The 71,853-nt window shown below is 37.1% G+C and overlaps 6 protein-coding genes across 6 annotated transcripts; 3 read left to right on the forward strand and 3 right to left on the reverse strand.

Annotated features, from left to right (window-relative positions):
* The first annotated feature begins 9,052 nt into the window (after positions 1-9,052).
* Positions 9,053-11,299, forward strand: LOC127519141 (uncharacterized). The gene is made up of 3 exons (XM_051906637.1): positions 9,053-9,321; positions 9,551-9,850; positions 10,068-11,299. Exons 1-3 carry the CDS (start codon positions 9,084-9,086, stop codon positions 10,454-10,456), a joined length of 927 nt encoding a protein of 308 aa, XP_051762597.1. The 5' UTR covers positions 9,053-9,083; the 3' UTR covers positions 10,457-11,299.
* A 1,943-nt stretch (positions 11,300-13,242) lies between these two features.
* asmt (acetylserotonin O-methyltransferase) lies at positions 13,243-20,892 on the reverse strand. Its single transcript, XM_051906636.1, has 8 exons — positions 20,770-20,892; positions 20,038-20,209; positions 18,781-18,910; positions 18,340-18,408; positions 16,312-16,430; positions 14,388-14,528; positions 14,072-14,194; positions 13,243-13,882 (listed from the first exon to the last, which is right to left on the reverse strand). The coding sequence occupies exons 1-8, from the start codon at positions 20,839-20,841 to the stop codon at positions 13,671-13,673; spliced, it is 1,038 nt and encodes a 345-aa protein (XP_051762596.1). The 5' UTR covers positions 20,842-20,892; the 3' UTR covers positions 13,243-13,670.
* A 3,406-nt stretch (positions 20,893-24,298) lies between these two features.
* akap17a (A kinase (PRKA) anchor protein 17A) lies at positions 24,299-35,928 on the reverse strand. The gene is made up of 5 exons (XM_051906542.1): positions 35,777-35,928; positions 33,260-34,042; positions 30,126-30,274; positions 28,457-28,697; positions 24,299-26,671 (listed from the first exon to the last, which is right to left on the reverse strand). Exons 1-5 carry the CDS (start codon positions 35,801-35,803, stop codon positions 25,973-25,975), a joined length of 1,899 nt encoding a protein of 632 aa, XP_051762502.1. The 5' UTR covers positions 35,804-35,928; the 3' UTR covers positions 24,299-25,972.
* Positions 35,929-44,193: 8,265 nt separating this feature from the next.
* On the reverse strand, positions 44,194-48,875 carry sowahca (sosondowah ankyrin repeat domain family Ca). The gene is made up of 2 exons (XM_051906274.1): positions 47,716-48,875; positions 44,194-45,411 (listed from the first exon to the last, which is right to left on the reverse strand). The coding sequence occupies exons 1-2, from the start codon at positions 48,562-48,564 to the stop codon at positions 44,614-44,616; spliced, it is 1,647 nt and encodes a 548-aa protein (XP_051762234.1). The 5' UTR covers positions 48,565-48,875; the 3' UTR covers positions 44,194-44,613.
* Positions 48,876-49,089: 214 nt separating this feature from the next.
* Positions 49,090-62,692, forward strand: septin10 (septin 10). The gene is made up of 10 exons (XM_051906275.1): positions 49,090-49,230; positions 50,076-50,190; positions 52,433-52,628; positions 53,204-53,390; positions 55,485-55,646; positions 57,203-57,299; positions 59,413-59,581; positions 61,511-61,643; positions 61,759-61,943; positions 62,187-62,692. The coding sequence occupies exons 1-10, from the start codon at positions 49,201-49,203 to the stop codon at positions 62,200-62,202; spliced, it is 1,290 nt and encodes a 429-aa protein (XP_051762235.1). The 5' UTR covers positions 49,090-49,200; the 3' UTR covers positions 62,203-62,692.
* Positions 62,693-64,870: 2,178 nt separating this feature from the next.
* LOC127518970 (kelch-like protein 10) lies at positions 64,871-70,031 on the forward strand. The gene is made up of 8 exons (XM_051906276.1): positions 64,871-65,004; positions 65,084-65,576; positions 67,290-67,331; positions 68,686-68,883; positions 68,978-69,127; positions 69,268-69,384; positions 69,489-69,580; positions 69,772-70,031. The coding sequence occupies exons 2-8, from the start codon at positions 65,085-65,087 to the stop codon at positions 69,905-69,907; spliced, it is 1,227 nt and encodes a 408-aa protein (XP_051762236.1). The 5' UTR covers positions 64,871-65,004; position 65,084; the 3' UTR covers positions 69,908-70,031.
* The last annotated feature ends 1,822 nt before the right edge of the window (positions 70,032-71,853 follow it).

Below are 71,853 nucleotides of genomic sequence, written 5' to 3' on the forward strand. Positions count from 1 at the left end.
TAATTTACTGGGTTTTGAGGTTTTTCTCTTTTATTTTATCTGTACAAACATCAGTGTGTGTGGATTGATCTGTCAGTGGATAAACAGCTTCTGCTGAATGTTTGTGGTTGATGCTCGTGTCAGTAGTTTGTGGCTGAAGCATTTCTTCAATTTCTCTCCTGCTAATAAGAAGCTCACAATCTTACATTCCACACAAAACATCTTAAAGTGGTCATGAACTGTGTTGTTTTATTGTTTTATACTGTTTTTCTGGGGTGCACTTATAATTTTAGTATGCTTTTTACATCAAAAATTGTCATAATTTAAAAATAAAAGGCATTTTTGCTAGCCTGATTTTGGCCCTCTGATTTGAAAGCTCTGTTTTAAGGGGCGTGTCTGCTGTGATTGGCTGACATCTTTGCATATGAAATAGCTAAGTATTATCTCTTTTATTTTAGCACATTTTTACTATTACAGCTCTCAAGGTTAACTAATCGTGAAAAGTGCTGCATTATATTTAGATTGTGGCATGAAAGGTTGCAGTGATGAACATTGTAGTCAATCACAGACATGTTGTTGAGCGCATGAAAGCAGTGATCTTGTCATTGAAACTCAATTTCTGCACACTAACGAATGCTTTCATCATAACTAACAGTGCAAACGCAATGTAACTAAGAGATCTGTGGAATAAAACGGGAGTTTTGGTGCAAGTCACTAGCCGCTTTTCCACTGTCGGGCCAGTGCGAGGCAGGGCTTTCATCGGGCTAGGCTAGTCTAATAGCCTCGGACTTGTAGCACCGAGCCCAAAATCAAGCTGCATTTCCACCGTCGGGCCAGAAGCTCCACAGTGCTTCACTAAAACCCGCCCGTAACACGCCTCTCTGGAACAACGTCACACAAACCCGTCATTTCACAAACAAATGGAAGTTTTATCAGAAAAAATAATCATAAAGAAATCACTGGAAACTAGCGAGATTGTAAAGTGAACATGATAAAAGCAGGCGTTTGTTGGCATTTTGTGATTTAAAAACCCAAGCATCGATGTTTTACCAAACAAATTAATCATAATTAATTAATTTGTGTCAAGATTAAACATTAGTCACAGAAATAAAGTGGTATTTACTGTTATTTCACAAAAGAAAGAGGACAAGCACTTATTCATTCGCGTCTGTTTCTGTTTATTTTTAGTCATGTTATTTGTAGTATTTACATCACATTTACAAAGAATGATTATTTCTACAAATTTTCCACCAAAAATACGACCTGAGGAGCTTTAGCACTCTCTCCAGTGACAGTCCCAACAGTTATATTTTCAGTCTGAGAAACAGAGGAATCCCGAAAAACTGGATTTGCTTTATTTTATGAAATATGCAGCGCTAAGTATGGATATCAGTCCGTTAAGAGATGAGACATGCTGACAGATAAAATAAATACATGATTGTGATAGCCTACATATATGATTTGTCTGATTTCTTCAAGCCGTCGTATTTACCATGTTTACTATGGTAATAGCGTGCATAGGCTTGGTGATCAGAATCCACATCGGATCACAAACAGAAGTTATTTCAAACACTTGCTACTGTCTGAAAGTGAGTTTTGAGCTAAAATGTTTTTAAAAGTATTTAATGCTGATGTTAGCTGGTCACCTACATGTAATCATCCATGGCGCCTCCACACACAGATTAACTCCGCCTTTGTTCGTAACCACTCCCTTAAGCCCGAGCTGGCCCGCTTTGGACCAAGGTATTCGGTGGGCCGAAAAACCCTGGCCGTTTGCCCCGAGGAAGCCCCGATGAGGCACGATCAAGCCCCAGAAGTGACATTGGAAATGCGACTGGCCCTGGCACGCACTAGCACGCCCGCTTTAGGCCCGACAGTGGAAACGCGGCTACTGATAAACTCCCGCTGTTTGATTGACAGCTCCAGCGATTGTAAAGGGAGCGTTCTTTGATCGCTTTCTATATATAATTTAATCACCGTTAAAATAACAGATTATTTTCATCCTACTAAGAGAAACATGATGAAGTAGGCATTGATTTCTTCTGTGAAGATGGCGTTTCACCTATCTTAGATAGAAACATTCCAATAAAAGCTATTACTGGACTAACAAGAAAGTTTTCAGTTCTGAAACTTATATCAAAAGCTCAAAGAAAAGTTGATTTCTCAATTCATGACCGCTTTAATGAAGTGACTCCATCAACAGTCAAATATGATTGACAGCTCACAGCACTAAATAACACACCAGTAGATTCAGATATCTAATCCAATAGTTCACTCTTCTGCTGTTAGTTTTCATTCAGGGCCGGAATTCATTTGAAAATGTAAGATCAGCAGAAGCTTGTTGATCTTGGTGATGTTAAAGCAGATGGATGTGCGAACGGAAACTAACTGATGTTGTAGGAGAATTCACACTTAACCAGATAAATATCACAGTTCAGTCGTGTTTCAGAATCTAAGATGTAGCTTGAATCATGTTGAGGGAGATTCAACTAGATAAACGGATAGATATGTAACCCCTCTACGCAGGTCCTACTCGCTCCGTCTGCACGGGCCTTGAACCCGGGTCTCCTGTGATCTTGAGATCAAAGGAGTGAGGTTTTATTCGCACAGTGACTACTAGCTGGCCTCCCTTACAGATAGATAGATCTATTTTTCTTTTTTATCAACTTTGTTCTGCTGGAGAATATTATTCACTTCAAATTTAAATGATTAAAGCTATTTTAGTGACGCTTCATCAAAAACCCTGCTCTCTTTTTCCTCGATTCGCAAACTGGCCAATTGATCCATCGTTCCTCGCTCTCCCAGTCTCTTCCAGGCATTTTAACCTTATTTTAATGATTTCGTGCCTATGCAGTATACCTATGATAGACCTTATGGCCGCTCATTCCGTTCTGTCTTCCGGATTGTATTTTCACACACAGCACGAAGGTAAAAGATTTTTTATGAATTAACTGTTATGACATCAGCTCCAAACATTACAAAACTCATGATAGCTTTCATTCACTTCACCATTTAATTACTCTTCCAACAGTGGACTAGAGTGAATCTAAACTTATTTGTAAGTAATGGACCCCCGTCATATTTAGAACCGTCCTCAAGGTGTTACAGTTCTGGTGGCTTAGAAACTCACGACAAAGGTGATAGTAGAAAACACAGTCTTTAATCCAACAGGAGAGCATTACGGGTTACACCAAACAATGACTGACAAAGAACACAGAATAGGGTGGACCTTAAATACACAGATAATGACTACTAAACGGGAACAGCTGACGAGACTTAATTAGAAACCATAGTGACTAATGAGAACAAATGCAGACAAGACAGAACTGAGGTAAACAGAAAATACACGTAACATTACGCCCCCCTCGGAAAGGCGCGTCCTCGCGCTGTAACAAAGTCTATGGAGAGGAGAGAGGGCGGAGGCTTCGGTGGAGGGCGTGGAGCTGGTGACAGACAGCAACCTGGAGAAGTTGACCACGGGCACCATGGTGGAGTTGACGGTGGGAGGAGCCAGGGTGGAGTCCTGACTGCAGGGGCGGACGGAACCTTGGGACCAATCAGCGGAGGCGGAACCATGGTGAGTGGAGGCGCCGGCGGAATGTAGTGGCTGACGGACCTAGGCGACATCGCAGGCCTGGAAGCCTGGCGCTGAGCTGCTGGCTCGCGGGACCGAGGCGATGACGGGGACTCGGATGACCGGGGTGACGATGAGGCGAGTGAGCACGACAGGGAGGTCGGAGGAAGGGAGGGAGGAGACCGATGACGCTGTAGGGGTGCAGGGTTCAGGCGCAGCTTGAACCCCGGAAGTCCGTAGCGGAAGCTGGGCGTCGACCACCAGAGACCGACCTGGAGTGGCGAGTGAGCCCAGCGGAGCATCTGGACAGACGGGCCACGGAGGCGATGAGGGAGCGGTGAGCCGAGGCGATGGTGACGGGCTGACAGGTCGAGGTGGAGATGTAGGCCTGGAGGCCCGAAGTGCAGCCGGGGACCCGGCCTCTAGCCGGGCTGGTGGTAGGGAAGCCCGAGGCGAGGAGGATGAGCAGCACGGAGTGAGCGGCGGGGGCAGAGCCGAGGAGCTTGACGACACTGGTAGTACCAACGGATCCAGGGGTCTGGTCGTGACCAGTGATGGAGACGGGACCAGGAAGACAGGCAGGGTTACAGGCTGAAGGTGATGTCTGGACAGGACCGGAGCATCCAGATAACCGCACGGGACCGGCGAAGACAAGGAGGATTCGAGGGTGGGGACTTGGGTGGGAATTGGATCCGCGGACCACAGATCGATCAGGTCTAGATCTGCTCCTGGCTCTGCGATGGACTGACCCGCTTGCGTCGACTCCGGGGCTTTGATGTTTTCCAGTCCTGAAACGACCTCGGTGGGCGTCTCGGGCTCGTTGGCTGTGAGGAAAAGGTCCCCATACCGGATCATCCAGGCCAAGTGGTCCAAATAAGGCCTGCTCTCTGGGAGGAGGAGAAGGCTGGTGAGTCCATCTTTAATTCTTTATACTCAATTTGAGGGTCAGTCATTCTGTTACAGTTCTGGTGGCTTAGAAACTCACGACGAAGGTGATAGTAGAAAACACAGTCTTTAATCCAACAGGAGAGCATTACGGGTTACACCAAACAATGACTGACAAAGAACACAGAATAGGGTGGACCTTAAATACACAGATAATGACTACTAAACGGGAACAGCTGACGAGACTTAATTAGAAACCATAGTGACTAATGAGAACAAATGCAGACAAGACAGAACTGAGGTAAACAGAACATACACGTAACACAAGGACCCCAGAATAATATTGTATCATTAATGTCTCTGTATCATTACTGTCTTTGTGACAACCAAATGCAATCAAGTATAATTTACCACTACGCTAGTTGTATTGTCAAATATTCAGTCATATCGTCAGTTATATTATACATATATTATCTTCTTCTTTTATGGGAACATGTCAAATGTCAAAATATACAAATATTCATATTCAAATATTTTATAAGGACCCCCTGGCATTACGTCAAGGACCACTAGCGGTCCACGGACCCCTGATTGAGAAACACTAGACAAAGTTTTTCTAAAATACGTTTTCGACACTGCATCATCTTTGCAACGCGATTGGATCCCGTAAATCTATATGCATCGCGTAATATTGTGCATATGCTCGTTTGAATGAAGATCAACTGCCCTAAAATATTGATATGCGAATTACTGTGCTTTACTAATGTTTTGTGAACTTACGAACTAAAACGTGGCGCAAAGCCTAACGAGTATACTGTCTACATTTGCGTATGTGGCATTTTGCACAGTGCCTGCCTCTGCTCTACCCCTGCTATCCACTACCTACATCAACTAAAATGCCATCTTAAGCCCTCTTTACAGCTGCCCCAGTACCAACCCCGACCCACAACACTAATATGGAACTTCTGCTTGTCTCATTTTCAGAAGCCTAAGCATGTTTCACTGGATTTTTGGCCCATATATTAAGCGTTCCAAAAATCTGACCATTCTAAAAGAGACCCGATAGCATCTCTGCTGGTGGTCAAAGTATGGTTTGCTACCACAGCATGTATTTTGGTTTGCGCTCCTGCAACTGCTTTCAGATTAAACTTTAACACTTTTCTGCATCCCTCCTCCTCCCCATCTCCCTCCTCTATTTCTCTTACTCTCCCTCTGTGCAGTACTTGTTAAAGGGGGGTTTAACTCTGAGCTCGAGCCTCCTTCGAGGACAGCAAGTCAAGTTTGTTTTACCATCAACCATTCAGACTGAATGGGCAGGTGAACTTGTGAAAGATTTTTAATATGTGACTGACTCTGTTCTGTAGGCGTGTATCAGACATTTCATAATTAATGAACAAACTGAAGACGGTTATAGGGAGAGAGACTCTCAGGATTTCATGACAAGATGAGATGACAGATTTAAGACATTTTTACCTTCTCTAGTCTTTGTGAAACTACTGAAAATAAGATTATCGATCAGATCTACAGGACGCTGTGGGTTCAGGTGATGTGAAATAATCAGTAAAACACATCAAAACTGTTACAGATGATGTGACTGATTGTAGAGTTTCACATGACTTTAGCAGCTTCACATCAGCGCGTCTGTCATTTTATTACTGAAGCGGTTTTGAAGAGCTTTTCTTTTTATATATTTGTGGACTGAAACCGTTGAAGATGTTTTGGATTGTTTTGTTCTGTTTGTGTTTCTGGTGTCTGGATGGTGAGTTTTAAACATGTTTTAATGGATTCAGTTGTTTCTGTTCTGGTACCATGTAATAAATTACTGGTTAAATCAGAGAAACTTAACTAATTTTCATATAGAAATAATTGAACTGTGATTTTACTGTCTGTTACAACCTAAAACTTTTTCGATGTGGGACATTAAGGGAATGTAACATTCACAAAACTCTTTAACCAAAGTTAGATCTAACCTTCTATAATGTACTTAAAATGCTCTATTTCCGCGCACACTTGTACTTAATATATTAAAAATTCTTCTTTAGTACTTCTTAAGATAATCTTAAGAACATCTAAGTGTACCATGAAATATGAACTAAAATGTGCTTTTAATATACCATCTCTGTATTTAAAAAATATATTTAGTTACCACTCGTACAACCCCAAATCAGAAAAAGTTGGGACAGTATGGAAAACACAAATAAAAAAAGAAAGTAGTGATTTCTAAATTTACTTTGACTTGTATTTCATTGCAGACAATACAACAGCACATTATTTAATGTGTTCCTCATTTTTGTTTTTTTGTTTTTTTCAAAAAAACAAAATTCTTATTTTGGTTCTTGCAACACATTTCAAAAAAAGTTGGAACAGTAAAGCATTTACCACTTTGTAATGTTGCCATTCCTTTTCACAACACTTAAAAGACGTTTAGGGACTGAAGACACCAAGTGATGAAGTGTTTCAGGTGTAATTTTGTCCCATTCTTGCTGCAAACAAGTCTTAAGGTGGGCAACAGTACAGGGTCTTCGTTGTTGCATTTTGCGCTTCAAAATGCGCCACACATTCTCTATTGGAGACAGGTCGGGACTGCAGGCAGGCCAGTCAAGTACCTGTATCCTCTTCCTCCGCAGCCAGGACTTTGTAATGTGTGCAGAATGTGGTTTTGCATTATCTTGTTGAAATATGCATGGACGTCCCTGGAAAAGATGTCTTCTTGAAGGCAGCATATTGTGCTCCAAAATCTCTATGTACTTTTCAGCATTAATGGTGCCATCACAGAAGTGCAAGTTACGTTTGCCAAGGGCACTGACACAACCCCATACCATGACAGACCCTGGCTTTTGGACTTGTTGCCGGTAACAGTCTGGATGATCCTTTTCTTCTTTGGTCCGGAGCACACGGCGTCCATTTCTCCCCAAAAATACCTGAAATACTGATTCATCTGACCACAGTACACGTTTCCACTGTGTGATGGTCCATCCCAGATGCCTCCGAGCCCAGAGAAGTCGACGGCGCTTCTGGACACTGTTAAAACTGTACTGTGCCAAAAGGAAGCCCTATGTTAACTGGCATTTGCGGATGTAACTACGTATTGTGGTACTTGACAAAGGTTTGCCAAAGTAGTCCTGAGCCCATGTGGTGATATCGCTTATAGATGAATGGCGATTCTTGATGCAGTGCCGCCTGAGGGATCGGAGATCACGGTTGTTCAGCTTAGGCTTGCGCCCTTGTCCTTTACGCACTGAAATTCCTCCACATTCCTTGAATCTTTGAATTATGTTATGCACTGTTGAAGGTGAAATAAGCAAATGTCTTCCTATCTTTTTTTTTGAGGAACATTGTTTTTAAACATTTCAATAATTTTCTCACGTATTTGTTGGCAAACTGGCGATCCTCGGCCCATCTTTGCTCCTAAAGGACTAGACCTGTCTTGGATGCTGCTTTTGACCCAAATCATAATTACAATCACCTGTTGACATCACCTGTTTCAAATCACATCATTATTTAACCAATTTACCTGATTACTAGCCCTAAATTGCTCCTGTCCCAACCTTTTTTGGAATGTGTTGCAGGTCTGAATGACAGGAAAGGATGTATATTTACAAATGAAATTAAGCTGACCAGACAAAACATGAAATATTTTGTGTTCACATTGTCTGCAATGAAATACAAGTCAAAGTAAATTTAGAAATCACTACTTTCTTTTTTTATTTGTGTTTTCCATACTGTCCCAACTTTTTCTGATTTGGGGTTGTAAGACACTACAGGTTCAAATGTACTATAAGTGGTATTGCGGATATGACGCCATTGACAGGCGACTCACTCACACGTCCCATATCTTTGGTTAAAATATCAATTTTTTTTTGCACAATTTACAAATAGTTGGAAACATTTAGGATACTGTAAGTTCTCAACGCAACAAAATATATAACACTGGCCTAGTGTTTTTTGGATATTTTACTGCAAAAATCTTACATATTGTGCCTTTAAATGATTAGAAGTGTTTTAGTGAAGCTTCATCAGATCAACATCGTGATTTTAAAGCTTTAATCTGTGAAAACTCTGTTCTTCAGGTGCGTTTGATGATACAGTTGAACTATCAGTGAAGGAGCGAGATTCAGTCACTCTGAACTCTGATCTTACTGAAATGAAGAATGATGATTGGATTCAGTGGAGGTTTGGAAATGAAAACACTGTAATAGCTGAAATCAATAAACGTGTCGACAGAATCACTGTATATGATGATGTTCTTGATGGGAGATTCAGAGACAGACTGAAGCTGGACAAACAAACTGGATCTCTGACCATCACAAACATCACAACTAAACATGCTGGAGATTATAAACTGCAGACCAACAGTGTGAGAAAGTTTTTCATTCTCCATGTCTTTGGTGAGTTTAATATTTGTTTCACCTGTTTTATTTTTTATCACTGGTAAAATTTTAATCCATAGACATATTTGCTTCTTTTGTTCTGTTCTGCTGTTTATAAGAATACGTTTCAGACTATTTACTTTCATAAAAATCATAAAGTTATTTATAAATATTAATCTGTGACGCACCCTGTTTCTGTTTTTTTGTTTGGTGATACAGTTAAAATATATATGAAGGAGGGAGATTCAGGCACTCTAAAGTCTGATCTTACTGAAATGAAGAATGATGATTGGATTCAGTGGAGGTTTGGAAACACTTTAATAGCTGAAATCAATAAACGGGACGACAGAATCACTGTATATGATGATGTTCTTGATGGGAGATTCAGAAACAGACTGAAGCTGGACAAACAAACTGGATCTCTGACCATCACAGACATCAGAACTGAACATGCTGGAGATTATAAACTGCAGACCAACAGTGTGGAAAAGAGTTTCAATCTCTTCGTCTTTGGTGAGTTTAATATTTGTTTCACCTGTTTTATTTTTTTATCACCAGTTAACATTTTAATCTATACACAGTTTTGTTTCTTTTGTTCTGTTCAGTTGTTTTATAAGAATAAATTTCAGACTATTCACTTTAATGAAAATCATGAAGTTATTTATAAATATTAATCTGTGACGCACCCTGGTTCTGTTTTTTTTGTTTTGTTTTGTTGTTTTTTTTCTGTTTGGTGATTCAGTTGAAATATCAGTGCTGGAGGGAGATTCAGTCACTCTAAACTCTGATCTTACTGAAATGAAGGATGATGATTTGATTCAGTGGAGGTTTTTGACTGAAATGACTTTAATAGCTGAAATCAATGTAACGGCCGACAGAATCACTGTATATGATGATGTTCTTGATGGGAGATTCAGAGACAGACTGAAGCTGGACAAACAAACTGGATCTCTGACCATCACAAACATCACAACTGAATATGCTGGACTTTATACACTACTGATCAACAGTGCGTGGAAGTTTTTTATTCTCCATGTCTTTGGTGAGTTTAATATTTGTTTCACCTGTTTTATTTTTTATCACCAGTTAACATTTTAATCAATACACAATTTTGCTTCTTTTGTTCTGTTCTGTTGTTGTATAAGAATAAATTTAAGACTATTTACTTTAATGAAAATCATAGTTATTTATAAATATTCATCTGTGACGCACCCTGTTTCTGTTTTTTTTTTTTTTTTTTTTTCTGTTTGGTGATACAGTTGAAATATCAGTGAAGGAGGGAGATTCAGTCACTCTAAACTCTGATCTTACTAAAATCGATGTTGATGTGATTCAGTGGAGGTTTTGGACTGAAAACACTGTAATAGCTGAAATCAATAAACAAGTCGACAGAATCACTGTATATGATGATGTTCTTGATGGGAGATTCAGAGACAGACTGAAGCTGGACAATCAAACTGGATCTCTGACCATCACAGACGTCACAGATGAACATGCTGGAGATTATGTGCTGATAATAATGACAACAAAACAATCATTAAAAGTTTTCAGGGTTTCTGTCTATGGTGAGTTACTTAAGATAAATAATGACACCATTTTCTTTAAGAGCTGCTGTGCAGCCAAAATTATATACCAGTTATCACTGTAAAGCTGCTTTGACACAATCTGCATTGTTAAAAGCGCTATATAAATAAAGGTGACTTGACTTGAGTAGAGATCATTTCTCCTGTCCTTCAGATATTCTTGATATTAGTGTTTATTGTCTGAGCTGATCTCAGTTTGATGTTTTTATTCCTCAGACTCCGTCCACTGTTGTGGCCCTACTGAAGCTGTGATCCGATTGGTCCTCTCTGCTCTGGTGGGCGTGGCTACTGTCATTCTTCTGGTTTATGACATCACATCCAGAAGAGCTGAACAACATCAAGCACATATTCACACATCAGGTATCTCATTGATGATCTTATTTCTCACAAACTAATTTTACATATATAATTTATGAGATTTACTTATTTGTGGCTTTATGTGTTCATCTTTTTCAGGAAGTACTGAAATCTAAAGCAGAATGCTGAACTTTAAAGGTTTTTCAAGTGTGTTTTTTGTTCTTCTAGTGTTTTTTTTTTTTTTTTTTCCATAATAAATACTGATGATTGTTTAAGCTTGTGCTCTCTCTTTGTTATATATTTATAAAAATGCAATTCAAAAGGCTTTATTGTTTATATTTGCTTGTCATTATCAATAAAGTTTTCTCACTCTGAGGTTCAAGAGTCTCTCCATGTTTTATTACATTTATTATATCGAGCGCCCCCTGCAGGAATACTAACTTCATGTAAGTAATATGGTGCTCTAGCTGTGCTGCACTGTGATTAAACCACAGCTGAAGGGTGTTGTTACACTCAACTGTTTTCATGATACAGCACAGCTCAAGTTTTCATCGCTGTTATAAAATGAGCTGGCAGCCTTTTCTTCGTGAAGAGCCTCTAACCAAACTGTAAAGAAAGCAGCACTTGCGTACCATTTTAAATATCAGTCATGCTGCTCACTTTCTTCATTCCAGTTGGCTCATGTTGTTCTGAAAATATTTGTCATTGGAATGACCAGGTTAAGATGATGTAAAAGCCCACTTTGCTCTTTTCCAGCCAATCAGAGCGATTTCTCTTCTCTATTCAACATGCTCAATTGGAGGAAAAAACAAAGAGGTCCAAATGATGCCGATGGATCAGAACACAATGCAAAAACTGTGCTGGTCGACACAACAACGAACTGATGTTGGTCAACGGTCAGCTTGGTGTGTCAGGGCCTTTAAGCATAAAAGGGTAGAGGTGTAACAGGGTGGCCTATTTTGGGAAGACGTTTTAAGCTAATATAGCCCAATAAACCCATTACTTGTTAGGAAATAATGGCATGCCAGCAGAAGAATGACAAGTGTCTGTAGTGTGTTCCCTCTTTACTCCATGGGACCGAATGTTTTACTATCCATGTGTGACTGGGCTTCCATGCCGAATGGTTTTACTATAGAAACGATTTGATTTGCGGGACTCCCGCAAAATAGAAATATCTAAACATAAAATATCTAAAAACTAATAAATTGTTATTCATATATTGCAAAAAAGCAACAAGATCAAATAATATAAAATAAAAACCATTTACAGTTGCACATATATGCGAGATTCTATTTATAACTTGTTGCAGTGTTGAGCAGTGTAGCCAATCACAGACATATCTGTTGATTTCTGAGACGCAATGGAGACGCAACACAATCAGGTGTTTGTTAGAATCCTCTCACCACTCAAAATGCTGGAGTTTTTATGCAGTGCTGAAATTTGCGCGCTCATGAATCCTATTATTATAACACACAAAGTGTAAACATTATGAAGGATTCATTGTTCATATATTCATTGTGTTATAACAGAGCTTTGTGAGATCACGATGAACTGAGATGTCAGCTTTTTAGTCATTATAAAGGGAGCGCTCTTTGCGCGCATTCTGCCATACCAAACCATGCACGCAGCAGCTTGCATTTCGGTTAAAACTAACTGTGATTTGTGTTGATGCTTTAATAACAAATATTTTATCGGAAGCGTTTATGCTGGGATGTTGTGGCAACGCATAACTAACTAAGATTTCATGGATGTACGGACAAAAATCTATATAAGCTATATATGCGGGATTTTGCGGGCGGGAGCGGGACAAAACATGAATGTTGCAGGCGGGAGTGGGACAATATAAAAAATTTTTTGTGGGTCTCTAGTCCATGTCACCTCAAGGACCCGTCTCTCCTGCTGCAACATCTAGTGGTGGGATGTTTGCCGTGATGCATGACTTCCTGAGCGCACAAGAGCAGAGACAGCAACGCTATGTAATGGAGCTACAGAGTCTGTGAGAGTCGATTCTGCAAGCTGTCCGGCCAGCTGAGGTGTCGAGTGAGGCCGAGAGTCCACGGATGGAGCTTCCAACACAGCTCAGCGTAGAAGCACAGCTTACCAGAGAGACAGACTCAACAACTGACATGGGGTACAACTGCCAGCCGACACCATGAATGGAGCAGAGGTTCCCAGTCTTCCAGCAGGAGAAGGACATTGAGAAGTTCTTGCGCCGTTTCGAGCGTCTCGCCAGAGCCTGGAGGTGGCCAGAGGACGAGCGGAGTTATCATCTGATTCCACTGCTGTCTGGGCAAGCGCTGGAAGCCTACCTGGCCATGGATGAGGACCGAGCGAAGGTTTACAATGACCTGAAGGAGGCACTGTTGGAAAAGTTCAACATCTCGCCAGAGACCTACCGGCAGCAGTTCTGTGCCACTTCTACTCCAGCTGGAGAGTCTGAAATGAACCATCGGCTGCGGAACCTGGACCGACTGTACCAAATTGTGAGACAACGGGTCTTCACTGTCACAAAAAAAATTGCAATACTCGCAGTGATGAAAGGTGTAAAGTGATGTTTATTTACAGAGCTCGAGAGGTGAAACAGTCCCAGTAGACAAATAACCAAAGCTTTATACAACAGCAAGTAACACATTGAATCAAAAAGTGAATTTTGAAGTAGAAAAACTCCATACTCCAATAATCTGTTTTATTTACAACTTGTAAAACTAATTTTTTTTTACAGTGTAGCTGATGATATGACACTATAGTAAACCAAAACAGTAAGACTTCAATCCAAGCCCTCTTATCTGAACAAAGGTAAAACACGGTAAATATGAACACAGGCATGATGTCACTGATCTGTTAAACAAGCACGTTTCAGCTGATGGTATACACCTCATTAAACAAGACTTAATATCTTCAGTCATTTTTCTTCTCCAGTAATTGCATCTTGATTTAAGAATGTTTAGATATTTGTACTGGAATACTGAGGAAGAGCATAATTTATTTACAGGCCAGGACGGCGTCGTAGATCTTGCCGGTGGTGTGTATCTGGACGTGGGTGAATCCGGCAGCAGTGAGCAGGCGTCTGTAGTCCGAACCCTTGCGCTCACGTCCCTCAGTCTGCACCAGCATGTTGAGCGAGTACAGCTGCGCCGTCAGTGGACCGCTGTTATCTTCATGAAGAAGAGATTCGACCAGCAACACGCCTCCACCTGCACATGAAGATATTTTTGATCAAATAAATGCTGCCTTGGTGAGCAGAAGAGGCATTTTAAAAATCAGAGTTCATGTAGGGCAGTTTTCAGAGGTCTATACTGAAGGGGATTTTCATTGATTTTCACTTCTCTCTACTGTTATTCTGAGATTAAAGAGGCTGTGCTTGAGTCTGTGTGTGTTTGTACCTGGTCTACAGGACTGGTAAATCTTCACCAGCAGCTCCACACTCCTCTGGTCAGTCCAGTCATGCAGAATCCGGGCCAGAATGTAGAGATCCGCCTGCGGGAGAGCGTCCTTAAAGAAGTCACCTGTCAGAGACACAAAAAAATGTATCAGAAAGAGCTTTATTGTTTAAAGAACATACTATTGTTCTTGTTTTAAGCATAAATTCACTTAATTTTGATTAATTTTCAGAAAATGAGACTTAATATCTTAAGTGCCCATGACATTAACCTCACAGAGAGCAGCCAATGCTTCTCTCTCTCACACACACACACGTACCTTCACAGAAGGAGATCCGCTCGTCTTGATCTGACCCAAAGTGCTGCCGGGATGTTTTCACAACCTTCGGAAGGTCAAAGATGGTCACGGTTGATTCGGGGTAGGCCGATACACACTGTTTGGCCAACGCGCCGCTGCAGCCTGATGGGAAGAGAGCGAGGAACAAACATTATGTGAGGTTCAACACCTCAGGCCACACATTAATATTCTTGAGTTATGTCACCTGCAACCATCTGGACCCTCCGGCTACCGCTTGGAAAGCGTCGCAAGCGTGCTTCAGGACAAGATGGTGTGCTGTTCTTAAGGAGAAACTTTTTATCCTATATAACTAGCCAATGCACATTGGCACGCGATATTTCCATCTGGCTGCCACGCCCTGCAGTGTGGGTATAAATAGGCAGCAGGTGCAATGCATATTCAGGTTTTCACTGAGGAGCTGAGTCAGTGACCCAGCCACCCTAGCGGTGGTACAGCAACTGTGGGGATGGGCCGTGATGTCTCCTTTCTCTCCTTCAGGGAACGAGGGTTATATACTTCACATCGGTGACCGACAAACTGGGAATCCCTACCAAAGCACCACTGATGCTGCCCCTTCCAGTGCCCTGCATAAGCCTCCTGATCCCTCCATGCCTTTGGCCAGAAGATGGGACAGGGCACAGGGAAGGTTGATCACTGCTGTTCCTGCCTAACCCACTCAGTGAGACTTGGATAACACTGGAAAGCATACTTTTTCCATATGAAAAGGAATGCTGCGGAAGCCACATCCACAGGGAGAATCTAAGTGCAGTTTACACATATGGACTAACCCTGTAGGGCTGTACTGCATACGGAAGTCTCTGGGGTGGCTCTTGCCCAGTTAGGGAGGAGGCTACACCTGGCAGAGATGGCAGAGCGGACTCTGCCAAGGGAAAGACACAGGCTTCTGATTAGGAGCTATACCGTGGAAGAATACACATATGGGATCCTCTCAGGGTCACTACATATGGGCACCGGTCTTCAAAAATACAGCAAGTGAAGGCCTGGCGCCCACGTGCCAGTGCCCAGGAGGATGCAACACTTCTGGTAGAGTGAGCTTGCAACCTGAGTGGGCAGGGCACGCCTTGTGTGCATTCCACTAACCAGTGGGCCATCCTCTGACAGCCTTTCCCTTCTGCTGGCCTCAGTAACAGACAAAGCGCTGCTCTGAGGTCCTGAAGTTTTGAGTTCTGTCCATTTACAGTCGCAGAACATGGAGGGGACAGAGTAAAAGCTAGGGCTGAGTCTGCCTCAGCGTTCAACACCTGGTCCCTGAAGGGAGCCAGGCCAGGGTCCCAGGATAACTCTAGGCACGATTCGTCAACCAAAAATGCCTGCAGGTCCCCTTCCCTCTTGATGGAGGCCAATGCAACCAGTAGCAAAGTTTTCATAGACAGAATCTTTAGATCTACTGACTGCAAAGGCTCAAATGGACATTCTGAAGTGCTATATGCACCAAAGCCAAATCCCAGGAGGGTATGGAGGGAGGCAGAGGAGGATTTAACCTTCTCTTCCCCTGACACTGACACAGAATCAGCTCCACAGCTCCATCTTGTGGATTCTTTGCTATTTTTATCCTCAGAACTGTCTGCAAGAGCCTGTGATACAGATCCCTGATGTTACAGCATCATCACTTAGGCTCTGGTTTACTAAAAGGTTAGCATGTATAAAACTAGGGGTCAGTGTGTCTGGTTAGCATGACTAGTTAACTCCTGCTGGCAGAAAGCTTTCTCCATTAACAATCATTCCAAGTGATTTGTGTTTTCCGAAAGAACAGATTATTTCGCAAGCAACATAAATGTCTATTTCATTTAATCATAGTAGACGGTTTGCCGATGATGACGTGATTTTTTTTTGTGCACCGTCTCCAGATCATCAGTGAAGCAGGTTCATGTAAGAAGCGTCTTACCTCCGAGATCACAGATGCATTTGAACGGTGACAGATCGAAAGCGGTGACGACATCACGGCCGCAGATGTTCCAGATAGAGTTCATCAGCTGCATGAACTTCACCATCTCCTCATCAGACCTGAAACACACACATCAGCTGAAGAACAGAGTCACATTCACTTAAGACCTTTGAGGCTGTTTTCTCACTTGATTCGATTGTTCGGCTCATTTCGACACCCTTAGTAGGCTCATTTGGCATTAATTGATAATATTGAAAATATTGTTATTTTTTTAAGAAATAAAAAGTAACAAAAATTACAAAAGCACATAATAAAATTACTAAAAATTAAACTAAAATTACTATGAAGACACTATAGGACACAAGAAATTATATACATAAAAACTAAAACAAAATATTAAAAAAAAAACTATAATAGCATATAATTATGTTGGCTTGACAAAGCCAACATACTGATCTACTATTTAAGCTTCTTCTTCTTGTTCTCCTGAGACTAAATTTTAAACCGTATCTCCTCCTATCTTTAAAGCAACAACCACCAAACTCAGCTCAGACCTTTGGAGGTTCTGACTTGGGTTGCTGTATTTTTTCTTACTGATCCGACTTACAATTTTCATTAAACAGACGATCAAAACTAAGTCCCATATACTTTCATTGAGGGGGTCAAGACTTTTGTACAATAAGACTTATTCAGTATTTAAGCTATCACTAGCAAAGCTAATCATGCTAACAATGTGTTAAATCACGCTAACAATATGCTAATAATGCTAACAAAATGTTAAATAATGCTAAAACATGCTAGGACTGTGTTAAATCATGCTAGCAACATGCTAAAAATTGCTGGCAACATGTCATTCTAGCAATGTGTTAAATCATATTAGCAACATGGAATTTAAGAGGTTTTTCAGTCTGGATTTAAAGCCTTTCACAGTACAGAAACTGCACTTAAAACTTAAAAGTTTTTAACAACCTCGTATTGGTAGATTCTGGAGATTCTGCTATTCTTATGCTTTTAGACCTTACAGCTGCATTTGATACTATAAATCATAATATTCTGATCTCTCGGTTGGACCACTGTGTTGGTATCAAAGGTATTGCTCTAGAGTGGTTTAGGTCATATTTATCTGATAGACAGTTTTCCTTCTGCCTTGGAGACTTGCCTCCGTTTCCCTTAGGGGTCTATTCTAGGTCCGATGCTATTTTCCTTGTACATGCTCCCATTAGGATCAATTCTAAGAAAGCATGGCATTTCATTTCATTGTTATGCAGACGACACACAACTTTATCTGCCATTGAAACAAAAAGATACCAGCTCTTTAAAATTCTTGGACTGCCTCAAGGGCATTAAAGCTTGGATGGCCATGATTTTTTTTTACATTTTAACGAGAGTAAAACTGAAATTGTGATATTTGGCCCAAATAGTACCCATGTGGCCCCCAACACAGAACTGGGTTCCTTACTTTCCTACGTTAAATCCTCTGTTAAAAATCTGGGAGTAATCATGGACAGTGATTTTAAACTTGATAAACTGATAAATTCTGTGGTTAAAGCCAGTTTTTATCAGTTAAGGCTTTTATCCAAAGTCAAACCTTCTTTATCATTTAAAGTCTTCTCTTCTTGATTGGACTTTTGTAATGCCCTCTATGTCGGTATCAGCCAGACACCTCTCATGCCTGCAGTTGGTGCAGAATGCCGCAGCTAGACTATTAAAAGGAATACGTAAGCGTGATCACATTTCTCCTTGGCCTCCCTTCACTGGCTTCCAGTGTATTTTGGGATTGATTTTAAAGTTTTAGTGTTTGTTTATAAATCCATAAATGGTCTAGCCCCGATCTACCTTTCTGACTATATACAAACATATGTCCCATCGATGTCCCTTAGGTCACGGACTACATGCTCCTGGCTAGAGCCAGGCTGAAGCATAGGGGAGATAGGGCCTTTGCAGTTGCTGGCCCTAAACTATGGAATAATTTACCATTGTCAGTGAGGGAATGACATCAAAGCCTCCACACACACACACTGCTCTCACCTGTACAGGGCCTCAAACAGGTCTTTGGAGTTTATCCCAAAAGCCTTCTCATACTGGTTCTTCCCGTCTCTGAGGTGGAAACATCACAACAAAGAAGAAGGAGGTTGTCAAATGGATCCAGGAGTTTGTACACAGATGCAGTTTCTCTCACTTCAAAGTCACATCAACACTGACTCTACTGAGTCTCTAATTCATGTTCCTGCTCTTACTGTGAACTATTGATCAGTGACGTTACTCTACATTCGTAATCATTCATCAAAATGCAGGATTTCCTTTTCAGCTGATATCATCAATTCTTCCATCAACCACCTTTGTACAGACACTTTCATCATATAGAGTGTGTGCAACAGGTTATGTTGTGATATGTTTAGTTATGATAATTTAGAGGCCTTGAAATTGTACTGCAAAAATGATACAGTAGACGCTGAATGAGTTTCTCACCGGACGGCGTCGGCCAGGTAATGCCAGCACAGGTAGATGGTTCTGGAGCTGTACTCAATCGAGTGATACAGAGACTTCGGGCTGGACTTGGTCAGAAACACGCTGGACATTTCTGTGTTACTGTAGAGAACTAGTAAAGATGTGGAAAAAACACAATTACTCACGGTGCGTTTATATTCAGCTGTAAAATATTAAATCACTGAGCTGCAGATTTAAGATGTGTTGTACTTTACTGTAAATGTGACTGATTACATTTAATTCATAACAGAATCACTTTGACAGTAAATTACTGAATGATTCTCTGTCTCCAAGAAGGATTTTTAAGTAAAAGAAATGAGAGTCACTGTACAATAAGTTTCAACTCTTTAGGCATCAAGAACTAACTACCATTTTTTCACACTGCAAAAAATTATGTTCTTCCTCAGTATTTATGTCGTTTTCCAGTACAAATATCTAAACATTCTTAAATCAAGAATTGTATATAGAAATATGACAGAAAAATTAAAACAATACTTTTAAATATCAAAACTAAATAGCTGGTGCCAAATCACTTAATGCGTGAGTCATTGAATCATTTACTCAACTGATTCATTCAAAGCAGAGGATTCATTTAGTAACGAAACACAACTAGTTCTGCTATTGATTTGTTTGCAACTATTTCAAAAACCTATGTCTAAAATGTAAGTCACTTAATATTAATATTAACTTGTTTATTGAACGTTTGTATAAAATCAATATCACGTTTAAAACCGTGCTCATATTAATGAAAACAGCTCTCTTTCTCTTGTGATATTGCTTATACCTGTTGTTATATAAATGTATATTAACATATTATACAAGTACATAAAAAATCTGCCAATGGGGTCAGAAAAATAATCTTGTTTTCCCTTTGAATTAAGTTTATTTTTCTGACCCCACTGGCAGATATTTGTTCTTGTTTTAAGCAGAAAATCACTTAATTTTTCAGAAAACAAGACTCATTTTGCTTCTCCAGTAAATGTATCTTGATTTAAGAATGTTTCGATATTTTTGCTGGAAAACAAGACAAAAATGTACAGAGGAAAAACATTTTTTGCAGTGCATGATGGAAATGCTTTGAGTTTGGACATCAGAAATGTAATAAATTTTCAGATTTCATATGATGATCAGTTTGAAGAGGTTTCTTTTTTCAAGCTTTCTAGCAGTCCGAAGCACCTGTAACTGCAGATTCAGCTACTATAATACAGTGTTGATCAGTGAACGGTGTGTTTGTGGTACCTGCTCCGTCAGGGTTTGTGTGTGCGGTCAGAAGCTCCAGGCCGACACACGCAGACAGCAGGCGTTCAGTGCCATCCTCACTGGTGTTCAGAGCCTGAGCCAGCTGTGACGCAGACATCCACGATGCATTCAGCAGCTCAAACACTCCCAGCTCACAGGCAGTGAAAAGAGTCTGACAACAAAAATCATGTACTTCCTCAGTATTTCTGTTTTGTTTTCCAGTACAAACATTCTTAAATCAAGATACATTTACTGGAGAAGCAAAATGACTGAAGATATTAAGACTTGTTTATTGAGTTTATGCTTAAAACAAGAACAAATATCTGCCAACGGGGTCAGAAAAATAATCTTAATGTTGAATGTTTCTTGAGCAGCAAATCATCATATTAGAATGATTTCTGAAGGATCATGTGACACTGAAGACTGGAGTAATGATGCTGAAAATTCAGCTTTGATCACTGGATATAAATTACACTTTACTATATATTCACATAGAAAACAGCTGTTTTAAACTGTAAAAATATTTAACAATTTTTACTGTATTTTTGATCAAATAAAAGCAGCCACGGTGAGCAGCAGAGACGTCTTTCAAAAACATTAAAAAATCTACATTATTCCAAACTTTGTTGTACAAACTCACTAAGACATGTTACCATCACAAAGCAATGAAAGTCACTTTGGACAGAAGCGTCTGCTATATGCATAAATATAAATGTTGTCATCAGTCTTTACCTTTGACACCAGGAATCCCTCCATGTACTCCAGGATCTTTCTCGGGTACAGCTCTTCGTCTTTAGTGGCCATGTTCAGCAGCGTTTGCTCCGTTCTGTGTGTGAAACACTGAGGGCAGGGCTTTACAGAGAGATGTAATCAGATTATACAGATTATACACGTCCAGATTGAATGGACACAGAGAAGTGCTTTTAATTCAGACCCCAACATTTATTACTCTGAAAGAAAGAAGCTGCTTACTCGTTGATGTTTCAGCAGATGGAGATCCAACAAAACAACAGGATCATCCAGAACTCGAAAAGATAAAACACCTACATGAAGACTGATGTCTGTTTCTAACATGTAAACCAAAACATTTAGAATAACACTGCAAAAAATGATGTTCTTCCTCAGTGTTTCTGTCTTGTTTTCCAGTGCAAATATCTAAACATTCCTAAATCAAGATACATTTACTGAGCAACATCATTTTTTGCACTGAAAAAAAAAATATATATATATATAATTTTTTTTGCTCTGTAAACTAATATTAAGCAGCTCTCTAGAATATTGTGCCACTTTGCAGTCAATATAATAATTTTCAATATAATAGTAACAATAAGTTAATATAATTTTAACTTATTATGAACCCGATAAGTGCGTTTGAAGATTTGTAAAATGCAGATAGATAGTTGCTGCATTTCTTGACAACCATAAAATGACTAATTAACACTAATGAACTGTATTAATATTAATATTCATAAGCCATTTCATAATCTTTTTACCATACTTAATGTCATTCACCTTGTCTTTTTTTATAATGTATTTAATATAAACTCTGTGAATTGAACAGAGATCAACATCAACGTGAATCTAGCAAATATAAGATAATAAAGTTATAAAACTCATTTTAGCAAATGTACATTAAGAAACAGTTCTGTAAGATGCTGTAGTGTTTTATTAAATCATAAAAATGTCAAATTAATTAGTAAAAACCAAAATAAAACACTTAATAAAAAAATCAATATTATTAAATATTTAAAATATCGTATTTGTTTACCTGGATGTTGCATCAGAGAACCGTTAACATGTGAATGTGTTGATAAATTATTGAAATATTAACTTAAAGGGGACATATCGTGAAAATCTGACTTTTTCCATGTTTAAGTGCTATAATCGGGTCCCCGGTGCATCTACCAACCCAAAAAAAATGTGAAAAAGCACAACCCAGTAACTTTGTTTTGGCAAGATCTTCTCTGCAAGCATGTGAAAAAATGAGCTGCTCAGATTTCTCTCCCCTTGTGATGTAGGAAGGGGATCTTATTATAATATTACCGCCCCTTATTCTGCACGTTCCTACCCACAGCGCCGCCATTTTGTTTTCACAAGCGACAACGGTGAACCAGTCCTAACGTTCACAAACGAGGATCAATTCAACGCTGGATTTGCACAAAAGATTAACATGACGGCACATGCTAGTGGATGAGTTGAATCAACTCCACAGCAACTACATAAATTTATCCACTAACCATTCAGAAACGTCTAAAAGTTGTAACTTCTTCCTGAGTCTCTCCATCAGTGTCGACTCCGGTTTGAACAATGTAAGGCTGAACACCGTTACTGACAATCCTCATTTTGGCTGCGTGAGATTCTCCAGCTTTGTTGTTGTTGAGCGACCAAAGCGCGAGCTGTTAAAGCTCCGCCCTCTTCTGGAAAGGGGGCAGGGAGCAGCAGCTCATTTACATTTAAAGCGAGACACACAAAAACTGTGTGTTTTTGCTCACACCCAAATAGGGGCAAATTTGTCAAGCTATAATAATAAATGATCTGTGGGGTATTTTGAGCTGAAACTTCACAGACACATTCTGGGGACACCAGAGACTTATATTACATCTTGTGAAAGAGGGGCGTTATAGGTCCCCTTTAAAATCTCAAGGGAAGTTAAAGTAAATATTAAATATAAAACCAGATTATTAAAGGGTTAGTTCACCCAAAAAATTAAAATAATGTCATTTATTACTCACCCTCATGCCGTTCCACACCCTTAAGACCTTCGTTAATCTTCGGAAAGCACATTGAGATATTTTTGTTGAAATCCGATGGCTCCGTGAGGCCTACATAGCCAGCAATGACATTTCCTCTCTCAAGATCCATTAATGTACTAAAAACATATTTAAATCAGTTCATGTGAGTACAGTGGTTCAATATTAATATTATAAAGCGAAGAGAATATTTTTGGTGCACCAAAAAAACAAAATAACGACTTATATAGTGATGGCCGATTTCAAAACACTGCTTCATGAAGCTTCGGAGCGTTATGAGTCAGCGTGTCGAATCATGATTCGGATCGCGTGTCAAACCGCCAAACTGCTGAAATCACGTGACTTTGGCGCTCCGAACTGCGGATTCGACACGCTGACTCATAACGCTCCGAAGCTTCATGAAGCAGTGTTTTGAAATCGGCCATCACTATATAAGTCGTTATTTTGTTTTTTTGGCGCACCAAAAATATTCTCGTGGCTTTATAATATTAATATTGAACCACTGTACTCACATGAACTGATTTAAATATGTTTTTAGTACCTTTAAGGATCTTGAGAGAGGAAATGTCATTGCTCCCTATGTAGGCCTCACGGAGCCATCGGATTTCAACAAAAATATCTCAATTTGCGTTCCGAAGATGAACGAAGGTCTTACGGGTGTGGAACGGCATGAGGGTGAGTAATTAATGACAGAATTTTCATTTTTGGGTGAACTAACCCTTTAAAGCTGAAGTATAACATTATTTGGATGTGATACTCCTATTAGTTTAAATGAGCAGCAGATTTTGAATGAATGTTTTTGTAATTTCATTTGTACAGAAATGACACACTTCAGCTTTAAACCTGTTTTGTATTGTTACTGTCGGTAGTATATGTAAATTAACAATGTTTTCTCATTCTCTGTGCGACCGAGAAATTCACATTTATGTCACAAAATTTTGCTGGATGTTGCTTTCGTGAAAAGATTATACTTCCGTATTCTTGTATTCCTGCCCACGGACAGGAGGATCAACAGAACCGTTTTTCTAAGTGTAGGTTTATGACTGAAAATTGTATCATCATTTGTCTACCTTTTAAACAGCATTATGGTAAAAATGGGAAGAAAAAAAAAAAGGAAAATTATGGCAACAGCTTTCTTACCTGTACGTGATGACGTTTTGCTGACAGAACAGTCAGTGTTCGTTTGAATTCTTGCACCCGGGAACAATACAAGTCGACACCATTACGACTAAAAGTTTGCTAAGAAGTATTTCCTACTAAAATCAAGCGGTCAAAGACTAAGCGTATCCATAGCAGACTGTGGTGGGCGTGGCCTTGCACGGCAACAAGCCCGGTGAATTATGGGTGTTGAAGTTTTACTACCTGTTAGACAAAAGCGAAAACAACATTTAAAAGAAAATGTTCACCTTGCACAGGCAGCTAAGCTTTATTGAAAGCCCATTTCGCCTGTGGTGAAGTACACTTTAATGTTTAGTTTAACAATAAAATGTAAAATGAATCAAGATACTTGGTAGGATCCAAAGCACTGCTTTATTGAGACCTGCCAGGAAGGTAACTTGAGTTAATACGAATTACAAACATGTCCTTCAGTGGCGCGTCTGCCATAAAACAGTCTATAGTGACTTTACATGTGCGTTTTCAACCTCAATCAAGTACTGTGCTTGTGCCGAGGAAAACAAAGTTGGATTCCCCATTAAAAAATGACGGCTATCCATCCAACTTCTACAAAGGTTGAGAGTCCTATATAAAACTGCATTGAGATGCTTGAAATAAACAGATAATAAACTCTTTCAACAAAGTCAAATTCAAGTCATAAACCAAGGATTGTAGTCTATGGAGAATAATAACGCTGAACCAAACAATCCTAAAGAAAACTGTGGCACAGACTATAACAAAGCTTCAGTCTTCATAAGGCAAACTTAAACAAGAAAACGTGATACCAACAGGAAAAATACAGTCAAATAAGGTCATGATACTGTAGCGTTTAATTCAAGCAGTGAATCTTACAAACTGATCAAGAACATGTCCAGGTCATCATTCACCATAAAATCGAGAGAGAGAGACAGAGAGAGAGAGAGAGAGAGAAATTATCTGTTTAAAGAAAATGAGACCTCTAATTAGAGACAATATTTAGGGATTGTTTTGTAGGTGACTTTTTTTTTTTAATAAAACTAATATAAAAAGGTAATAATATATTAGTTATACATCATGGTGTTTATTTTTTATACTGCTTTTAATTTATGCTGCAATTCAGTAAATTGTACTATTAAAATTTAAAGAATCTAATAAGAATCTCAAATTCAAAAAGCAAAATATATGGATATATATATAATATATGGATGCATTACAGATATTACGCTGAAAAGTTGAGGAAAAATGTGCTCAAATGAAATAATCCTTATCTTTAAATAAAATTTTTATTTTATTTAAAAATAAAAATCTTAATGGTCCGACTCCTAAAACAGACTTCATGTTTATGGAAAAAAAAATTATTTGCGAGGAAAAATAAAAAATAAAATTTTATTGATCCTAAAACTCATTTTCTTTATGAAAAATATAATTTGCTGTGAAATAAAAATAAAAATAATGGAAAAATAAAAACGTAATTATCCTAAAACAGGCTTCATGTCTTTTATGGGGAAAAAAAAAAAAAAAAAAAATCTGGGAAAAATAAAAAAGTACAATCCTAAAATAGTCCTAATTTTCATTATGAAAACTATAATTTGCTGGGAAAAATAAAAAAATAAAATCTTAATGGTCCGACTCCTAAAACAGGCTCCATGTTTATGGGAAAAAAAATATTTGCTAGGAAAAATAAAAATAAAAACTTATTGATCCTAAAACTTTTCTCTATGAAAAATATAATTTGCTGCAAAAATTAAAATAAAGTAAATAATGAATACATATATATATATATATAAATTAATGACTACATGTTTTTAAGGGGAAAAAAATTCTTAAAAAAAAAAAAATCCTAAAATAAGTTTAATTTTCATTATGAAAAGTGTATGGTGAAAAGGGGAAAAATAATGAAAGTTAAAATAAAATCTTATTGATCTTAAATCAGGCCTCATTTTCTTTATGCAAAAGATAATTTCTTATTTTCCTTTATATTTTGTGGTGAATGTGACCAGGACGTGTTTCTCACACTGTAGGTTTTTCTTCTTCTGTTTCTCTCAGTATCGTCAGTATCGTCTGGACCGGTGGTGCGAGTGTCGTCCACGTCCTCGACTGGATGAGCGACTCCTGCTGCTGCTTCCTCTGCGACTGCGGCTGCTGCTGCGGCTCTTGCTGCTGCTCGGGCCGTGACTGTACTTCCTGCGGTGCTCCGGACTCGCTCCGTGACGCCTGTGTCGCGTCGTTCGGCTCCTGCTCCTCCTGTAACTGCCGCTGCGCTCGCGGCCGCGCCTCCGTCCGTTTCGACTGTGACTGCGCCTCCCGCTGCTGCGGCGCCGCGCGTGATTGCTGCGCTCACGTCTGTCGCCGTCTGCTGCGACTTTCTGCTCCTCAACGTTCTCCTGTTTCTTCGGTTTGCTGTCCTGGTTGTCCGGCTTCACCAGGGATGCCGGATTGATCTCGTCCACTTTGGGCGACATGCCGTTCACCTGCGTCGGCGCGTCGCAGATCTGAAGATCCAGGTCGATAACGGTGTTGTCGCAGGTGAGAGCGTTCTCGTCCTGGCCGTCTGTGTTGGTGCTCTTCTTCAGCAGGTTTCCCAGCAGTCTGTCGCGCAGCTCGCGCTCTTTCCTCTGGAGCTCCAGCGCGCGTGCTTTCTCGGCCTCCACGCGCCGCAGCTCCTCCTCCTGCTGCCGTCTGCGCTCCTCCAGCTGCTGCAGCCGCGCCAGCTCCGCCTTCTGCTGCTCCAGCTGCTGCTGCTTCAGGCTCTGAGGACACAAACACTCCCTTCAGTCAACACCTGCAACTTCTGCTTCAACTAGGGCCTTATGAAATTTTTTCCATTTTGAATGTTTCTGGAATCTGTTTTAATGATTAAATTTTAGTAATCAAAAATGAACGTCTAATTAATTAAAATCATGAAACTTACACAATTTAACAACCTATTAAAAGTTTAAGAAATGTTACATTTTTAGGGCCCTATGAAATCAATTTTATTTTTGTCCAAATTCCATTTTTTCTCCCCTTTTTACAATTTCTGAATTTTTTTCCATTTTTAATTTTTCTGGACTCCTTCTTAATGATTCATTTAAACTTCAGTAATCAAAAAGCATGACTAATTAATTAAAATCATGAAACATATACAATTTAACAAAAAATTGAATTTTTAAGAAAAATTACGTTTTTAAGGGCCTATGAAATCCTTTTTTCCCATATTTTGTGTTATTTTAATTTTTCTGAATTCCATTTAAATGTTTTGAATTCCAATTTAATTATGTCATTACATTTTAATAATCAAAAAGCATGACTAATTAATGGAAGTCATGTAACATACATGCTTTAACAAAAATTTATTAAAAGTTTAAGAAAAATTAGGTTTCCAGGGTCTATTGAAATCCTTTTAATTTTGCTCAAATTCTGTTTTATTTTTCCAAAATTCTGTGCTTTTGTTTTATTTTATTTATTTTTTTTGCATCCCATTTCAATGGTTTTATTACATTTTAATAATCAAAAAGCATGTCCAATTAATTAAAATAATGAAGCCTATAAAAAATATTTAGGGCCCCATGACATAGGTTTTATTTTTATCCAATTTTTTTATTTATTTATTTATTTTTTTTATTCCCGGTCTAAATTTTTTTGGACTCCTTTTTAATGATTCATTTAAATTTTGGAAATTAAAAACAATGACTAATTTATTAAAATCATGAAACTTACACACTTTAACAACAATTTATTAAACATTTAAGATTTTTTTCCCCCAAATTCCGTGTTTTTGTTTACATTTTAGTTTACAATGTTTACATTTTTTTATTTTTAAATGATTAATTTACATTTTAGTAATCAAAAAGCATGACTAATTAATTGAAATCCTGAAACAAATACACAAACAAAAATGTATTAAAAGTTTAATAAAAATTACATTTTTAAGGCTCTTTCCCCAAATATGTTTCTCAAATTCCGTTTTCCCTTAGAATTTTTCTAGATCCCATTTTAATGGTTTAATTAAATTTTAATAATCAAAAGCATGTCGAAACATTTGAATTCATATAAATTTAACAACATAATTTGTTAAAATTGTTACAATAACAGGGCCCTATGAAATGTTTTATGTTTTCAGAAATTCTGTGGTCTTTTTTTTAATTTTTCCTGATTCGTGATTTAATACAAATTTATTATCAAAAACGGTGGTAATCAAATGAAAGCATAAAACATTAACAATTTAATTTATCTTCACATGAAAATTTAACAATTCCTTGTATTTTTTGGCAAACAAAATGCTGCACAACACTGGTTTACTGTTAAAATTAAAACAATGGATGAAAAATTGTGATTATTCCTTAAAAAATATAGTTTCAATACTATATTACAGTCATAATTTCTTTAAGTTAAACCGAACTTTTATTTTGGCGGGTTGTAAGACCATTGATTGTGTGTGTGTGTGTGTGTGTGTTTCTGCAATCAGCTATTACTGTTAGATCAGACATAACAGTCTCACTGCAAATAACAGGTGTCAATGAAAGCCGGGTGTTGAATAAGGTCATGTGACTGACCTTTGCTCGGCTCAGTAACTCGGCGATGAGCCGGATGGACTCCAGGTTCCTCTGAGCCAGCAGCAGTTTCCTCTCCTCCATGGCGATCTTCAGGTGCAGCTTCTTCTGTTCTTCCTCCTGCTGCTTCTTCATTTTCTTCTGGTTCTTCTTCTCCTCTTTCTCCTTCATCTTCTGCTCTCGTTTGCGCAGTTTCTCCTCCCTCCTCCTCTCCTTCTCCTGCTCCTCCTGCTCACGCTGTTTTCTGAGACATGATCAACATTCACTGATTACTGGAGCTTGTGAAAACAGAGCTAGGTGATGAAAACGTAACCAACATCATAAATACCATAATGATATTCATTTGATAATAATCGTAATATGATATACGTACATTCATAACTAGATAGTTTTACTGCATTTAACTTCTTACAGGAAACATTTTGAATCTATTTGACTACAGTGACGTTTTGGTTCATACGATGTTTTATATAATACTGAATTATTGAGATAAATATCATATCTTTAACAAACTTTGATGTTGGCTTGAGAAAGCCTAGCCTGAAAGTTTGAAGTCACTGTTAAAGCTGAAATAGTTCAGAGAGAGAGAGAGAGTTTAAAAAGATAGTTTAATGTTTGAAGCAGTTTTGAAAGCGTAAAGTTTAAAGGATTTTAAAAATTTGAAGTAGTTTTAAGTTTGAATCAATTTTAAATGTTCAAAGTTTGAAGGTGTAAGTCTCTCAGACGAATAATTTGCCATGCAGTTGCTAGGGTGTTGCTATGCAATTGGTAGGGTACTTATGGTGGTTGCTAGGGTGTTGCTATGCAGCTGCTAAAGTGTTGCTATGTGGTTGCTAGGGTATTCAGGGTGGTTGCTAGGGTGTTGCTATGCAGCTGCTAGAGTACTCTAGCTGGTTGCTAGGGTATTGCTATGTGGTTGCTAGGGTATTCATGGTGGTTGCTAGGGTGTTGCTATGCAGATGCTAGAGTGTTGCTATGTGGCTGCTAGGGTATTCAGGGTGGTTGCTAGGGTGTTGCTATGTGGTTGCTAGGGTATTCAGGGTGGTTTCTAGGGTCTTGCTATACAGCTGCTAGGGCACTCGGTGGTTGCTAGGGTATTGCTATGCGGTTGTATGTGTATTCTGGGTGGTTGCTAAGGTACTCACAGTGGTTGCTAGGGTGTTGCTATGTGGTTGCTAGGGTGTTGCTATGTGGTTGCTAGGGTACTCAGGTGCTAGGGTTTTGCTATGCTGTTTCGAGGGTATTCTGAGTGATTGCTAAGATGTTGCTATGTAGTTGCTAGGGTATTCGAGGTGGTTGTTAGGGTCTTGCTATACGGTTGCTAGAGTATTCGAGGTGGTTGCTCAGGTGTTTCTATGTGGTTGCTAGCTAGGGCACTCAGGGTGGTTGCTAGGGTGTTGCTATGCGGTTGCTAGGGTACTCGGGTGGTTGCTAGGGTGTTGCTATGCTGTTTCAAGGGTAATCTGAGTGGTTGCTAGGGTGTTGCTTGGGTATTCTGGGTGGTTGCTAGGATGTTGCTATGTGGTGGCTAAGGTTTTGCTATGTGGTTGCTATAATATATATATTATTGCATTGCTAGCATGTTTCAGAAAGATACCATGCTAGATGATAGACAGACAGATTAGAAATATTAGATAGAATGTCAGTTTAAATAAGTCTAAAGGGCTCGTACCTCTCTTCCTCCTTCCGCCGCTCCTCTTCCTCTTTCTCTCTGCGTTTCTGCTCCTCTCGTTGTTTCTCCAGCTCCTGGAGTTTCAGTCGCTCCTGCTGTCGTTTCTTCAGTGAGGAATCACTCAGGTGTTTCGTCGTGTCAAAGGTCACCTGAGAGAGGATGAATGTTCAGGTTATGCTTATAATGTCCTGTAATAAACACCTTAAAGCTTCATATTTACTGCTGTCTGAACAAATAGTTCTATCAGTCTAAAAAACTATTTTTTTTTTTTTTTTTTTTTTTTTTTACAAATAAAATGTGTTTAATTGCTTTAAAATCTCACAATGCAAAATAAGGTAATGGTCCTGAAAACAGGCTTCATTTTCATTTTGCAAACTATAATTTCATCTTCTTTCGTATGGTTTTAAAGTTAAAAGTAAATGTTAAATGGTTTTGAGTTCTTGACAGGTTTTGTGATATTTACACACTTTAACTTCAAAGTTTTGATCACGATCTTCACATTTCACCAAACGAACATGCTTTGGTTAAAGTTCACTGTCATAATGAACAGTGATGGACAGTGCTCAATTAATTTAACTTTCTGTCTCCTCACATAACCTCAGGTGTCTCTGCTCTGCTGAATAATCCTTCAAATCATTATACAGCCCAGCGCTGACTTTCATTTAATTAAAGGCCCTTAAAGTGCCGGTGTTATTCAAGTGCTCTGTTGAACAGACTCCATCTCATTAACACAATCCTCTTGTACCAGTGCTTCACATTATACGCCTGAAGAACTGCCCGACTAATTAAAAATGAAATCAGCTCAATGCCAAAACACAGCAGAGTCGAGCTGTGGTGAACGTGAGTCTGTTCGATGTGGTAAAATAAGCTTCTGACAAAGAACTTCACAAACTGCAGCCAGAACACATTTCTGTGAGCTTTTCTTCTGTGCTCTGCATTTACAGACCAGATTTATTATCATTAACTACAACTAAATCCATTCCTGTACAAATACAGTAAACGTTAACTGAAATAAAATAAAATATAAAAAAAAATTGAACTTATTTCAGCTAGTTGCATTCACATTTTCGTTTAGTTTAAGCTGAAGTATTAAAATAACTAAAACTAACAACAAAAACTGACAAAAACACACAACAAAATGGCTAAAACTTGATCTAAAATTAAAGTGAAAACAACATATAAAGATAAATTCTAATTCAAAATATTAACAAAACTCTAATAGTATATTAATGCTGCTAAAACAACACTGTTACAGAATTACATGAAATTCCCTACAGAAACTGAGTAAAATTATGTTAAAATATAATATAAATGATCATATATGATTTTATATAAATCCATTGGTCTGAAAACACACTGAAACCTGGAAATCTGGAGTTTTTCATGACTAATTCAAAAATTGTAAATTAATAAAAAGTTATGATGTAAAATGAAAAAAAATTCTAATTGTAATAAACGGTGATGAATAAATTTAATTATTAATTTAATTAAGTATTAAATTAGAAAAGACAACAAAATATAAGCATTCTAATAGACTCATCTCAGACTTTTGGACCCTAATATATATGAAAATATTAATGATAATTGTGATATAACTGTAATAATATACATAATTACACAATATTTTTGTAATATATATATATATATATATATAAAATTAAATATTAATATTAAATATTAATTAATATATATAAATGGATACTCTGATATAACTGTATATAATCTAAATCTAGATATAATCTATCTATCTATCTATCTATCTATCTATATATATATATATATCTAATATATATCTACAGTATCTCACAGGAGTACACCCCTCACTTTTTTGTAAATATTTTATTATATCTTTTCATGTGACAACACTGAAGAAATGACACTTTGCTACAATGTAAAGTAGTGAGTGTACAGCTTGTATAACAGTGTAAATTTGCTGTTCCATCAAAATAACTCAACACACAGCTATTAATGTCTAAACCGCTGGCCACAAAAGTGAGTACACCCCTAAGTGAAAATGTCCAAATTGGGCCCAATTAGCCATTTTCTCTCCCCGGTGTCATGTGACCCGTTAGTGTTACAAGGTCTCAGGTGTGAATGGGGAGCAGGTGTGTGAAATTTGGTGTTATCACTCTCTCATACTGGTCACTGGAAGTTCAACATGGCACCTCATGGCAAAGAACTCTCTGAGGATCTGAAAAAAAGAATTGTTGCTCTACATAAAGATGGCGTAGGCTATAAGAAGATTGCCAAGACCCTGAAACTGAGCTGCAGCACGGTGGCCAAGACCATACAGCGGTTTAACAGGACAGGTTCCACTCAGAACAGGCCTCGCCACGGTCCACCAAAGAAGTTGAGTGCACGTGCTCAGCGTCATATCCAGAGGTTGTGTTTGGGAAATAGACGTATGAGTGCTGCCAGCATTGCTGCAGAGGTTGAAGGGCTGGGGGGTCAGCCTGTCAGTGATCAGACCATACGCCGCACACTGCATCAAACTGGTCTGCATGGCTGTCGTCCCAGAAGGAAGCCTCTTCTAAAGATGATGCACAAGAAAGCCTGCAAACAGTTTGCTGAAGACAAGCAGACTAAGGACATGGATTACTGGAACCATGTCCTGTGGTCTGATGAGACCAAGATAAACGTATTTGGTTCAGATGGTGTCAAGCGTGTGTGGCGGCACCCAGGTGAGGAGTACAAAGACAAGTGTGTCTTGCCTACAGTCAAGCTATTGACAATATTGACACTTTGGGCCCAATTTGGACATTTTCACTTAGGGGTGTACTCACTTTTGTGGCCAGTGGATTAGACATTAATGGCTGTGTGTTGAGTTATTTTGAGGGGACAGCAAATTTACACTGTTATACAAGCTGTACACTCACTACTTTACATTGTAGCAAGGTGTCATTTCTTCACTGTTGTCACATGAAAAGATATAATAAAATATTTACAAAAATGTGAGGGGTGTACTCACTTCTGTTCTAACTCACTTCTAATATTTTCATAATTTGTCATGATTATTCATTATGAGTGTTGTCATAAAAATAGAACATTTCAGATGTCGAAGACATGAGCAGAATCTCAGAGCTCATGTAGAGATGAATGTGAAAGAAGACGATCTAAAAGAGAATCAAACCGACCTTGATACTGCAGGCCACCGCCTTCCCATCATCCCCTTTAAACATCAGCTTCATCCCTCTCAGAGAGTCCATGGCTTTGACGAAGCCCGTGTGATCCAGATACTGCACGTATCCTTCAAAGTTCAAGTGTCCTCCGAACGAGAACGTGTTGAAGTTCTTCCCGGTCATCTCTTCACGGTAGGGATCCAGCATGGGAATGTCGACGTTCCGAATCTTGCCGAACCGCTCGAAAACGGTTTTGAGCACCGTCTCCGAAGGCTTGTCGGGAGAGCCGTCCTTCTGTGCGAACCACTTGCATGGAAGCCCCTCCAGATGGACGGTGTCCGGCCGCTCTCCGGGAACCGTCTCGTTCATGTCTTTGGCGTCCCGGAAGAACGAATCCCAGTCGTGGCGCGTCGGGAAGTCGGCTTTGTTCTCGGCCGTGCGCACTTTCAGGACGTCCGTGAATCCACTGAGTTTGATGCTCTTTCCCTCAAGTTTGGTCAGGATGCGCTTAACCACGCTCTTGTTCTCCACCTCGCCTTCGAAGCGGATAAAGTCCATGGTGCTCTTGGAGATGCGGAGCGAAGAGAACTGGTCCGGCTGCGCCATGGACTTCAGCCTCTCCATCACCTCCCAGTTGGAGATGGACTTGCCCGGCATCTTGAGATGAGGAAGAGCCACGCTGATGGTCATTTTGGCGATGGGCTTCAGGTAGAGGTTGTACTCCGGACACAGATCCACAGCTTCGGCCGTGTCGTTGACGATGGACGTCATTATGGACGCAGGCGCTTCAGCTGAACACTATGAGAAAAGAGAAACAGACAGATCTTAACTTAAAGTCGCCATGAAATCAAAATGGACAATTCTTATTTTTTATAGAATATTGCATTGGTGCTTCCCCTCCCTCTTGCAGTGATATCTCTTCTCTGATGATGAGGGCGGGGCAACCTGTCACTCATACTAGATCCACCAATAGCAAACCACAACCATCCAATTAATTCCCCACAGACAAAATCAAGCCCCGCCCTACATTTGTTCTTGTTTGCAAAGCGTTTCACTTGGCTATACGGCACGGTAGGGAAGAAAACTAGGGAAGCGCAACTCCAGTCAACGTCACTGCATAAACAGAAATTTTTCAGATCGTTTTGTGAATTTCAAGAAAATATCTGGGCAAGTGTACAATTTTGATAATCGTTCATAAAACAACTCCATATTGATCCACCCTTAATCTGAATCAGCGTTATTATTGTTAACTATAACTTAAACTAAAATGATCAAAATACATGTTTGTTGATTGAAATAAAATGTAAAAAAAAATAAATAAATACATATTTAAAAAAAATAATAAAAATGCCAAAAACACAAAAATTAATAAAAATTGAACTAAAATGATTAAAATACATTTATGTTGATTGAAATAAAATAGAAAACTAGAAATACATATTTTACAAAAACAATAAAAATGACAAAAACACAAAATTACTAAACAATTATACTAAAATGATTAAAATACATTTATGTTTATTGAAATAAAATAAGAGATTTTCAGTGATACTTTCAGTAAATATTTTGTATTATATTGAAAATAACTACTCAAACAAAACAAAAAAAAAAACTAGAAATAAATACTTAATAAAACAACAACAAAAACGCAAAACAAAATTACTAAAACTTAGACATTTTTTAAATAAACATTCAAAATATTAATAGGTACTACAATACTATATTAATTATACTAAAATACAAATATAATGTGAATATTTGTAAATATATATATAATACATAATGTGAATATTTGGGGGGTTTATGTGTCTGTGATGCACTGATGTGGTTTTATGATGCTAAAGACAACATGAACAGAGCAGAAAATCCCATGCACATAATAAAACACCATTAAATAACACAAAACTCACAAAACAGAATATTTATTATCCTTTGAGAAGGTGGTCGGTAGATTTTGGATCTGACAAACTAGTTAAACGGCCAAACAGACCCAGTTACCAGCTGATACTGATCTCTACATGGACTAATACTGGATGATACTTCAGTCTGTAGTTATTTATTATGGCTACAGTTATTATTACTGTAACAAGAAACTGACATTCACAAGCACAGTCACCAAAAGAAAATACTCAAAACATCACAGAGAGACTCTGTTTGAGAGTTCATTATGATTTTTCTATCGTAATAACTGTTGTAACTGTGGTATTTTTGTGTAAACCATGGTGAAATTCTGATACACTGTCCAACTAATAACATAAACCTTACAGAGAGTCACTTGTTTTAATTAATCGCTCATTAGACAGACAGTGGAGCTGATGAAATAACTATATATTTCATGAAAACACATGTAGAGATCAGACACACATAGCGGGAGATGATGTGTATTATTGATGAGTTATTGATCTCTGAATCATTTACCAGTTTAAAGCATCACTGACGGGTGATAAAGACACTCATCTGAGCTCGACTAGTCTTATAGCTCATGGACACAGGTGACGGGAATCATATTTAGACATGTAAATCATTACTAACCTTTCTGAATTGTTCGGACTGAAGCATAAATAACAACAGCAGTGCGCTCACAGTTGAAACAAACGGACATGATGCTTACAGCTTCCGCATACGTCACACGAGCCGGAACGGAAGTTACAAAGAAGCTCTGCTGCTCTCACGTGGTGACTGTTTTACCTGCAGATTTTACAGTCAGTTTACTTAGAATTCATCAAAAATAAAATAAAATAAAATAAAATTAAATTAAAAATAAAATTAAAAACAATGTAAAAAATAAAACGAAACAAAATAAATAAAATAAAATAAATCAAAACAAAAATAAAATAAAATAATAAAAAAATAAATAACACACAAAAAAATAAAAAATAAAATGATTAATAAAATAAAACAAATAAAAAATAAAATAAAATTAAATTAAATTAAAAATAAAATTAAAAACAATGTAAAAAAATAAAACGAAACAAAATAAAAAACAAAATAAATAAAATAAAATAAATCAAAACAAAAATAAAATAAAATAATAAAAAAATAAATAACACACAAAAAATAAAAAATAAAATGATTAATAAAATAAAACAAATAAAAAATAAAATAAAACTAAATAAAATTAAAAATAAAATTAAAACAATGTAAAAAAATAAAACGAAACAAAATAAAAAACAAAATAAATAAAATAAAATAAATCAAAACAAAAATAAAATCAAATAATAAAAAATAAATAACACGCAAAAAAATAAAAAATAAAATGATTAATAAAATAAAACAAATAAAAAATAAAATAAAATTAAATTAAATTAAAAATAAAATTAAAAACAATGTAAAAAATAAAACGAAACAAAATAAAAAACAAAATAAATAAAATAAAATAAATCAAAACAAAAATAAAATAAAATAAAATAATAAAAAATAAAATGATTAATAAAATAAAACAAATAAAAAATAAAACTAAATTAAATTAAAAATAAAATTAAAACAATGTAAAAAATAAAACGAAACAAAATAAAAAACAAAATAAATAAAATAAAATAAATCAAAACAAAAATAAAATAAAATAATAAAAAATAAATAACACACAAAAAAATAAAAAATAAAATGATTAATAAAATAAAACAAATAAAAAATTTAATTAAATTAAATTAAATTAAAAATAAAATTAAAAACAATGTAAAAAATAAAACGAAACAAAATAAAAAACAAAATAAATAAAATAAAATAAATCAAAACAAAAATAAAATAAAATAAAATAATAAAAAATAAAATGATTAATAAAATAAAACAAATAAAAAATAAAACGAAACAAAATGAAATATAAAATGAAATAAAATGAAATGAAATAAAATTTAAAAAATAAAATGAAAGGACATGGAGAACATCTGGGTGGAAAAATAATAGAGAAATTCTGTAACCTCTTTAGCAAAATTATTAAAGAGACACAAATAAGCTATTATAATCAATCCTTTAAAAGTAAAACTTTTTAAAAACATTCATCTTAGAGCAGGGGTTTTCAAACTGAGATCCAGAGAAAAGTCTAGAGAAAAATAAATGATGAATTTTAAAAATGTATTTAAAAATAATAAAAATGTGATTAAAAAAATAGTTTATATTCTATTAAATAGATTAAATTAGGTTAAAATAAGTAAAAATGTGATTAATTAGATTAAATAAAATAAACATAAATAAATAACAGCTAACAGTAAAAATGCATTACTATGGTGAGTAGAAAAAATATAATAAAATAATGCAACTTAATAGAAGCTCATTTTAGATTTATAATATTCATTTTTCAGTGATGTTTATAAAAGATAGATTTTAAATTTTCAGATCATATTTGGCATCTAAAAGACTGAAAAACCTTGTTTTAGTGGAAAGAAAACTCCTCAACTTGATGAATCATTCTCATTGATGACTAATTTTAACCTATTATATAATGGAAAGTAGAAGCGTACGAGGTCTGATGTTGAAATAAGACTAAATTCTCAAAGTTTGCACACGTCATGCACCTTCAGCAGTAGAAACAATGTTAATCTTCTGTAAATCTCTAGTATTAGCGACATCTGATCCCATTTTAAAGGGGAAAAAAGTATAGATTCAAGAATTTGATCCAAAATATCTTTCTCTCTACATCTCACAGCCCTTCAGGATCTTATATGAGATTTTACCTGCCAGTGAATGAGTGAATTTATAGAATTGACATAGATTTGTGTTCATTTCTGTGGTATTTCTGATCCTGCCGCTCGTAATCTGCTGAGCGGATCTTATAATCTCTTCTGTTCTGGATCAAATCAAGGACTGGTGTTTGTTAATTCAGCACATGACCTGCCTGTGTGTCACATGACTGCAGATGTGATATTTGAGGCTTTAACCTGCTGTGGCTTTTCTAATGACATCAGCTTTCAAGGCCTTTTAAGTATGAATTTTTCCTCCTGCGCTCTTAAAAATAACGGTTCTTCATCGGCATTGATGGTTTCATGAAGAATCTTTAACATCAGTGGAAACTTTCAATTGGTTTAAAGCTTCTTTATAGTGGAAAAGGTTCTTTAGACTTTTAAAATGTTCTTTATACTGAGACAAAAATGGTTCTTGATCAATGAAAGTTTTTTGGGGAACACAAAATGGTTCTTCTATGGCATTGCTGTCAAAATGCTTGTGCAAAAACCTCACTAATTTTATGAATTTTTCTTCATTTTATTAACCATTTTTGTTGTGCGCTGAAACAATATCCCAGAGAGTTTGTATGTTACATGTTACATTACATGACACTGACGTCCTCTCTAGTCTCAATGTATTTTTGATAAATGAAAGTAAAATGGACGTTGTTGTTGATAGTGTTGTGGAAGGAAGCACTAGAGATCTGTTAGGACAAGTGTTGAAATAGCAATGTTATTACCTTCCGGCCAGAAAAAGCTGTCGTACCTGCTTTAAATCAGATTACCCGTGTTATATCAAATGTCATGAGAAAGAAGACAAGCAGAGTTATTGATTCAACTGAGTATCACCAAAGTGAAAAACAAAAAGAACAAAACACAAAACACTGAATTTCCCAATTATCACACAATTCTGACCTGATTATGACCCAAAGATAAGTGTTTAATGCTGTGGAAACCCATTAACACCACATAAGAAAAAAATCATGCTTTTGTAAATCATAATTATGACGTAAAAAGTCAGAAGTATGACATACTAAGTTGTGAGTATTACAAAAAAGTCATAATAATGACAAAAAGATGAAATTCTGACTTAAAAAGTCAAAATTCTGAGTTAGGCATAACTGAGTCTAAATTATGACATTAAGTCGAAATTATAAAAAGTTGAAATTATGACAATTATGACAAAGTCAATTTCGACTTTTTGTCAATTATGACATAAAAAGTCTAAATTATGACATAAAAAGTTGAAATTATGACAGAAATTGATAATTATGTCAAACTACGTCATAATTTGACTTTTTATCTCATAATTATACAAACCCGATTCCAAAAAAGTTGGGACACTGTACAAATTGTGAATAAAAAAGGAATGCAATAATTTACAAATCTCATAAACTTATATTTTATTCACAATAGAATATAGATAACATATCAAATGTTGAAAGTGAGACATTTTGAAATGTCATGCCAAATATTGGCTCATTTTGGATTTCATGAGAGCTACACATTCCAAAAAAGTTGGGACAGGTAGCAATAAGAGGCCGGAAAAGTTAAATGTACATATAAGGAACAGCTGGAGGACCAATTTGCAACTTATTAGGTCAATTGGCAACATGATTGGGTATAAAAAGAGCCTCTCAGAGTGGCAGTGTCTCTCAGAAGTCAAGATGGGCAGAGGATCACCAATTCCCCCAATGCTGCGGCGAAAAATTGTGGAGCAATATCAGAAAGGAGTTTCTCAGAGAAAAATTGCAAAGAGTTTGAAGTTATCATCATCTACAGTGCATAATATCATCCAAAGATTCAGAGAATCTGGAACAATCTCTGTGCGTAAGGGTCAAGGCCGGAAAACCATACTGGAGGCCCGTGATCTTCGGGCCCTTAGACGGCACTGCATCACATACAGGAATGCTACTGTAATGGAAATCACAACATGGGCTCAGGAATACTTCCAGAAAACATTGTCGGTGAACACAATCCACCGTGCCATTCGCCGTTGCCGGCTAAAACTCTATAGGTCAAAAAAGAAGCCATATCTAAACATGATCCAGAAGCGCAGGCGTTTTCTCTGGGCCAAGGCTCATTTAAAATGGACTGTGGCAAAGTGGAAAATTTGAAGTTCTTTTTGAAAAACTGGGACGCCATGTCATCTGGACTAAAGAGGACAAGGACAACCCAAGTTGTTATCAGCGCTCAGTTCAGAAGCCTGCATCTCTGATGGTATGGGGTTGCATGAGTGCGTGTGGCATGGGCAGCTCACACATCTGGAAAGGCACCATCAATGCTGAAAGGTATATCCAAGTTCTAGAACAGCATATGCTCCCATCCAGACGTCGTCTCTTTCAGGGAAGACCTTGCATTTTCCAACATGACAATGCCAGACCACATACTGCATCAATTACAACATCATGGCTGCATAGAAGAAGGATCCGGGTACTGAAATGGCCAGCCTGCAGTCCAGATCTTTCACCCATAGAAAACATTTGGCGCATCATAAAAAAGGGAAGATGCGACAAAGAAGACCTAAGACAGTTGAGCAACTAGAAGCCTGTATTAGACAAGAATGGGACAACATTCCTATTCCTAAACTTGAGCAACTTGTCTCCTCAGTCCCCAGACGTTTTCAGACTGTTATAAAAAGAAGAGGGGATGCCACACAGTGGTAAACATGGCCTTGTCCCAACTTTTTTGAGATGTGTTGATGCCATGAAATTTAAAATCAACTTATTTTCCCTTAAAATGATACATTTTCTCAGTTTAAACATTTGATATGTCATCTATGTTGTATTCTGAATAAAATATTGAAATTTGAAACTTCCACATCATTGCATTCCTTTTTTATTCACAATTTGTACAGTGTCCCAACTTTTTTGGAATCGGGTTTGTATTCTCATTATCATATTATTCTGTACCAATTCAAAATTATGACATAAGTTGAAATTATTATTTAATCAATCAATTTAATCAATCAATTTTGACTTTTTATCTCATAATTATGACTTACTGTCACATCATAATTTACTTAATATGTCATAATTTCGACTTTTGTCGATGAAATAAGTCAAAACTGACATTAATTCATAATTATGAGATGAAAAATCAAAATTCTGATATACTGTTCTAAGTCGAAATTATACCATAAAAAAGTTGAAATTATGACAAAGTTGAAATTACAGTATGACAATCATAATTATGACATTAAGTCAATTTCAACTTAATAATAATTTGACTTTTGATCTCAACTGATAGTCATAATTTTGACTTTTTATCTCAATTATGACTTAGTGTCACAGCATAATTCACTCGACTTCTGTCAATTATGAAATAAGTAAAAAATTATGACATACTAAATCATAATTATGAGATGAAAAATGAAAATCCTGATATACTGTACTAAGTTGAAATGATGACTTCATATGACTTATGAATCATAATTAAGAAAGTCAATTTTAACTTTTTAATCATAATTTTGACTTTTAATCTCATGTCTTGTCATAATTGACTTGTCATAATTTCAACTTTTTGTCATGACTTAAAAGTCAAAATTCTGACATAAAAAGTCAAAATGATAACACACCAAAGTCATAATTATTTCATACTACAGTAAGTCATAATTATGTCTTTCATGATTTTTTTCTTCTCTCAGAAATCTTGCTATCAGATCCTGTTCATGTCAAATAAATAATAAATAAATAAATAAATAGTGTCATTTGAGAGCAGCAGGTAATTAGTGGCATTTTCCAGTCAAGAATCATTCCTCATTTTATTTGATCAAAACTTCAGCGTTTGTTCTCCACACATGAATGAGCAAAGTATCACAAAAACTTGAGGAGACAGAAAGAAATCACCTAGCAACTGCATAGCAACACCAAACACCATCACATTGTCTTCAGGAAATGTAAACATCATGTTGGTTCTGACAGTTTCTATAGGAACAAATGTAAGGAACTTTATATGTAACATTTCTAGGTACTTTAAAATGACACAAGTGCCTAAAATGACCATTTCATTATCAATAAAGGCACTTTAAATACACATTTGGGATTAGTGTTCTATAAGAGGTCTATTATAAAGCTTAGTACATTTGCTAAAAGTGCATTAGCCTTGGGTTAAAGTAACTGGTCATGGAATTAGACTTTCTCTTCAACAGCAGCGTTTCAAACGTCACCTACATAAACATAACAGTCTCAAAACATGTTCATTCCTGCATCTGGAAGACAATCATTAAAGGTACAGCACCTGAAACAGGACAATCACATGCAACAGAAACATGCCAGAGAAACAGAGAAACACAAAGTGCATATGTGAATATGAATTCAAAAATAATCTATAACTATCTACACGTTCATTAGAGCATCATTCTCATAAAATAGTGGTGCATAATTTTGCTAAAAGAGATGATTGCATTAATGTTTGTTCTAGTTGATCGTCCTCATCCATCCTAAAATTTAAAAGGCAGCTGCTCTTTATATATTTTCATTTATAAAAACTCAATTTATACTGTGAAAAATTAATATTATAAATATGTGGAAAATATTATGTGGAAAATAGTTTCTATGACATAATTGTGTTTTTTTTCCTACTCACTATAGTACCGTATTATTTATTTAAATCTATTTTTTTTTATCTGTTTTTCATTATTTCAATCTTTATGTTAATTATGAAAATTTTTGGCCGATAACCGATAATTCTTTATATTTGAAAGCCGATAACCGATATATTGGCCGATAAATCTAAATCCAAATTTTTATATAATTTTTGAGAGCCTGATTACAAAAACAAAAGTCTCACCATTAAAATCCATTTTTAATGTTATCATTATCGGCCCTATAAGAAAATTTGGCCGATAATGATAACATTAAAAATGAATATATATCGGCCGATATGGTGGCCGATATATTGTGCATATATATATATATATATATATATATATATATATTAGGGATGCATCGGTATGAAAATTTTGGCTGATACCGATAACCGATAATACTTTATATTTGAAAGCCGATAACCGATATATTGGCCGATAAATCTAAATCCAAATTTGTATATAATTTTTGAGAAACTGAATACAAAAACAAAAGTCTCACCATTAAAAGTCATGTCCCGAACACACAATTATAATGTTCTCATTATAATATTATGTAGCCTATTTGACAGACTTCTGCTGTACTTCACTGTATTTTCCTTTTTGAAGCCATCTCAATCATATTTCAAACAATTCAAAACCATCATGGTGAAGAGTGTACATCTGAAGTGTCTCAGCTGAAGGAAATAATCCATTATTTATCGGCTTTAATATATCGGCCAAATTTTCTTATTGGGCCGATAATAATAACATTAAAAATGAACATATATCGGCCAATACCGATATGGTGACCGATATATTGTGCATCACTAATGTTAATCAATTCAGTTTATTTAATTTAAAATTTTATTTATTTTGTTTAATCTTATTTTTTATTATTTATTTTTAAAAAAGGTAACACTTTACTTAAAGCACTTACATATAACGCATTATAAAAGTATTTTAATGCATTAATTATGCACCTTATAATGCAATGTATGATCTTGTGAATAATTGTAACTACAGTTATAATACGTTATAATGCTTATCTACAGTTTTAGAAAGTATAATGCATTAAAACGCATGCACTATAAAAAAAATATTTTTGTGATTTGTTACCACAACATCACAACATTTTTTCTTTTGTCAAATCAACTTGAGATAATTAATGTGGTTCAGATAACATAATATTTTGAGTTTCTGTTCATTAAATCAATCGCCTTCATTGCATTAAAGGATTAGTTCACTTCTGAATGAAAATTTCCTGATAATTTACTCACCCCCATGTCATCCAAGATGTTCATGTCTTTCTTTCTTCAGACGAAAAGAAATGAAGGTTTTTGAGGAAAACCTTCCAGGATTTTTCTCCATATAGTGGACTTCACTGGGGTTCAACGGGTTGAAGGTCCAAATGTCAGTTTCAGCTTCAAAGAGCTCTACATGATCCCAGACGAGGAATAAGAGTCTTATCTAGAGAAACCATCTGACATTTTCTAAAAAAACATAAAAAATTACATACTTCTTATCCACAAATGCTCATCTTGCACTGCTCTGCGATATGCAACGCATTACGTAATCACTTTGGAAAGGTCACGCGTGATGTAGGTGGAAGTACCGCGGTAGGTTTTTTTTTGGACCTTCAACCCGTTGAACCCCAGTGAAGTCCACTATATGGAGAAAAATCCTGGAATGTTTTCCTTAAAAACCTTCATTTCTTTTCGACTGAAGAAAGAAAGACATGAATATCTTGAATAACACGGAGGTAAGTAAATTATCAGGAAATTTTATTCTGAAGTGAACTAATCCTTTAACTCAAAATTTTAAGGCAACCAGGTAACTTACTTTTTTAAGTTAAACCAACAATTATTTTTTACAGTGTGGCAAACAACCAATTTCAGATGTAAAAAGCAATCTGGAAATATTATAATGCATTTTAACTTTGGTTACAATTATTTATGAACAGATATAATGCATTATATAATGTACATTATTAATACCTTTATACATAAAGACTTTAAGTAAAGTGTTACTGAAACATCTAAATTACACCTTCAGATGTAAACAGGCAGCTCAGCTGATCCTAAAGTACTGATGTCTTTGCACATGCCTCTATTATATACCATAACAATTTCCACACTTCCATTTCAGCCGAAGAGATTTGATATGGGTCTGGATTTGACAGGGCTCTTGAGCGAATCATCTCCTTCCTCGTTCTCCCTGAATGAAGTGCTGTGGACAATCTGCGTCTTGAAACGGTTCCTCTGCAGCCTGATCCGGCTGATGGAAGACTTCCGATAAAGAGACCTGGGTTTGGACTGACTTTCGCCGGCCATCTCCTCAGGGTGGTTCAGCAGACGAAGAGGGTTTAGGTTGGACGGAAGGACTTTGGGAAGCTTCCATCGGCCGGCTCCAGGCGCATTCTCTGTGTCCAAGTTGGCACAAGCCCCTATAATGTCTTTAATGTCCCCCGTGACGGTGGCTCGCAGGTACTGAGATGCTTTCTTCCCGCTGTAATCCCTCACATCCACATCAGCATCATAAGCGCCCACCAGCAGCTTCATGACCTCTATGTGATTGTGCATGGCCGCCAGGTGCAGAGGTGTGTAGCCGGCGCTGGAGCGTGAGTTTACATTGATGGCGACGTTGTGCCGCTTGGCAAAATTCACCAGCATTGCGAAGAGCTCATGTTTGCCTTGCTTGGCCGCCCAGTGCAGACACGTGAAACCGGTGACAAAGTCTTTCTTGGAGATGAGTGTCGGTTCACAGACAAGCAGACGCTGGAGACTGTCCCATTCACCATCTGCTGCGCACATCATCCACTCGTGCTCCAGCGGGTCTAAGGTTACCGACGCACAATCCTCATCCACAGAGGACGATCTAAAGTCACTGTTTCTGGATGACATATGCCCTGGACAGCTGCGATGCACCATTGAGCGTCTCACCTGCATGAGCATTACATTGCATTATATATTATTATAGGCATTATGGGCATTTGTATTGTATATTATATGCATTACAGTACATGCATTTGCATTATATATATATATATATATATATATATATATATATATATATATATATATGCAATATGGTATGTGTATTTTCATTATATATTATATGCATTATGTGCATTTGCATTATATATTATATGCATTTTGTGCATTTGTCGTTTTATATATTATATGCATTATAGTATGTGCATTTGCATTATGTATGATATGCTTTATGTGCATTCGTATTATATATTATATCCATTACAGTATTTGCATTTTCATTATATATTAATATGCATTATGTGCATTTGCATTATATATTATATGCATTATGTGTATATACATTAGATATTATTTGCATTATGTGCATATGCATTATATTAATATGCATTATGTGAATTTAGATTACATACATTACAGTATGTGCATTTGTATTATATAGTATATGCATTACAGTATTTGCATTTTCATTAGATAATATGCATTATGTGCATTAGCATTATAAATTATATGCATTGTGTATATATATTATATGCAATTTGTCCATTTGTAGTATTATATATATGACTAGTAATTTTCTTCTATTAAATTCAGATAAGACTGAAGTATTACTTATTGGGCCAAAAACCTGTACACAGAATCTCTCAGACTACAATCTGCATTTAGAAGGATGTACTGTTACTCCATCCTCGACAGTTAAAGACCTGGGTGTTATATTAGACAGCAACTTGTCCTTTGAAAATCATATTTCATATGTTACAAAAACAGCCTTCTTCCACCTCAGAAACATTGCTAAGATACGGAATATGTTATCTGTTTCTGATGCAGAAAAGTTAGTTCATGCTTTCATGACGTCTAGACTAGATTACTGTAATGCATTACTAGCTGGTTGTCCTGCTTCCTCAATAAACAAGCTACAATTGGTACAAAATGCAGCTGCTAGAGTTCTTACCAGGTCAAGAAAATATGATCATATAACACCAATTTTATCATCTCTACACTGGTTACCTATTAAGTTCCGTATCGATTATAAAGTATTGCTACTGACCTATAAGGCTCTAAATGGTTTAGCTCCTGTGTACTTAACCGATCTTCTATCGCCCTACAATCCTTCACGCTCTTTAAGATCACAAAACTCTGGACTTCTGGTTGCACCTAGGATATCTAAGTCCTCTAAAGGAGGGAGAGCGTTTTCACATTTGGCTCCTAAACTCTGGAATAGCCTTCCTGATAATGTTCGGGGCTCAGACTCGCTCACCCAGTTTAAATCTAGATTAAAGACACATCTCTTCAGCCAAGCATTCACATAATGAATCTCATATCAGATCAATTGCACATGGCTATCTTTGCTTAATGTTATGAACAGCAGCTATGCTAATTATTCTCCATTTGCTTTTCTGTTTTACCTCGGGACGCCCGTCCCGAGGTGACTAGAGAGTACATCAGTTTCAGTTTGGATCCAGCCTCTTAAGAAGACCTCAGATGACTAAAACTTTGGAAGAGACGGCGCCAACTCCTGCGATGACTTCAGAAGATGCAACATCTGGATCAACACGCACATTCACATTCTATAAATCCTAATTATTGTTAATATGTAATTCATTTTTCCAGGAGCTCTTTGCTTCTACCTTCAATTAAATTGCTAACAGTGATTGTATGTTAATCGCCTAAATTATTACATTATTAGCTAACTGCAGTCTCCAAATTGTAATGTTGATATGCATTCTCTGTAAAGCTGCTTTGAAACGATATGTATCGTGAAAAGCGCTATACAAATAAATGTGAATTGAATTGAATTGATATATTATATGCATTACAGTATTTGCATTTTCATTAGATATTAATATGCATTATGTGCATTTGCATTATATATTAATATGCATTATGTGAATTTGGATGTTACAGTATGTGCATTTGCATTATTATTGCATTATACATTATTTATTATATGCATTATATATTATATGCATTATGTGTATATACATTAAATATTAATATGCATTATGTGCATTTGGATGTGTTACAGTATGTTCACTTGCATAATAAATTATATCCATTATGTTTACATTCTATATTATTTGCATTATGTGCATATGCATTATATATTTTATGCATTTACATTATATAGTATGTGCATTATGAGCATTTACATTATTCATTATGTGCATTTACATTATTGCATTATACGTGCGTATGCATTATGTGCATTTGCATTATTATATGCTTTATTACATGCATTTGCACCAGCCTCACCTGTGGAGAACTGCTCATCATGAGCTCTATGAAGTTCTTGCGGCTGCCTTTTGGGGTGCTGCCCTCCTCAGACTGCCCATCATGTGCTCCATCCTCAGAAGAGCCCAGCAAACTGCGCTGAGATCCCCTCGATGTTCTCCTTCTACTAATGATGACCTGTGATGTGACGGAAGCTTTGCCAACTGGAGCCTCCAACTCCAGTTCTCCTGCCCTAGATTCCGGCTGTCCGGTTGACTGGACATTGGAAAGCTCGGGAACATTTGATTCGACATCATTTTCAGCCTCTGGGAGATTACAGTGAGAAAGTGAAGAGCTGTCTTTCTCGATCAGCGCGATGTCTGACACACACACCTCCTCAAATTCAACATCTCTCACAGCGTCTGCTTTCTCCTCGGATTTTTGATTCAGATCATGTTTGCCTCCGATTTCTGTGGTAACATCGCCGTTCTCTTCGAAATGCAATGCATCTAATCCTCTCTTGACGTCTTCATCCTCCTCCTTATCCTCATCATCGGGCTTCTCATCCTGCACGCGCCCGCTCCGCATCTCCGGGTATCTGTACTTCTTCTTCAAACATACCACTTTCTCCCCGTTTTCCTGCTTCACATACGCGATATTGTCCACAAAACGCTTAAATCTCTCTTTTAACACGGCTCGCTTCGTATTTTCACTGCTCAGAAAGACTTTAAAATGCGCTATCAAGTCCTTGTTTTTCACTCGCCCCCCATTTTCCAATAGAAAGTCCAAAACGGATTCTTGCGTGCACTCCGACGCCATTATATCATGTTTTATATTTATAAATAAGCGAACAGATAAATTAACATCGTGGTAATTTTGACGTGTGGACATCGATGAATCGTTTGTCTGGGTCCTGGTGAACACATCGCGTCTTTTCTTGTATTAAAAGTAGGTTGTAGATGAGATTGAGTACTGTACGTTGTGTGTCAGATAGGGGTCGGTAGAGCTTATAATGATGTTTGCATCCTAGCAACTCTTGTTGGGAGAACAGAATCACTAATGTGAAACTGGAGTACAAGAACGTTCATTCGGGCTCAAACGCGCGCAGCTTTAACGCTGCAGTCGGCTCCGGGTTGAGCCAAAATGGATTCCAGTTACACCTCCACTCACTGAGGGCGAGTCGGAACTTGGAGCGCACCACTTTGCCGGGACAAGGGGGGTTGAGGATGTTCTGAACATTAGAGGTATTATTTAATGAAACCGACAATGCGTTTTAGCTTTCATTTGGGTTTAAAACATATATAATGTTATGAAAGTCCTCTCTAACATATTTGACATCTGAAATCGTTATACTCTGTCGACTAAAATCCAGACAAAACCCTCTCAAAGACAGCGAAATGGTAGCGCAGCTGTTCCCAGTGGTGTGTCAGCTGGAATTATTGGACGAGGCGGGTCACAGCAACTTTTGACTTTCATCCGAAAGAGAACCGACATTTCTCCAAATTTTCGCTATTTTCCTGCGCGCAAATGGCATCCTCTGACGTGGTTCGACAGATGGTACGTTTGAGATCAACATATTCCAGGTTCTGACTCTTTTCTTGTTTCAATGACTGTGAAGTTTGTGACAGTGGGAGTGAGTTGGCGTGAGCGCGCTTGGGAGTGTCCGGACCTGCGCTCAACTATTTCACTCACTGACGCGCGCGCTCCTCATTTATACAAACATGAATACAAACATCCGATTAATCGATACGAATAGAGTTTATCTATTTGAATACATGTATGTGATTTATGAATCTGAATGAGGAATCTAAATATGTTTATCAATCAAAATACAAACATCTGCTTAATAAAATTGAATAAATAAATCTGATTCATCAATCTGAATGAAAACATCTTATCATCTAATTCATAAATGGATAAGTAGAATAGAAATGAATGGATTTCTCAACCAGAATCAGTCATAATTATTCTAAATCCATTTCTCAATTTGAATTTATAACTGATATTTGATATTTTTTTCTTTATATTTAGAAGTTTACTTGTCAGTGACATATTTGATGTTTTCTGTTAAAGCAATTATTGCATCTATAGAATACATCTATAGAATATGCATCTATACATCTATAGAATATGCTGCAGATCTAAAAGTCTTGAGACCACATTGAGAATCTTTTAAAACTGAAAGATGTAAAACTGATATGATATGTTATGATATATTAACTGGACTCAATCTGATAGAGATATGTTTGAGAGAATGATGTGAAAGCAGCTGCGTATTAATTGTGGTAAAGGCCCTTGTAGCTTTGATTTTTTGCCAAGCGGTTTCCACAGCTGCATTTAGCAGCGGTCAGTGTCACAGTGAGGTTTTCTCGGTCATGTTCTCACTCACTCGTCTCTTCCAGGACAAGAACGCTCGTCCGCTGGCTCTATCAGGCCATGTTGGTTTTGACAGTCTGCCAGATCAACTGGTGAACAAGTCCACGAGTCAGGGATTCTGCTTCAACATCCTCTGCATTGGTAAGAATAATGACAGAAGTACTAGAGATGTGCATTATGGTAGTTTGAATTGATTGACAGAAATGGCTGCCAAAAATGCATCGAAAAAGTCATTTTTTATGGTCAGTGACTGCTGTATGGAAGCTTGTTTCTGACACAAAATAAAAAGGGTAATTGCGGCTTTTTGTCTCACAATTGTGATATTCTCGCAAATGAGAGTTTATATTTCACAATTCTTTTAATCTCACAATTCTGGCTTTTTTTCTCAGGATTGTTTTTCTTGCCATTCTGAGTTTATGTCCTCAAACTCTTTGCAAGAATGAAAGTCAGAATTGTGAGTTTATATCACAATTCTGAGAAAAAAGCCAGAATTGTGATATAAAAAGAATTGTGGAATTGGAATATAAACTCGCAATTGCAAGAAAAAAGTCAGGATTTTGTGTTTATATCCCACAATTCTGACTTTATAACTCGTAATTGCGAATTTATATAAATTCTGAGAAAACAGTCAGAATTGCGGAAAAAAAACCCCCATCAGAATCGTGGGATATAAACTCGTAATTGCGAGAAAAACGTCAGAATTGTGGGATATAGGCTTGCAATTGTGAGGAAAAAAATCAGAATCGTGGGATATAAACTCACAATTGCAAGAAAAATATCAGAATTGTGGGATATAGGCTCGCAATTGTGAGGAAAAAAATCAGAATCGTGGGATATAAACTCACAATTGCAAGAAAAATATCAGAATTGTGGGATATAGGCTCGCAATTGTGAGGAAAAAAATCAGAATCGTGGGATATAAACTCACAATTGCAAGAAAAATATCAGAATTGTGGGATATAGGCTCGCAATTGTGAGGAAAAAAATTAGAATCGTGGGATATAAACTCACAATTGCAAGAAAAATATCAGAATTGTGGGATATAGGCTCGCAATTGTGAGGAAAAAAATCAGAATCGTGGGATATAAACTCACAATTGCAAGAAAAATATAAGAATTGTGGGATATAGGCTTGCAATTGTGAGGAAAAAAATCTGAATCGTGGGATATAAACTCACAATTGCAAGAAAAATATCAGAATTGTGGGATATAGGCTCGCAATTGTGAGGAAAAAAATCAGAATCGTGGGATATAAACTCACAATTGCAAGAAAAATATCAGAATTGTGGGATATAGGCTCGCAATTGTGAGGAAAAAAATCAGAATCGTGGGATATAAACTCACAATTGCGAGAAAAAAGTTAGAATTGTAGGATATAAACTCGTAATTGTGAGGAAAAAAATCAGAATCGTGGGATATAAACTCACAATTGCAAGAAAAATATATATCCCACAGTTTAGTGAGTTTATATCCCACAATTCTGACTTTATAACTCGTAATTGTGAGTTTATATAAATTCTGAGAAAACAGTCAAAATCATGGGATATAAATTCGCAATTGCTAGAAAAACGTCAGAATTGTGGGATATAAACTCATAATTGCAAGAAAAAAGTCAGAATTGTAGGATATAAACTCGTAATTGTGAGGAAAAACGTCAGAATTGTGGGATATAAAGTCGCAATTGCGAGAAAAATGTCAGAATTGTGGGATATAAACTCATAATTGCAAGAAAAAAGTCAGAATTGTAGGATATAAACTCATAATTGCGAGAAAAACGTCTCACAATTGCAAGAAAAATATCAGAATTGTGGGATATAAACTCGCAATTGCGAGAAAAACGTCAGAATTGTGGGATATAGGCTTGCAATTGCGAGAAAAAAATCAGAATCGTGGGATATAAACTCGCAATTGCGAGAAAAACATCAGAATTGTGGGATATAAACTCGTAATTGCGAGAAAAAAGTTAGAATTGTGAGTTTATGTCCCACAATTCTGACTTTATAACTCGTAATTGTGAGTTTATATAAATTCTGAGAAAACAGTCAAAATAATGGGATATAAATTCGCAATTGCTAGAAAAACGTCAGAATTGTGGGATATAAACTCACAATTGTGAAAAAAAAAGTCGGGATATAAACTCGCAATTGCGAGAAAAAAATCAGTATTGTGGGATATAAACACAATTGCGAGAAAAAAGTTGGCATATAAAATTACCTTTTTTACTTTTTACACCGTGACGAAAACAACCTTCAATATTGCTGTGACTTCAAGTATTCATGTCCACCCCTAACAAGTATCTTATTCAAGTGCCTTGAATATGAGTGCATACAGTAAATACGTCTGAAATCAGTAGCATTTATATCATAAGTATATCTTTTCCACAGGTGAAACTGGGATTGGCAAATCAACATTGATGGACACGCTTTTCAACACCAATTTTGAGAATTTCGAGTCTTCTCATTTTGAACCGAAGGTGAAGTTGCGAGCGCAGACGTACGATCTCCAGGAGAGTAATGTTCGTCTGAAGCTCACTGTGGTTAATACCGTCGGCTTTGGCGATCAGATGAACAAGCAGGAGAGGTCAGTCCTGTTCAAGACAAGTCAGCTTAATTTCTATAATGCTTCACTTGTTTCATTACTGGATGAATCAGCGTTTTTGAACAAATCTCTTGAATGAATGATTCAATGACTCACTCAAATGCTTCACTTGTTTCATTACTGGATGAATCAGCGTTTTTGAACAAATCTCTTGAATGAATGATTCAATGACAAATACATGTTTTAACAGTCACTTGTCGCCACCTACTGGTGTAACAATGTAATTGATACAATATTTAATTGAAGCATCAAGTTACTTTCAGAAGATGATTTACTGTACTTTGATCATACTGTAGACATCAGTGTTTATATCGGAATAGTATTTAATAGTATATTTTGATTATAATTGCCCATGTAAATGAACTTACTGGCTTCCTGTTGACCATGACTAATGGCAGACAGGGAGAGTATTTTGAAATGTGCAGTTGTGTTTGGATGCACTTTTTTTTTATCGTTTATGTTCATTCAGTTTTATTGAAAAATCATATTTAAGAACAAAACAGACATTTTATTTTCTGAACATTTGTGCATATATTGAAGTTCTGTCTCTGTTCCAGTTACCAGCACATAGTGGATTACATTGACACGCAGTTTGAGTCGTACTTACAAGAGGAGCTGAAGATCAAGCGCTCTCTTCATAACTACCACGACTCCAGGATCCACGCCTGTCTGTATTTCATCGCTCCTTCTGGACACTCGCTCAAATCCTTAGATCTGGTCACTATGAAGAAGCTGGACAGTAAGGTTAGACCGTCATGTTTTCCACAAATGCACTTGTCAACATTCATAAGTAAAACGCAATCCTAACCAATATCCGTTCGCTTTCAGCATGATTCTTTAACCCTCCGGTTGTGTTCGGATCAGTTTGACCCACATTCAATATTCACACTGCTTGAAACACTGATTAAACTATTTATTTCTTCTTGAAATTTTGTGGATATTTCTCATTTAGGTTCATGAATGTGCATGCAAATTTTTGACAGTTTCATAATATAATAAATATAATATAATATGATTAAAACCTTTATTGTAGATTGTCAAACACCAAAATGTAAAATACATAAGAACTTATTAAATATAAGTTTACTTGAAATTGAATTCTCTGTTAAAGGATATTTTTGTTGCTATTTTTTTTACACAGAAAAGAAGTGTGAGAAACCCATTTTACCCTCACAAGGTTTTGAGAACCAGACAAAAAGGCAGTTAAATAGCAATAAACACTACTTACACTAAGTACAAATAATGTTAGATACTATTTATACTTGTAGTTATTTGCAGTGCACCTCGATGTGCAAATAGTCACTACAAGTGGTCATGTTTGTGCAGCTTATTTCGATCCTAAAAATATGTGGGTCAAATTGCCCCCTTACGCAACAGAAATAGATGTGGATTATTAAATGTGTTATAGTGTTTTTCATAGTGCTATTTTTTGGCAAATTGCATGGAAACCAATCTGGATCTATTTGACCCAGTTTTTTTTAACAGAAAAGGAGGGTTAAAGGATTAGTTCAGTTCAGAATTAAAATTTCCTGATAATTTACTCACCCCCATGTCAACCACGATGTTTATGTCTTTCTTTCTTCAGTCGAAAAGAAATGAAGGTTTTTGAGGAAAACATTCCAGGATTTTTCTCCATATAGTGGACTTCACTGGGGTTCAACGGGTTGAAGGTCCAAATAAGAGTCTTATCTAGAGAAACAATTGGCCATTTTCTAAAAAAAATTAAAATTATATACTTTTTAACCACAAATGCTCGTCTTGCACTGCTCTGCGATGCGCCACGCATTACGTAATCACGTTGGAAAGGTCACACGTGACGTAGGCGGAAGTACCGCGGTAGGGCGAAAAACTCCATCTCATTTTCTCCCCCAACTTCAAAATCGTCCAACGTCGTTGTTTTACCTTTTTTTGTAAAGGGCGTTTGACTTAGTCTTTGACATTCGTTTTGTAAACACTGGATCGTTACGTCCTCCTACGTCACGCGTGACCTTTCCAACATGATTACGTAATGCGTGACCAGTGCAAGACGAGCATTTGTGGTTAAAAAGTATATCATTTTAATTTTTTTTAGAAAATGGCCGATGGTTTCTCTAGATAAGACCCTTATTCCTTGTCTGGGATCGTGTAGAACTCTTTGAAGCTGCACTGAAACTGACATTTGGACCTTCAACCCGTTGAACCCTGAACATCCTGGAATGTTTTCCTCAAAAACCTTAATTTCTTTGCAACTGAAGAAAGAAAGACATAAACATGTTGTATGACATGGGGGTGAGTAAATTATCAGGAAATTTGATTTCTGAAGTGAACTAATCCTTTAACATGACATGTTGCATCTCGTTCTGGGTTGTTTTTTGTGTCGTTGTGAATGAATCTTGTAAATACCAGACTGTTCAGACATGACCTTAAGGCAACAGAAGATAAGATTATTCCTGCTCTGACCTTCTGTGGCTGAAGACAGCGGTCAGGATTGTTTTATCTGCTCAATGTCTGGACGAGATGTCTGAGACTGAGTAAACCTGCTGGAAAACATTTTTGTGTTCATCCTCTCTATTTTATTTTTAAACTCGTGTAGCTGAATGGATTCAGTCGTGCCTCTCATTCAGTGCACTGAATTTTATGTTTACAGATTCAGTCACTTCAATATAATAATAATAATAATAATAATAATAGTAAGTAAGGTTGAGCTTTTGTTTTAAATAGAGACTTGGCAGAACTGTCTTTGTTCTCTGTACAGCAGAAGGAATGTCTGAAATGTTTGTTCTAAAACTAAACCTGTGGTTTCTCTATATTCGTCTGTTCCTGTTTAGTTCAGTCTCTCGCTCTGCTTCTGCTCCTCAGGTCAACATCATTCCCGTCATCGCTAAAGCCGACACCATCTCCAAGAGCGAGTTACACAAATTCAAGATCAAGATCATGAGTGAGCTAGTCAGCAACGGCGTGCAGATCTACCAGTTCCCGATTGACGATGAAACGGTGGCGAAGATCAACACAGCAATGAATGTGAGTTCTGAGGATCACGCTGAAATAAAACAACAGGAAAAAGTTTACAACGCATTTCACTTGTAAAATGAATCATTTGTGCATTGAAAATATACATATATGAACACGCTGTTGCTTTGTTAATAACTTTTGAGACTGTTATTTTGCAGCATTTATTCAATCCGTTTGATCACTTATATTAAAGGGATCATGACATGGATTTTTTTTATTATGTAACAGCTGTTACGTGACTGAACGCCAGTGGGCGGAGCCTATGGTGTGATGATGACGTCGATGTCATATGCACATGCATATGACATCACAGATCCCGCAATATCAAAACCAGACGTTGTTTTGGACGTTGATTAAATAAATGCTTTGTTTAGAGGAGGACGTTTTAAGCTATGAAACTTGCAGGGTGTTTTAATGGTACAAAGACTTGTATGTCAAAAGATCAATGCAAATCTGATTTCTCATGTCATGGCCCCTTTAAGAAGCTCTAAGGACCGGTTACACTGAATCCCGTTTGTGTCGGAGACTCAGGGTCTATGGAAGAGAATTTATGCCACTTAAAAAGCAAAAACAAACAATCACTTGCGATCAATGAACACATCTCTCATTTACTGTACGTGATCTCACTGCATCTGTCATAGGAAAGCAACACCTGCTGTCATGAATAATTAAAGAGGACCTATTATGTCCCTTTTACAAGATGTAATATAAGTCTCTGGTGTCTCCAGAATGTGTCTGTGAAGTTTCAGCTCAAAATACCCCACAGATCATTTATTATAGCTTGACAAATTTGCCCTTATTTGGGTGTGAGCAAAAACACGCCGCTTTTGTGTGTGTCCCTTTAAATGCAAATGAGCTGCTGCTCCCGGCCCCCTTTCCAGAAGAGGGCGGAGCTTTAACAGCTCGCGCTTTGGTTGCTCAACAACAACAAAGCTGGAGAATCTCACGCAGCCAAAATGAGGATTGTCAGTAACGGTGTTCAGCCTTACATTGTTCAAACTAGCGTTGAATTGACCCTCGTTTGTGAAGCAGTCCGGCGTAAAATGACGGCATGACAACAACACTCTACTACAACAACTCTTCCTCTTCTCTAAAGCAGCCCAACATGGCCACACCCCCTTTGTTGCGTGTTCTCGGGGGCGGGGTTTATGTAAATTTTAGGGTTAGTGATGTCACCAACCTAGGAAGAAGCTAAAAAAGCGATTTCTGTAAAAGAAAATATCTCCCTTTGCATTGATCTTTGAGCGTCGTAACTTTGCAGATGTTGTTTATGCTCAAACAGCAACATTACACACTAACTAAAGTTAAAAAAGTGAAATCATAATCAAGAACCCCTTTAAGAGAAGTGTCTTCTCATAGGATAAGGACATGCAGTCTCATGAATTATGAGGTTGAAGATTTTAAACTCGGAAGACGATTTTCTCCTACATTTAAAATGAACAGATGCTAACATTGTCTTCTCTGATGTTCAGAGAATGACAGAAATGTAGTGTAGTGTTTCATGACCCTTTAAAACTGAAGGATAGTGTATTTTGAGTTTGTAAACGTTTTGTTTGCTCTTGCAGGGTCATCTTCCGTTTGCTGTTGTTGGCAGTACGGAGGAGGTGAACATCGGAAACAAAATGGTCAAGGCAAGGCAGTATCCCTGGGGAGTCGTGCAGGGTGAGGCTTTGATTACAAAATGTCAAAAACTTGACAAATAAGTCAGACAACGCGTGTGGAACATGTAAACGTGTTTCCTTTATCGGTATAAGGTCAACAATAGTCGACTAGTAGATGCTTAGTCGAACAAAGTTTTATTAGTCAGTTAGTCGCAGAAAAAAAAACTCCACGGTAAATTAACCTCAAATATTGTTTATCATTTGAAACATGTAAGTAGTAGCAACTTTATATGGCCGCTCGCGCTAACGTTTAGGCCTGTCACTACATTTTGTTGTGCGATATATTGCCCCAGAAATAATTGCGATATGCAATATTATTGTCATTTTAAGACCATTTTATGCCACTGAATATATAATCATAATACACACTTTCAAATGACAATTAACTTAACTCTTTAAGAATATTTAGATACTGGAATTGAAGCGTCAAAAAATAATAATGTTGAATAAACAATAAATAAACCTTTGCTAACAAAAACTGCAAAATAACAAGTAGAAAAAAACACTTGCAAATGCACAAAAGGCACTTATATGTAGATTTTCCATCTACAGGCTTTTCCCTGACCTTATTTTCTCAGTAAAGTAAGGGTGCACGCTACTGTCAGATGTGCATATGAACAAAGAAAGACACAGATTTAGCAGTCAGATATGACCTGTTGTGGTATCTGTTTTTCTAGAGGCATGTTAGAAAAACTTCTTTTAACTTGAGCGCTTCGTTTTAGCACCGCGTCATGCACAAGATGCAGCGAAAGACGCGAGCGCAACAGTCAAACAAACACGTTTCCATGGAAGAACAGCGCAGTGGAATGCAAAAACTAGTTTTCTATGAAAACAAACTAGACACTCGTGACTGCCATGTCCTGTGTGAAACTAGCTGTAAGCGTGCACCGTTTCGCGCTGTCATGTTTATATTTGCACCAGTGGATTGTGGAAACTGAGTGCATTTGCACTTATTCTTCCAAACTGTCTGTAGTTGTCAAGAAAACAGTATAACGACTCGAATGGCGCATTTTTCCACCTGTCGATGTCAGCTCTGTGTATGAAGGAGCTGAGCCCCGCTTTCGCCTCGGAAAGCAGACGAGATGACAGAGGCAGCATGATCGGCAAAATGTCGGTGACATTTATTTTTGTGTAAACATAATGGACAATATATCGCGTCGCCAAAAATTATCGAGGTCACGTCCATATATCGTACGATAAGTCGATATATATCGACTATCGCGACAGGTAACGTTAACCTAGATAAATGTGCTCTATTATTAGCGGCATATCTAAGTGTTTGCGCAAAGTGTGGAAGCTGAAGTATCAGCGTGCTTACTGCATGACATGGAGGCGCCGGCGCGATCACTTGCATTTTTTTCTGATAACAGCGAAAACAACTTAAAATACTCCATCGTTTTTGTTCATACAGATAAGAGTAATGCATCATTCAAAACTGTAACTACTTTTACTAGTGTGAACTGGAGCCGATGACCCGAAACTCAGCATATACTTGCCTCACAGTCATGAGAAATATATCTATAGGAAGCTTGAAATGTTTACTTTTAAAAGAACCAATTCAAATCGAAAACAAATACTCTCTGCTTATGTAATCCGTATAAAAGGTGCATTTCTCTCTAAAAGCAAGTCCACTGCGGAGATGGCGAGTCAGTATCATCAACTTCATCTTTGAAGCCGACACTGACTCAGAAAACACAATTTTTTTAATAAATAATAAAATGTCTCCTTGGTATTTTTCCCGACACATTCATAAATAATCATTACTTTTGCTGGTGCTTTGTGGTAAGCTTTATGTGTACGCTTGAGTGCGGATGTATTCCGCCCCCCAGTCCCCAGTATGTATTTAAGTAATTAAATTAATATAAACGTGCAGTTAGTTGAAGAATGGCTTAAATGAACGACTAGAAAAAGTCGACTTGAAAAATCTTTGTGACATAAAGTGAGTCGATATTGATAATAAACCCTTGTGAATCTCAGTATCCTCAGGACGGGCTGGAATTAAAAGTCCCCTGATCATGATGTGTGATGTTATTTAAAAACGGTGTTTTGGTTCTTATTTTGAGATGCTGCAAGATGAAATGACTTCATGTGAGTGATGCTCTTCTGTTTTTCAGTGGAGAACGAGAACCACTGTGACTTCGTGAAGCTGCGCGAGATGTTGATCTGCGTGAACATGGAGGATCTGCGGGAACAGACGCACACGCGCCACTACGAGCTCTACAGGCGCTGCAAGCTGGAGGAGATGGGCTTCAAAGACACCGACCCAGAATGCAAACCTGTCAGGTGAGCCATTCGTTATCCAGCGTATTACAACAATTGTCTCATTGTAGGTGTCGACACTGTTTTCAACTAAAAACTTTTTATACGTTTTGGCTGTTTATTTGCACAACAACAGCGTTTTGGGAGCCTGAAAATGCTAACTTTTGAAAACGGGTTTCGTGTTCAGTCTATAATGTTTCTTTACAAAGTGACATCGCCATCTACTGGCCTGACAGCAGAATACAGTGTTTTTAGTCGTCTTCGTGGATCTGTGTGATTGTTTTGACATGTTGTCATCTGTACGCAAAAAGTGCAAAGGAAAAACTTTTCCATTTTTAGTACATCGTTGTCGTGTAAACGTACCCTGAGTCCTGCAAAAAAAGGTTGTTAAACATTTTTTGTCATACTTTTCGTTAACGAAATAACACTACTACTTCCTCGAGTACTTCAACAGACAGAGAAACTAAGATGCCACTGTTGTGTAACCACTAATAAGGCGGTTTTGGAGAAGGGAGCATGGGAACTGTTTGTTTAACCTCATTCACAAGGACATTCCACACATTTCTTCTCGGCTTTTCAAAACAGAAGCCAGAAAATCACCCTGAACTCTCAAACACTCGGACCAGATTCCCAGCTAATGGCCCTGTCGAGACCCTCACTGATTTGAAGGCCACAAAGACAGTGTTTTTGAAGTTTGAGAAAACAACAGGGTCCTTTAAAGTCTTAAATTCAGTTTGATCAAATTTACAGCCATAACATTTCTGAAATGGCATAATAAAGGTCTTAATCATCATTTTTAAGAGGTTTTAAATTTGGGGGCTGAAAAACAGGATTTTTATTGGTATTTTTGGTTGCACAAAGTGTATCCAACTCTTAAATTCAGTTTTATCAGATTTAAGGCCATTAAATGTCTTAAATGGCATAATAAAAGTCTTAATCATCATTTTAAGAGGTTTTAAATTTGGGGACTGAAAAACAGGATTTTTATCGTAATTTTGGTTGCACAAAGTGTATCAAACTCTCAAATTCATTTTTATCAGATTTAAGGCCATTAAAATCTTTAATGTCTTAAAAGGCATAATAAAAGTCTTAATTATCATTTTAAAAGGTCTTAAATTTGGGGACAGAAAAACTGGAATTTTATTGGTATTTTGGTTGAACAAAGTGTATCCAACTCTTAAATTCTGTTTTATCATATTTAAGGCCATTAAATGTCTTAAATGTCATAATAAAAGTCTTAATTATCATTTAAAGAGGTCTTAAATTTGGGGGCTGAAAAACAGGATTTTTATTGGTATTTTGGTTGCACAGAGTGTATCAAAGTCTTAAATTCAGTTTGATGAGATTTAAAGCCATTAAAAGTCTTAAATATCCTAAATGGCATAATAAAAGTCCTAACTGGCATTTTTAGAGGTCTTAAATTGGGGGACGGAAAAAAATGGAATTTGTAAGATTGCTTATATTCCAAATTTAAGTTTCTGTATAAAAGCTTCTGTTAAAATGAATAAATATAAATGCAAAAGGTGGTGATTTATCTAAATAAATGTGAGCGCTGAATGTGCAAAGTCAAAACGTGGTGTTGCTTTACTTTATTGTACATTGCTATTATATTATTGTACATTGCTACTATATATTACTATATTACTACATTGTAATATGTGTAGATGGTTGTAAGATGCGTATTTTATCTCCCTCAATTTTTTTAAATGAGCAGCTAGAAGTAGTAAGCATATACATTTCAAAATCAGAGTCCTGGTGTATTTCAAGCTTGTTTATAATTGAAAATATCGGCACAATATTCTTATGTGTTTGATTTGCCTTTCATTAAACTGAACTGAATTGAGCTGAACTTGACTAAATAAATCACCCTGCTGATTTTGTTTCTAATTTGTTTCTTTTATTATAAGTATTGTGAATAAAGCACTTTGTATTAAAGTTGTCTTTCCACATCAGTCTTCAGCAGACGTACGAGGCGAAGCGGCAGGAGTTTCTGGGCGAGCTGCAGAGACGAGAGGAGGAAATGCGACAGACGTTCGTCCAGAGAGTCAAAGAGAAAGAGGCCGAGCTGAAAGACGCCGAGAGAGAAGTACGACATTCATGATTGATGATTGTTGCCACTAGAGCTGCCCCCTAATAGTGGGGCAGCTAGTTCATATAACTAGTTCATCAGTGGTTCAGTCACTAACGCTGTGGCCGTTTAGTTGCAGGGGAAGTTCGAGCAGCTGAAGCGACTGCATGCGGATGAGAAGAGCAAGCTGGAGGAGAAGCGCAGGAGTCTGGAGGAGGAGATGAGCGCCTTCAACAAACGCAAAGCCGCCACAGAGCTCCTGCAGGCGCAGTCCTTCAACGCCAGCACCAACAACAAGAAGGACAAAGATCGCAAGAAGTGAGTATGAACGAGAGCGCAGTTAGAGTTCGGGTTTGATGCACGATGTTCTGTGACCAATCAGCTGTGAGCTTGATTATAAAGCAGTGGTGGCGTTTTGACGTGTTGAATCTGCTGTAACATAGTGAAAGTATTTTTGGAATGTTCTTGCTTTAAATCATCTGCGTTTCTGATGTCGTCGTGTTTGTGGAATCTCTGGATTGCGCAGCTACATTCTCAAACCTCATGTTCTTCCTTCTTCAGCTCTGGATTCATGTGAAGATGCAGACGTGACCAGACACGGACTGTTACCATCCTAAACGGCATGTTTACGCACATCAGTGTTTTACAATGTTAGAAATGTACAGTTAGTGATGTAGCAGATGGAAATACTGACACTCACCAGCATATCGGTACTGTATCACAGATATTCTCACAGCACACGTCTGTCTTCACAACCTCACTTCGGTGCCTACAAAAAAAGGAAATAATTTCTTATGAGCACAATGCAGATGGTTTATCACAGAATATGCTCTTTTGAGAAAATGTTAATCGACTATTTTTACTGGTAAGCGTTTACTGGACTTGTGTTTTTATGATTGGGGAGGGCTAAAAACATTAATCAGAAATACTATAGTAAATTTACCATAAATGTTTACCTTATTGCATTTATTTTCCACATTTTATACTCGTATGTTACATGTATTTAAACAGTGTTATTTTTGGGTGATGTTTTAACCAAATAAACTTGTATTTTTCAGCAAATTGGATTTCTCGTGTTTATCATCATTTTTTGACTAATGCCTGCTTATTTAACCATCTGGTGCTCTTTGGTTATTTTTGACAAAGATTTTATGCTTTGTTTTTTCTAGAATTGTTTACTTCATTGGAATAGTACGAAACTTGGTAAAGATTTTGGCACTTGCTACACTATATTGCCAAAAGTATTGGGACACCCCTCCAAATCACTGAATTCAGGTGTTCCAATCACTTCCATGGCCACAGGTGTATAAAATCAAGCACCTAGGCATGCAGACTGCTCCTACAAACATTTGTGAAAGAATGGGGCGCTCTCAGGAGCTCAGTGAATTCAAGCGTGGTACCGTGATAGGTTGCCACCTGTGCAACAAGTCCATTTGTGAAATTTCCTCATGACTAAATATTCCACGATCAACTGTTAGTGGTATCATAACAAAGTGGAAGCAATTGGGAACAACAGCAACTCAGCCACGAAGTGATAGGCCACATAAAATCACAGAGCGGGGTCAGCGAAGTGTGCAGAAGTCACCAACTTTCTGCAGAGTCAATAGCTACAGACCTCCAAACTTAATACGGAACCTAATAACCCTACGGATTAAGAATGGGATGTCATTAAAGTTCATGTGCATGTAAAGGCAGGCGTCCCAAAACGTTTGGCAATATAGTGTATGTGAACACAAAAATAAAATCATGGACATCATTCGAAAAGGTTAAATGGTCCTGAATAAAATAGTCACACTTGTATTGTTCAGGGTCAAAAATGAGGCAATGGAAATTAATGGGAAGCGAATTTCATCTAGTGGAAGCGTTTGGTACTGCACCCAAACAAAATCTGACTGAAAGCTCATTTTTTGAGATTTCAACCTCAAATTTGGAACACAACTTGTTTTGATTTATGGCTTTGATTTTCTTGCAGTTTCAGAGTAAAAAGTGTTTTGGAAAATATATTTTTCATTAAAAATATATATTTGTGTGCATTTTCCATAACAATAATGTAAAATTCTATAACTTTTTTTTTTTTTTTTTTTTTAACTTTTTTCACTTCAGTAATAATCTGCCAAGTGTCATCTTTAAAAAGAGACCAAACTTCAGTCTGTGATCCAAAGCATTTAAGAATTATGAGAGTTGGAAATGTAATTTTCAGGTCTATGCTGAAAAAGTGAATAAATGGATTATAATTACTGTATAAATATAATTTAGTACCATAAAGTCCCCTAAAAATACAAAATATTAAATAAAAAAATATGATTGAACTAAAATATACTACATTAATTTAATTGAATTAAATAAAAAATTAAAAAATCTGTCATTTTTCTTTTTACTGTGACACGAAGGCTAAATTAACATGTAAACTGAAATTATTAAATATTTGCTTTATAACTGACACCTCCAAAAAGTCTAAGGAATATATCCTCAATTTTTATTTATTTATTTAACTTTTCCATAAAAAAGTTTTCAGGCTCAGTTACTACTACTAAAATGTAAAATATATAATTAAAATAATTTAAAATAAAATATAAATGTAATTATTTTAATTAAATTATATATTATTAAATTGATTAAATTCAAAATAAAACAAGAAAAAAAACATGCTTAAAAGATGAATATTGATTATTATTATTGAATACTGATGATTATTGAATAATATATATTTTATATTAAATATTTGATAAATATTTTATTTGTTTACCTGCATGTCATGTGACCATTAACCAACATCAGAACCATGAACATGCAAATGTTTTGTTAAATTATTGAAATATCAACTTAAAATCTCAGAGGGTAGGCCAACTTTTTATGTATTGTATATTGAGAATAACAAAAAGTTTTTCCTAATAACACTATGAATTGCCTGTTCTTCTGTCAAAAACTATTGTGCTTTCATTCCATGAAATGCTTAATAGCACATCAAAACATAAAAGGCTCATCCTTTGACCTCTTACAATATTTTATTGGCAATTGATTTTAATGTACTGTAATGTTAAAATACAGTGTTCATTGGTTCAATGTTAGAAGGCTGTGAGGATTTGAACCAGATGGAATGTTGAACTGCAACTATGACGATGTCACAAAGATTCTAGAATTCTCTTGAACGTTTGGAGATTTTATTCACATCAGATTATTTTAGTCAGCATTTTATGTTGAAACTGAATTCCTGTGATCTTGAGCTAAACGACATGGAGCACAAGTTCATTGCCACAGCTTTTAATGAGTTTCATGAAGTTCGTTTACAGGGCGAACTCACGGACGTCGTCATCAAAGTCAATGGCAAAGAGTTCAAAGCTCACAAGATCATTCTTTGCGCCTGCAGCCCTTATTTTAGGTAAGGCACATGCTTTGCAATTGTACAACGTCTAATTTAGTAGTGACATCTTTAGAAATTAATGCCATTTGCTCCACAGGATGCTCTTCTCCACCTCATCCACCAACGCGGAGGAAAATTCCTACGATATTCTAGGAATCTCCTCGGACACCATGTCTCTGATTATTCAGCATGCGTATGCCAGACCTGTTCTCATCACTACAGAGAACGTGTCGGAGCTCTTGCTGGCGGCAGATCAGTTTTTAATCTCAGGACTCATAGATTCTTGCTGCAAGTTCCTGGAGACAAACTTAAGCCTGAAGAACTGCATCGGTATCTGCATACTTACAGAGCGTTTCCACTCCTGCTCAAATCTCCACCATAAAGCAAAGCTCTTCACCCTGCAGCACTTTGAGGAGGTGCAGCAAGTGTCCGAGGAGTTCCTGGAGCTCTCGCTGGAACATCTGGATGAGATGATCACTTGGGATGAGCTGAATGTCAGGAAGGAGGAGGTGGTTTTTGAGGCCATCCTCCGCTGGATTGATCACGCTCCTGAAAACAGGAGAGAACACATCGCTGTGCTTCTGCCAAAGGTTAGAGACTTCATCATGTTATTTCTCTGTATGAACTCTTACCTCTGTTTTATATATTGCCAATCACATTATAAATGATAAACATGACAATAATCTGTTCATTCTACAGAATTGGTTCAAAGTCAAAGTTGAAAACATCTTGAAAAAAAATGTCTTTTTCCACAAATTTTGTATGTATGCAAATTGTATAATTGTATAATACACATTTCTAGTAACTGCAGTTAATTCTCATATTGTATTTTCAGAAAGTTTTGGAATATTTTTCCTCTCCCCAAATTTGTCACCACCGAAACACAATAAAAAATAATTTAATAAGAAGGCTTATATTGACCTATTAAGATTTTGTTTACATCTACTTTGTAAATATATTTTTTGCTATTTTATTAAACAGTTTTCACAGGTAAATCAATAACAATTACAATTTTAACAATATTTCAAGTGTAATTTATGAGATTTGTTGAATTTTGAATCAAATTTTTCTTTGTAAAAGTCATAAAGTTTAAAAGTGAAGGATTCATTAGTTTGAATATACATTGAACCAAACACTATAATAACATCTTAGTTGATTATTCAATATACTTTATTTTTGACAAAACATCCAATGTTTCAGTCGTGACTGCACATTTTCGGTAGTGACAGTAATGTGTTGGTAGTGACCACATCACATTACAGAATTTAAACTCACATACTAAAACACTAATGATTTGCATAATAAAACATACTAAAATCTAATGATTTGCATAACTTTACTAAAATTTTGTTTATTTTCCCCAAATAAATGATTATGTTCCCTTTTGTCACTACCAAAACAATGATGTCACGACAGAAACATGGTGAAGTTTCGGTAGTGACAATTTTAGACACTTTTGAGCATAACTCAAAGATGCTAATCAGCACATGGTTAGCTAGCACAGTTCTGATCAGTTGTACACACATAAAAACTACATTTTATCAAATAACACTCAAAAAACGATGTCACAACTGAAACTAAACCACACGTTTTGGTCGTGACTGTTTCGGTAGTGACAATTTTAGACACTTTTGAGCCTAGCTCAGAGATGCTAATCAGCACATGGTTAGCTAGCACAGTTCTGAACAGTTATACACACATAAAAACTAAATTTTATGTAATAACACCGAAAGAAGTTTGTTTAATTGCAGAAAAAAGGTGTTTGGTAGTGACATTCCTTAAAGTTACACACAGATTTTCAGACTTTTGAACACATTTAACTCAAATAATGGACCTATCTACTATGAAAGAGAGTCTATGAGAGGGAGGGACACAGGAATATTTCCTGATCAAAAATGTAGAAGTGTGGTTAAAATCAGTCTCAGCCAATGGACTCAAACACACACTGTTTCGGTAGTGACATGAAAATGCGGGACACATTTTTTTTTACATAAAGTTTCATGATGTACAAAGAAAATATAAAATAATTTTTTTTTTTTGAACTTCACTTTTTAAAAAAAAAAAAATGTAGGGGTTTGGGTTCGGGTCAGCCACCTCCCAATTAAAAGTAACCAATAAATTATGATTTTATATATATTAAGCTTTTAAATATTATAGTGGGATTCAATAGATAATAGAAGGATCTTAGTAAACATCTAAGATTTGAATACTTAAATGCTTTTTAAGCAGTTTTCACCAATTCTGTAGAATGGCCCATAACAAAGGCCACGTTTGGTTGTAATTCTTCCCTCATTGCGCTTTAGGTTCGGATGGGGTTAATGTCTCCAGACTTCTTCATGAATAATGTAAGGAACAACACACTGGTGTCTGAGAATGAGACATGTTCGGCCCTTCTCGTCAGTGCAATGAAGGCCATTTTTAACCTGCACATTGAGGAACCCACCAGCTCAGACCTCATAAACCAACTAACACGCCCACGTCTGCCCTCTGACATCCTATTGGCCATCGGAGGGTGGAGCATAGGCAGTCCCACCAATGGTATTGAGGCGTATGATGTGAAGGCAGACTGTTGGGTCAATGTCACTCAAGAGGAAGAGCGTCCCAGAGCCTATCATGGGTTAGCGTTCCTCCATGGGTTCGTGTACTCCATTGGTGGCTTTGATGGCGAAAATTATTTCAGTAGTGTGAGGAAATTGAATCCTATCACTCACACTTGGCAAGAGGTGAGCATTGTTACGCATCCGAGTATCAACTAGTTTAATTTTACTACTAACAAATATTGTGGACGGTGTATGAATTTTGGACTGATATGAAACTTGGGTGGTGTTTCAAAACCAAGTAAGTCATCTACCCAAAGTCCCTTTAAGACTCGGCGGCCATCTTAAGAAACGCCTCTCAGGCATGCACGTGCAGCTCCTATCTCTGAATGGGGGAACAGAAAATTCTCCAAACTCACTAAGCTTTCGATTAAATTTCATATTTGAAATCACCAATGAAATCTAACAACAACTGTCTCACACATTTTGTTTCTAAACGCTCGAATCGTGACAAAAACGGCATTTTTCAGGCTGAATGAAGCTAATGCGCTTCTGCAGTCCTAACTGCGCGTCTTTATCGGAAGCGCGCGTCTGACTGTTTCTATAGGAACCGGAGCTTCTAACGGCCGCTGCAGTGACTCGATGACTTTATTAATTGGCGATTGGCTCTTATTTAGAAGGCGGGACTTATTCCGCCATTTTGCGCGTTGCACTTTCTCCCATTCATAACAATACGAGTGCATCATCTTTCTATATATATATATAAAGTCTTTGATCTATAAACAGTGGTAGCTCAGAAATGACTTGCCTAGTAAATCAGCATTTCGGAGCATCATGGGCTCATTTGAGCACCAAAAATGTTTGAGTAGGCAGCTTTCTGGTGTTTGAAACACAGCCATGGTATTGTCCTTACAAAACAAAAATTCTGTCATGGTATCAGATGGTAATACTATAGTACTATATAATGATACCACTTGGTTATAATATTTATATGATAATTAAGACATTGTAAGGTACTTCAAGAAATACTGTAGTATAATATCCAACCAAGTATGGTAATATGGTACATGTCCAAAAAAAAAAAAAAACCCACAGTATTACAATAATGCTGTTCATATAGGCAGCTTTCTTTGTTTTGTGTTGTTTGTGTGTTATACATTAGGTGGCCCCCATGTATGAACAACGATGTTATGTCAGTGTTGCTGTTCTGGACGGACTCATTTATGCCATTGGAGGTTTTAATGGACATGAACGGCTAAAAACAGCAGAACGCTATGACCCAAACACCAACCAATGGACAATGTTGGCGGCCATGAGTGTACGGAGGAGTGACGCCAGCGCCACCTCACTGCAGGGCAGGGTAAGAACATTCACCGAAGTCTAAAACACTTGTCAAAGAGCATGTCGGACACGATCAGTGTGTTAATTCTACTGTATTTGTGTGCGTTTGGCAGGTTTATATCTGTGGTGGTTTTACTGGGGTCGAGTGTCTCTTCACAGCTGAGTGCTTTAACCCCGAAACAAACCAGTGGACTCTCATCGCTCCCATGAGCAGTCGTCGCAGCGGTGTTGGTGTTATCGCGTATGGGAATCTAGTGTATGCTGTGAGTATATGAAAATAAAAAATAATGTGTTTAAATGTGACACCTATTATCAACTGTACAAAAATAGATACTCAAAAATGCCAAACCTTTTGGTCTGCTGAGTCATATATTAACAGATAAATGCACATTTATGTTTCAAGGTTGGTGGTTTTGATGGTGCCAGTCGTTTGCAAAGTGCCGAGGCCTACGACCCTCTCACTGACCGCTGGCATAGTATTGAATCTATGGTCAACCCACGCAGCAACTTCGGCATTGAGGTGAGATACGGATATTTAATGAGGATTCTGTTTTTAATGATTCTCAATTGTCGCATACTGAACATGTTTCATATAAGTAACAGTTATTGATTCTGATACTCCAGGTGTTGGACGACCAGCTGTTTGTTGTCGGGGGGTTTAATGGAATCCGAACCTGCTCTAATGTGGAGTATTATGACCAGAGGACGAATGAATGGTAACGTTCACATCACTGGTCATTTCACACTGCATGACAAAAAGAAAAAATAGTAATGCTTTACAATGAAGTCCCATTAGTTAATGCACTAAACATGATCAATACATTTGAGTATTTGTTCAAGTTTGTTGGACTAATTGGATTGTGAAAAGAGTCTTTATGTGACTTTCTCTATATCTTTTTCTTCACAGGGATGAGTCATGTGACATGAGTATTTCCCGCAGTGCTGTGAGCTGCTGTATATTATCGGGGTTACCTGATGTCACACCGTATGTGGCCGATCGAGACTCTCTCCAGACATCAGAAGACGAGTCTGACAGTGATTGATCGACCTCCCCTTCCCTTCCAGAAGAAACATCATGACACGCCACATGATGTGATTAAATGCAGTAAAATAAAACATTGGTGTTGGATTGTGCACTTTAAAGTCGGCATGAGATGGAAGTTGCACTAGTCTTTTCTTCCTTTTGTGCCGTATATCCGAGTAAAACGGCTTCTTGAACAAGAACAAATGTAGGGCAGGGCATGATTTGCTATTGGCCGATCTCATGTGAGTGACAGGTTGCCTCGCCCTCCCACCAGTAAACACATCATCAAAGAAATGATTTCACTGCTACAGAGGGAGGGGAAGTTATTTTGGTTAAAGATTATGAAAACGCAATGGTGCCCCCCGGTGGTTGATTTCTTTTGAATTTCCCACAGGCCTTTAGGGCCGTGAGTCAAACAGGCCCAGCAAGTTTCCTTCCGGTCAGACTCCATTAACCTTGTCTGATATCTGCTCAAACTTCAGTGTCTGATGGCGGACATGTTTTTTGAGATACGTCAACGTCTTCATAGACAATCATTGCACCTCGGACGAAGACACTGCATGCAAATTTTCAAGTCGATCGGCCTAACGGTGAAGTAGTTATAGCCATTTTCATGGTTTTTTTTCCTGTTATAGCACCACCAAGTGGCCAGTTGCTGCGTCCTTTTTCACGTGACCACAGAATGAGCTCTTACATAGGTGTACCAAGTTTGGTGAAAATATCTCATTCCATTCACAAGTTATAGCCATTTTAGTAAAAGAACGTCATTTTAGTAAAAGTGGCTCTACCCACTTTGAACGTTTTGGCGGCCCTTAGAGACCATGAATCGAAATTTCAACTTTTTTTGATAATTATTGACAATCAGACTCCAGAGAATCTCGCTGCACTGGTTTGGTTCCAATCGGGTCAAAAACCTAAGACTAGTTTCGCAAAAGTAGGTTTTTAAAAAAATCCAAAATACCCAAATTTTTCACCGAGCGAGTGATTCCGAGGCAAACATTTCCAACGATATAAGACACTTGAGCCTACACCTAACGGCTCAGGAGTCATGAGCCATTTCATACTTTTCACTGCTGTAGCGCCCCCGTCAGGCTGATCGGGGCGAACCTTGGTGACGTTGTAGACAGTGTGAGTACTACCAGCCCTCAAAGTTTCAAGTTTCTACAACTTACGGTTTGGTCTGCCTGATCACTTTTGGGGGAGAATGCTGATCCTTGGAAAATTTAATAGACAAAAAACACAAAATATAATTCACACTCATTGCTTGTCGCAGTTAGTAAGGACATAACTCAGACAGACGTGAAAGAGATTGTTTTCATCACTGCTGGACTGTCACAGAATTATTTTCCGGTATTGTGGTCACTTCCGTGTCCTGGAGGGAATTTCAAACAAGCCAATTTCAGTGTGACGTGGCCTGTAGTGAACGGAATAACCTCGTTCAGCGTCGGGGCTCTCGGAATAATCATCTACATTTGCATTTAGATAGTCAGTCTTTTGACGGCTGTCTTGAGCGACTCTTCTCAGCGTTCAGCAGGGAAATTGGTTTGTTACTTCAGCCTGCTGAGGAAGATTTGAAATTTCCAATTACAAGACTCGGACAAGAGATGTGACACTTCCAGGAGTGTGCATGCGGAAAACATGGAGAGCAGGAAGAAACAGACAGGTCATGATTTGATTAGAGCGAAAGTCTTGCGGTGGATGCTCATCTGTACATTCGGTACTAGATGAAAGAACAGCGCAGAACCAGTCTGACTTATTCACATTCGCTCTATTGATTTTAAGGGGAAAAGCCTGCAGAATCAATCTAAACATTGTGATTGTGGTAAAAATGGAGCTCTTAGCATCATAAAATCAGCTACAATATTTAATGATGTGCAGAGATCTTTCTGTGAGAGTTGATCACGTCAAACACACACAGTGTTCGGTTCTAAGACTAGAGTCCGAACTATTCTGGTTTTTAATCCC

This window comes from Ctenopharyngodon idella, chromosome 9, assembly GCF_019924925.1.
Source record: "Ctenopharyngodon idella isolate HZGC_01 chromosome 9, HZGC01, whole genome shotgun sequence".
NCBI classification, from domain to species: domain Eukaryota; kingdom Metazoa; phylum Chordata; class Actinopteri; order Cypriniformes; family Xenocyprididae; genus Ctenopharyngodon; species Ctenopharyngodon idella.

Coding starts and splice junctions, on each gene's coding strand:
- LOC127519141 (XM_051906637.1), top strand. CDS start 9,084: ATGAAGAATGATGATTGGATTCAGTGGAGGTTTGGAAACACTTTAATA. Junction 9,322..9,550: donor TTTCAATCTCTTCGTCTTTG/GTGAGTTTAATA, acceptor TTGGTGATTCAG/TTGAAATATCAGTGCTGGAG. Junction 9,851..10,067: donor TTTTATTCTCCATGTCTTTG/GTGAGTTTAATA, acceptor TTGGTGATACAG/TTGAAATATCAGTGAAGGAG.
- asmt (XM_051906636.1), bottom strand. CDS start 20,841: ATGGCCACTAAAGACGAAGAGCTGTACCCGAGAAAGATCCTGGAGTAC. Junction 20,210..20,769: donor AGGGATTCCTGGTGTCAAAG/GTAAAGACTGAT, acceptor TTTTGTTGTCAG/ACTCTTTTCACTGCCTGTGA. Junction 14,195..14,387: donor GCGGATCTCCTTCTGTGAAG/GTACGTGTGTGT, acceptor TGTCTCTGACAG/GTGACTTCTTTAAGGACGCT.
- akap17a (XM_051906542.1), bottom strand. CDS start 35,803: ATGCTTCAGTCCGAACAATTCAGAAAG. Junction 30,275..33,259: donor CGGTGGCCTGCAGTATCAAG/GTCGGTTTGATT, acceptor ATCCTCTCTCAG/GTGACCTTTGACACGACGAA. Junction 28,698..30,125: donor CGGCGGAAGGAGGAAGAGAG/GTACGAGCCCTT, acceptor ATCATGTCTCAG/AAAACAGCGTGAGCAGGAGG.
- sowahca (XM_051906274.1), bottom strand. CDS start 48,564: ATGTCCACACGTCAAAATTACCACGATGTTAATTTATCTGTTCGCTTA. Junction 45,412..47,715: donor TGATGAGCAGTTCTCCACAG/GTGAGGCTGGTG, acceptor ATGCTCATGCAG/GTGAGACGCTCAATGGTGCA.
- septin10 (XM_051906275.1), top strand. CDS start 49,201: ATGGCATCCTCTGACGTGGTTCGACAGATG. Junction 49,231..50,075: donor CTGACGTGGTTCGACAGATG/GTACGTTTGAGA, acceptor CGTCTCTTCCAG/GACAAGAACGCTCGTCCGCT. Junction 52,629..53,203: donor CAGATGAACAAGCAGGAGAG/GTCAGTCCTGTT, acceptor TCTCTGTTCCAG/TTACCAGCACATAGTGGATT.
- LOC127518970 (XM_051906276.1), top strand. CDS start 65,085: ATGCTCTTCTCCACCTCATCCACCAACGCGGAGGAAAATTCCTACGAT. Junction 65,577..67,289: donor TCGCTGTGCTTCTGCCAAAG/GTTAGAGACTTC, acceptor ATTGCGCTTTAG/GTTCGGATGGGGTTAATGTC. Junction 69,385..69,488: donor GCAGCAACTTCGGCATTGAG/GTGAGATACGGA, acceptor CTGATACTCCAG/GTGTTGGACGACCAGCTGTT.